We start from the raw sequence: 71,414 nt of genomic DNA on the forward strand, positions 1-71,414 counted from the left end.
CAGGTGAGAGTTGGTGAAAACAGAGCCAATGCATTTCACAAGGAGGGGGTTTTAACTGAAGCAGTGACACAGCCTGAATGAAAAGACTTGCTTGGAGCAGTTGGGAGGGAAAGAACAGTGGGGCTTATTCTAACCCATGTGGGACCCCAGAACATCAATACCCCAGGCTTCCACTTTTCTATGTGGGCAGAATTAAAATCAATGCTCCCTTTTCATTTCACCATGCCGACACTGTGAGCACCTATACAAAAGTGGGCCAGAGTTTTATAAGCCGAATGCTCTGTACTCTGTCCTGCACAATGAAAACAGTTAATCAGAATTGCTGTGTGAACTTGCTGATTTTCACTGATTCAGAATAGCTTCAGTGTTTTAATAGATCTAGCTGACTTCATTTCCCCTCACCCTGAATTACTTTTTTTTTTTTTAAGATTTTATTTATTTATTTGACAGAGAGTAAGAGAACACAAGCAGGGGGAGCAGCAGTGGGAGGGAGAAGCAGAAGTAAAGGGAGGAGGAGGCTCCCCGCTGAGTGGAGAGCCCAATGTGGGACTCGATCCCAGGGTCCGGGGATCATGACCAGACCTGAAGGCAGATGCCCAGTGACTGAGCCACCCAGACATACCTGAATTATTCTTAAAAAACAAACAAACAAACAAACAAACAACCAGGGGCGCCTGGGTGGCTCAGTGGGTTAAAGCCTCTGCCTTCGGCTCAGGTCATGGTCTCAGGGTCCTGGGATGGAGCCCCGCATTGGGCTCTCTGCTCAGCAGGGAGCCTGCTCCCCGCCCCCCGCCTTCCTCTCTGCCTACTTGTGATCTCTGTCTGTCAAATGAATAAATAAAATCTTAAAAACAAAAAACAAAAAAACCCCAAATCCGTGTGTGTGTATGTAGTGTGTGCTATAGTGTTTGAAGGAAATATTAACACTATTCTGACAATGGTCCCCTCCAAAACACTTTTTCCCCCGATTATAAAAGTAATACACACTCTCTGTGGAAATATACGGAGTTGCGAAAGAAATAATCATTATCAACATTTTGGTCTATTTCTCACTAGGCTTTTTGTTACATATGTAAGTTAAAATCCTGTCTTTTTTCCCTGAATATTATTTTTTTATTAAAGTAATTTTTATCATTGCTTTTTACTCAAGTATTACCTTTTCTTTGGAGAAAATCCTAAAAAGGAAAAAGAAAATTTGAATCATTTGCGGTTCCCATCCAGAGGCAATGTTTATCTTTTCAATCTCATTTCTCAACATACGTTGCAGAAAAAAATAAAATTATTAAATCCACCATGACATTCCTTCAGTTGGATGCAGTGTGACTTCTTTACGCATCTCCTTACTTTCCATTAATTGTGCTACAATAAATATCCTTTACGGTGGTTATTTTATACTGTGCTTTTTTCTTCTTTGAAAATTAAGGATTTTCTACAATTAATTCCAACCACTCAACTTTTGAGAGAAAGTTGAAATAAAGGAGCAGGGAAAAAAGTAATACCTAACTTGCCTCAAGTCCCATCTTCATTTCAAATGTATTTGTTCTTCAAACAGAAGAGAGCACTTGCATAGAAGGATGGGCCAGTGAAAACACTGTAAAATGCCTAGATATATATTTTAAGATAAAATTTAAATATAGTTAGCAAAGGAGCAATTAACTCTTCAAATTTTTGGAAGATGGAAGTCCAGGGTCAGATCTTCCAGGAGTCCAAACAACAATTTAAAATCATTTCTCGCAGTGCTTGGGTGGCTCAGTGGGTTGAGCATTGGCTCTTGGTTTTGGCTCAGGTCATGATCTCAGGGTCAGAAGACTGAGCCCTCCTGGGGCTCTGCACACACTTAGCGGGGAGTCTACTTGAGATTCTCTCTCTGATCCTCTTTCTCTGCCCTTCCCTCCACTCACGCACACACTCTCTAAAACAAACTAATCTTTAAAAAAAAAAAAATTTCTTAATTTTAACACTTACCATTGTTTAAAAAAAAAACTGGCCAGAAGAAATGAGCAAAACAAAACAAAAAAACAGAAAGAACAAAAAAAACCACCAAAAACCACTACTTCCGAAGCAATGCCAGAGTAATATATGATAAACTATTGCTGGGTCAGTGATGAGGGTACAGACATCATACTATGTTTAAAGAAAGCAACAGAAACATCATTCAAAGGAAACAATGACCCTCAGACTACATCTTAAATCATGCCAGAAATACTCACATTCTGGTACAAGAGCTTGTAGGACTCACATAGAACCTGGAAGGGCAGAAGGATGTGGTCCAGACACTTATGCTAGGATTGTTTCTGAGAGATCCACCTCCCTGCTCAGAGCTCAGGCCTGGAGCCCGGTGTGTGTCTTTGATTATTATGTAACCGAAGTACCAATGACTAATCAAAAGGGAAACCGTATGTACAAAAACAAAACAAAACAAAACAAAACAAAACAAAAAATCGGTTGGCTGCCCCCTCTTAGGGCCTGTCTTTATAAAAAATGTCATCAGGGCATCTAGCGGTTTCGTTATTTCTTTGGAAAATACTTTGTGTATTATTAAAAGTTATAAATCATCTTCACCAATGACATGTCACTTGGTAACAAGCTTGTAGAGCAGAAAAGGCAGGTGTTATCCCTACTTTGTAGATTTAAAAAAACTGAAGCTCAGAAATTAAATGATTTGCTCAAAGTTTATATGCCTGCAAGAGACAGAGCGAGACTGCAAACCTGCAGCCTCTCCTAGCCTAATGATCATGCCAGAGTCCACAATGTGCTCCTCCGGATAGGCTTTGGAGGAGTGGGACATTTCCAATATCCTTTTAAAGGGCTGGATGGGGCTCCTTCCAAGCTGGGGTCCCAGCGATCACTGGAGCAAGAGAACTGTCAAACAAAATGTGATCTGCGGCCATCCATTTTCAGACGATGGGCCGTGATGTAACAAAACAGGTCAATTACTAGGAACAAGGTGGGGAGAAAACATGTAACGGAGTTTACTTATTACATGTATTTAATATTCTTAAGAATGTCATAAATGAGGAAACAAGCCCAAGGGTTAAATGAGTTCCTGGGCAAAGGGAACTTAGCAAGTTTCCCCTCACAAAAAATGAGTTGATCTCCTCATTCCCTCATTTCAATAGCCATAAAGCTAGGTGGTGACAGTCACAGTACCTGGCCGTTAGGGGCTTGTGATCTATCTTTCTGGGAAGTCTTTGATCTCCAACTTGACTAGGAAATGAGCTTTCTTCTTCATAGGCTTTATGCTGAGGCCATTAGGGTCCTCACTAGCTGTAGGTACCACTAGGGTCTGGAGAAAAACCTTCAGGTACAGGCCTGAGCTGCAATTAGGGCCTTTTACTTCCCTAGAAGGTTTACTGAACAAGGTGTTCCCCTCTGGGGGACGATCAAAACCTCCCTGGCACAGAATCAGCCCCTTCAGTGCTCACATCCTTGTGTTTCTCACAGTTACTAATGCAGCCAACACAATGATCTTCCTGACTTGTGTCCTTAGGAAGTGGATCCCACCAAGTGGCAAGTCCAAATGCAAAAAAGCAATGTAATCCAGTTGACTTCCCAAAATGTCTAATTGAGAGCAAATGGGAAGTACAAAAATGGATCAATACAAAGTGACAGAGTAAGGCAGGACTCAGGGACTCGGATCAGCTAGGGTCATGACCTCTGCTTTCAACTATGCCATTAAATTGGAACTGTGCCAAACCACGATCAGGAACGCCATCTTCCATCACTGCCACGAGCACACCACAGCTAAGCCCCGCAGTGCTGAAACAATGCAGGCTCCCTATTAGCTAATGCCATATGCTGAACTCAAGACAGGCAAAAGCAACACTCAAAGGAAGCGCCGCTACATTAGAGACATCACAAGGCTCAGCTTCAAAACCATGGTGCAACGCCAGAAAGCAGTGCAATGGCATTGGAAGGCTTTAGGCTGAACGCCGGTGATAATGAGAGGCAGGACCTGACTTGAAGAATCTGGGTAGACAGCTGCAATGGAGTCACACACTCCCCCCCCCACCCCGGTTAGGGTTCAGAGACTTCAGCATCCTTTTCTGTACCCATAGTAACCACCAGCACTGCTTTCTTCGATGACAAATAATAATGTCAAGTGAACTGCTTTGAAGGGCGACAGCCTGGCAGAAGTCTTCCCTAATACCTGAAAGCCAAAGTTGGCTGCAACTTTGGGAAAGGCAGGGTGGCAAGTAAGAAGGGCTCTAGCGGGGAAATTAAGAAACATGGATCCCACTCCCTGGTCTGTATCTGACCAGCTGCACTGAACTAGGAACGCAATCTCTCTCTCTGGGCTCAGATTCCTTATCTAGAAACCACGGGGTTAGCTTGTGTTTGCCACTAATGTCCCTCCAGTGCCAGATCTTCAGTGTTTGATGGATTTCATGAAATTAGCTAAAGAGATCCTTTTGCTGGAAATGTAAAGAGTTGCCTCTCAAGAAAATTTGAAGTTCAAAATCAAAGTAAAGAATGAAAAGAAAGAAATGAAAGCAGGACAGCCATCTCAACTTGAAACTCTTCTGTTACAAGAACAGCAAAGCAACGCGTTCAGACTGTTTGGGAGGAATAGAAAAGCACAAACTGCAAAACAGGAAATCCATTCTTGGCTTGGCCGGCAGTCAAAAAGCCATGGGCTGGTGAAAATTTAGATCCATTTAAATTTTTAATTTCTTAAAGCTAATAAAGTCCCCAAATTAGTGAATTATTCAGATGGCTGCTACGAAAACACAGAATTACTGCTCCATCCCAGGCTTTTTAATCCGTCCTGATTTCTCCAGTCCTATCTGTGAGGGTGTGATGGTACAAGGAAGGCCATTTCCACCTGTGCCTCTGCTGGGTACGGATCCTTTCGCTGTTCACCATCATAACCACTGTTTTATGGACAATAGGCTAACACCGCCTTGGATTACAGGTCAATGTAGACCAACCTTACCTCTCCAGATTGTGTATCAGCTCTTGAACTTGCAGGGACCACAATTCCCACACCTTTGATTCCTCCAGTGCCTTGGCTACAGCAAGCACTCAAATGATTACTAATGACTAAGAAAAGCACTCACCAGTCTCTTCAGGTATGTCAGACTACATGACCAGGTTTATATTTCCAACCTCAGTTTAAACAACAAAATCATTTTTTAAAAAAGGCATCAAGAGATAAAAGCTTACAAAAATGAACTTAATAAACACTGAAACCAGATTTCCACAGAAAGCAGAAAAATAATTTATTCCAGTAGATGGCAGAAATAAGAAAGTCATCCTGAAAATATACTTTGGTGTAATTCTGTTGGAACAGATATTGCCTCTGAACATGCTCTCTGCTCTCCTACTGACTGCCCCACTGGATTCTGTCTTGTAACAGTTAAACACTTCGCTGAGTCCCTTGCTGTGACCATGCAGGAGTCGTCTTCGAATTCACAGGTTCCCAGGAGAGAGCAATGTATTTCCCAGAAAAACAGCACCTTCTAGCTCAGAAGAGTGCATAAACGCTGTAGAGTCAGCACAGTTTAGGTTTAAGTAGGCACGTAATTTGTCGAAATGTAAAAAAGGTGACAGGAAAAAATACTGCATTGTAGAGTAAGATATTCAAATGTGGTGTGAGTATTTAAGGCAGCTGATGGCCGAAAGAGACGAGTCAAAGAAGGTGGTCTGGGTTTGGAGTTGACTTTGCATCTAGAGGAATTCTCTTCGTGACCTGCAAAACAAAGCCGTTCTAGTAACTGATCCTGATGCCATCCTTAAGAGGGCAAAAGGTTAGTAACATCAAGGAAAGTCAATCAGGCCAATAATTTAAAAATATATATAGGTGCTCAATAAATACTTGACTGAAAAGTGAGCTCAAGTATGTCTCAGTTTGGGCAGGTTTTGCAGGGCTGTGATGACAGGTCTGATTACCAAAGACATTACTGAACCGAGAACCGTGAGTCACAGTTTGACTGTGTCATGGAAAGCAGGGAGTGGACTCAGACTGATCCTACTGGAATCTATTGAGTTCACTTCAAGAATCTGTATTTGCCCCTATCCTTTTACAGCTAGGAAACACTGAAAATAGGAATCTTCACACATCAAACTGACAGCACTGGTCGCATAGACTTCTTTATATAAAACTTATTTTAAAGAACTGGATAGCGGTGCCTGGGTGGCTCAGTCAGTTAAGCATCAGCCTTCGGCTCAGGTCATAATCCCAGGGTCCTGGGATTGAGCCCTACATCAGGCTCCAAGCTCAGCAGGGAGTCTGCTTCTCCTTCTCTCTCTTCCTTCCACTCCCCCTGCTTGTGCTCTCTCTAGCTGTCAAATAAATAAATAAATGAATAAATCTTTTAAAAAGATAAAATCAAGGACTATATAAACAAAGCCACATACGCTACTTTCAAAATTAAAAGCCAATAAAGAGAATATAAAAAGCCAGTAAACAGTGGCTTTCAAAGAAATTTCTACATAAAACCTGAGTTGGCAGAAAAGAAAACAAGCCAGTTACACAGCTCCTGGGTGGCTCAGTAGGTTAAGTGTCTGCCTTTAGCTTGGGTCATGATCCCGGGGTACTCAGATGGAGCCCTGCATCAGGTTCCCTGCTCAGCGGGGAGTCTGCTTCTCCCTCTGCCCCTTCCCTACTGCTCGTGCTCTCTGTCTCAAATAAATAAAATCTAAAAAAAAAAAAAAAAAATGACAAGCTGTTTACGACACACAATTTGCCAGAATGTTGAGGGTTAGCAGGCATGTCTGACAAGACTGAAGGTCAAATAGTACATAGGAGATCCGATGGGCCTTTGAGATTTTCTCAATCAGTTAGCACAACCGGGAAATCCACAGGGCAGTGTGGTAAAATGATGGGTTTCCCAAGGCCTGGGGTCCATAATGCCCCAAAACAAACACAAGACAGGTGGTAAGTCTTACTGGAACCAGCTGGGGCAGACCAATCATCCTCAATATGGAAAGCACCAGACTGCTTGACCCACTAAAATACATTCGACTCAATATACAATCAGAGGACTGTTTTTACAATGTACTAGGAAAATAACCACATCGGGCCAGAGAGGGGCAATTATCAGAGCTACTGGTTTCTTGTGGCCTCATGGGCTGATAAAACCTTTAATCTAATGATCATTTCCTCTTCTCCTCCTTAGGCCAGCAGAACAATCCATCTGCACAGACCTGAGTTCCAGGCAGATGATAAATTTAACTTGAGAATACTGAAGCGGTGAATACAGATGTTTTTTGTGTTAATTTTTTTATGATACACACAGATCAGACCTCCTCATAGTTTAGACCTTTTTGGACACAGAAGGGAAAACTAAGTCTTCACCTTTGGAATACCACAAAGAATCAGAAAAATTTTCACTTAAGCTCAGTGATACCAGTTTGAGATAAATGTGAGTCAGTGTTATGTTAAATGGCATGGACCTGTGGTTTGATTTGGGAGAGAATTAAAGAAGCCCGTATTCTAATTGTCTCTCTTGACATGAAATAGCTGTTTGGGGGTGGGTGGAGAGGAACTCAACCAAAGGGTCCATGTTCTCATTTTATAAAATAAGGAAATCATTAAGGCTACTTTCAGATACAATGGGAGAATGAAGACAACATAAAAATATTAAGGGCAGAACCAGCAAATCTGTTCAGGGGAGGATGAGTGAATATATTTTTTTAATCAAAGAAAAGGTTTCATTTTTATCTGTATTTTTTCATTTTAGATAAATTCACAAAACAATTCCTTCTTTATAATTCTGTGTAAGATACATGTTTATTATAGATTAGCTACAAGAGACGTTTAAGCAAACGAAAGGTCTGTGTATTTAACAAGTCAAGGCAATGCACAAAATGAAAGGCAAAAACTGGAGAGCTAAATACATCGACGGAGAAAGGAAATCACTTTGAAACAAGTGGCCAGTAAAGAAAGTACAAGGATTTGCAAGCTGTACACTCAGAGAAAATGTCAGAAAAAATTGACAGAACGGGTGAATGAAGGCAAGAGAGCAAAGAGAAGGTCTGCAGAGCAAAGAGAATGTCTGCAAAAGAGTGTATTTACTTATCTGCCTTCTAAATTAACAGGGCAGTGAGAGACAGGAAAGGCTAAGCAAAATTCATTAGGTCAAGAACATGGAAATGGCAGGGCTGGAACCAATAGGTCTCCGAGCAAAGTAGCGAAAGAAAGGCTGCAAAAGTGGTTTGAAGGCAACTAGGAAGGCCTTGACCGCCAACCTAGGAAGCTGGACATAACCTGCAGGTTAGTCATTCTTACCTTCTGTGGCTCACGGGGACTTTGGCGAACCCAACAAAAGCTGTGCTTCCTACATGTTACAGAACATCCCAAGGGTCAGGTACCCACTAAACTCAGGGACTTCAAGTTTGAAAACAACAACAACAACAACAACAACCCTGTAGCAGCCTACACAGAACTACTGAAAGCTTCGGGGGCAAGCAATGGTCTCTTTCAGGAAGTGCTGCATGAAGAAGACAAACAAGGTGGTGTTTTGTAGACATGGTGACGGCAGGAAGGTGGGCCTGATGAAGAGCCACTGTAATAACCCGGAGCCACAGTGATCTGGCTCATAACTTCGGGTGCCCAAAGGAGGAACAGAGAGGAGGAGCAGACGTAACAGCCATTAACAGGATCCACTGGATTCAAGGAAGAGGAGAAAGAGGTGATTGAACAGGTTCTGACTCTAAGTGACAGCGAAATCTGTAACCTCAGGAATTGAAACAGATACGACAGTTTGAAGTGGCAGCAGCAGCATATCCGGTCAGAGACAGCAGAGTAAAAGATGTACTTTTTAACCACAAGACACCTTGCACCATTTAACTTTTCACAAATACGGTTTCATTTCAGCCTCTCAACAGATCATAAACCTCTTCAGAGCCCACGCCTTCCCCAAAATCCCCACTCGGTACCATGGACCTCATGAACACTCAACTATTTTTGGAATGCATAGAAAAACAGCTCCCCCTGGCCAGAGGCCTAATTACCAATACACTTTATTCCTCTCCTGCCCAGACTCTGTAATAAAATAGAATGTCTACCCTTTAGGACGACAGTAAGCCATATAAACTCATCTACAATATTACAATGATGTGGTAAACCACCTAACTTAAAGGCTGCTGGGGCAGAAGCCAAATCCACTCCAAGGAGGTTTCACACTAGCATCGCATCCCCAAGGCTGCAGGAAAATGGGCTGTGACAAAAACAGCAATCTTAATGTGACAGTTCCTGAAGCATCTTAGGAATCTAGGAGAGGCAGACAAGGCTAGCAGGGGGCAGAGAGGGAATGAGCGCTGCTCTTAGAAGTACCCGCAAGATTTCCAGCCAATAAACCTAATGTGCTGTAACTCTGCCTATCATCACCAACACATGAAAGAAAATTGTGGCAATTAAAGTGATTAAAGTAGCAAAAGATCAGCTAGGTGCTTACCTGGGCTATTGAAATCAAGTCAATTCCATCCATACAAAATTATTCTAAAGCTTTCATGACTGTTCCTCATTTTCCTCTGCTGAATAACACATCTGGCCTATGCCTCCTTCTTTCCAATATCTGGCCTCTATCATGCACAAAATCAAGAGCTTTTCCTTACGAGGGGAAGACAGGCCTAGAAGACAGATCTGGTTTCTGGACTCCTTTATCACCCCACTGTCATATCAAAGCACGAAGTTCAAAAAAAGAGAATTGAGCTCGGCCTTTTGATTTACCACAAAGAAAAGTAAAGTCTTATCACAGGGGGGTGCCTGGGTGGCTCAGTGGGTTAAGTCTCTGCCTTCGGCTCAGGTCATGGTCTCGGGGTCCTGGGATCGAGCCCCGCGTCGGGCTCTCTGCTCAGTGGGGAGCCTGCTTCCCTTCCTCTCTCTCTGCCTGCCTCTCTGCCTACTTGTGATCTCTGTCAAATAAACAAATAAAAAAATCTTAAAAAAAAAAAATTAAAAAAAAAAAAAAAAAGTCTTGTCACGGGAGTTGTCTGCTTCTACGTTAGGCAGAGATTACATCTCTTCATGCGGTAACTCCAAGGCCTACAGCTACGGTGCTACCATAATCACGACCTCAAATGCAGAATCAATGTGACAGGATGTTCCTAGTCAGGGTCCTCCTGGTTATGCTCTCCTGCCTCCTGGCATCTGCTCATAAAGGAACCATTTAATACAAGGGTTTTGAGCAGCCCTGGTTTGTGCTGGGAACCAGAGTGCAAACAAGGAATTTGTCAATCACGTTGACTTGAGATTGAAAATGGACAAACGGAACCTTCAGATCCACACACGCACTGTTCCTCAGACCCAAAGGGCCCAATTCTCTTTTATTACAAGGGAAGGAAATGAGGCTCAGAGAAATTAAGTGAAAGGCAATGCTGGAAGCAGATCCAACTGAGGCCTGAAGTTCTCTGCCTGAAACCCCAATCAACATCCTGACCTAATATCCACTGTAATTAAAAGGAAGGATAACAAACAGGAGAACTTGATGAAAAAAAGACAGGTTTAAAAAAAATCTTATAAATCAGAAAATACTATATATATACATTACCCTTTGGGCAAAGACAGAACTCAAAGGGGAAAAAACAAAACCAAAAACAAACTTGATTACTTCCCCACTCGGTACCATGGACCTCATGAACACTCAACTATTTTTGGAATGCATAGAAAAACAGCTCCTCCTGGCCAGAGGGGGGGGGAGACTGGCAAAAATCCAGGCTGTGAGGAAACAGGCACTCTCATATATTGTTGGTGGAAATGTAAAAATGGTATAATCTCTATAGAAGGGATGTGGTAATAGCTAGAAAAAGCATTTATACCTTTAAACCTGAAATTTAAAATTTTCACGGAATCTAATCCAAAGATCAACAAAATATATAAAATGTCATATGTTTAGGATGATACTGTACCTTTATCAATAACAACAAAAGACTAGAAACAATCCCAAAGTACATCAATGGATATAAAAAGAATTGAGGAATATCTCTATACACTGATAAAAGCAATCTCTAAGATGTATTTTTCAGTGAAAAAAACCCAAGGTACAGAATAGCATATATAATATGATATCTCTTCTGTAACAGCTGTGTGTAGGATATAAACATGCATGTCTATATATATATATATACACATATAGATTTTTATGTATGTATGTATGTATGTATATATTTGCTTATCTTGGCAAAATGAAACACAGGAAGGACAGACCTCTCTGAATGTATCTTGTTTAAAATTTTGACTTTGGAATAGGTTTTACATATTCAAAAGCAGTAGCAAATAAAATATTACTACGAATTGAACACAAAATAAAACAATCTGATTATATATCAAATTGATAATGATGAGAGGAAATAATTATTTCAAGTGACCTCAGAAAACAACATCTTTTTCTTTATTTGTTTTAAGGACAAATAAAGCAGCAAAGAAATCCCAAACTGCACTCTATAGTTAGTAGCTATTCTGGTGTTATTCTGAAACTGTATGTACTGCAGGATAATGAAAATAAGTAAATTACTTATGAGCCAAGATTTTCAGCATATGTGAATGATATGCAAGTAGAAAACCAAAGAAGTAAAAACTGTGAAATGTTAAATTGGAATTGGAAGTACTAACATGAGGGGCGCCTGGGTGGCTCAGTCAGTTAAGCATCTGCCTTCGGCTCCCTCATCAGGCTCTCTGCTCAGCTGGGAGCCTGCTTTTCCCTCTCCCTCTGCCTGCCACTCCCCCTGCTTGTGCTCTTGCCCTCTCTGTCAAATAAATACATAAAATCTTAAAAAAAAAAAAAAAGGTACTAACATGAACTCATGATTTTTTTCTTCTTAGAAGAACATACTTCCTGGCTCTGTCCACTGTAAAGGCTTAAGCAACAACACCCCAGCAGAAATGGATGCACCTGACAATCAGATCTTGGTTTTTAAATCCATTTCCCACTGAAAGGAACCAGCTGGGCTTGAGGGCCGATTAGTGAACCAGGATCTTTTCAGTGGGAAATTTAGAAAGCAATCTGAGGAACAGCTGATTCCAAATCCGGGCCAAGAAACACGCATCTGGGACATCTTTATGTTGCCAGTAAGTAAGGAAACTACCAAAGACTCACATCAAAAGGACACAGAAGCCAGTCTAGACAGGCTCCCACAGGCCAAAGAAAGAACAACTGAACATTAAAAGGGTAATAAATGTAACTGATTAAAATTCAAAAGAGAAGAAATGAAAACCTCTCTGGATACCCTGGAAGTAACTTGGGCACTAACATCTTACCCTGAAATTTCTGAAAAGAACTAAATATGTATACTACTTTTCATGTATGATCTATATTTCAAGGTTACTGAATAGCCCTAGAATGAGGGTAAATTCATCTTTATAGAAACATCTCATCCAATCAAATGTAGATGTAACAGTGGAACTGCAAAATCACCATTTAGTACTTTCTACGGAAATGTTTACTTCAGGCTAAGATCATCAATGGTAAAATCCCCAGATAAAAGGCTGGCAGAGTACTTTGCCATCAGAGGGACCAGGCTGTTGTTACCTGAAGCCACTGATCATTGTAACATCATGGAAGACAGGAGAGTCAGACACCATGTTTCTCTTGATACGAGTTCACGGTGCCACCTAAGACACACTCCTGCCAAAAAAGCGGAACCAGGATCTAGGCAAGCAGTGAGGACTGACTTCCATTTATCAAAATAATGAAGAGGAACAAACTAAACGACAGGTTTTCTGACTCTCGGCCAATGAATAAATCTTTCCACTGTACCACTCCTCACTTCTCTGATCTGAACCAAATAAAACTTACAATTTTAACTCCAGCTTTCAAAGAGCACCCGTCTCTCTATTCAAAGCATTCAGAAATGCCCTTAATTTAAAATTGTCAGCAACTTTAAGAATCCTATAATATAAAATATAGTCACGCTCCTGTATCTTAAAGACTACCCGCAAACTTTACTTAAATGGCTGGGTAACAGCAGAATTGAAAAGACTCTTATGAATAAATCTTTTGGTAAAGGGAATGGCCTAAGTCCCAAATTTATTTCTGTTCTTCAGATGTTTACTTTCACCGGCTGCCCTTGCCAAGTGTTAAAATGGCTGTAGTTTTCTGAGGAAAAGTCAAGGCAACCTCTAGCTGCCAGAGTGACAGACAACACTGATGTGAAAGGTCAAGGGTATTAGTCACCTCAATGATGGAGCACTGGCGAGCAGGTCTTCCTCCTTAAGGCCAATGATACTTGAGGTACCAGATGGTTTCATTTTTCAACTGTGGTCCAAAGAGAGGGTTGAGTTGGGCCAGAATTGCAATCAGCCAACTAAAAGAATGATGGGGGGAGGAAAAGCAACAACAGAAAGTGGTGAACTCATGTCGGAACAGGACCATTTTCAATTAGGATGAAAACAAATGCTTTAGTAAAATTTAAATCTCTTCTGCTCAGACCAAACCTTCCAAACACTAAGTTCATAAAACACGTGGTGCTAGTGGGAGCACATCTTACACCCCACGTCTCAAAGAGCATACTCCGCCTTCATTTCAAGACACAGTGACAAAGCAGTGAGACTTCACCATAGTTGTCTTTTCTTTCATTATCTTAATTCCATGTAGCCAAGGTTTCCCACATTCCAGTAAGATCTCTACCTCAGAATATCTTTACCTAATTTCAATTTAGCATCATCACAACTTCCAAGCTTAGGAAGAATGGATGTTACTTTATCCATTCTCCAAATGCTAAGACCCACAATCGATAGGACACACCCATTGTTACTGAGAGAGCCAAGGTTAAATTTCAGCCCACCATCTTTCAATGAGGCTGTAACACTTGAGCTCCCCTTCTCTAATCACCATCACCACTAAAATACGTAACACATCTTTTGGCCCCAGTGGAGCTGAACCAAATGGGTATTTAATTCCCCCAGCTTACTTGAGAATCCAAGCAACAACGCATTCCTTTGTACTTTACAGACTCATTATGGAGGAAGTACAGTGGTGTTACATACTACCTCAAGGTTAAAAGTGAAAAAGGTACACAAATTGCCTTTAAAATTTTCTTCTACAACTTGCAAAGTTCTGAATAAATGGTTTTATGTCTGATCCAGGGATACTTGTATCCAGCGAAGCTTGAGAATCACTGAGCTAAGACAAAAGGAAGATAATACAAAAATATCTCGCCATTCAAACCACCCCATGTCTTACCTATTAAACAAATATTTAATGAGCACCTACTAGGTTCCAGGCCCCAGGGATACAGAGGAGAAAATGAAGTGTCACTACCTTCACAAAGCTTACATAACATAATGTCAGGAAGGAAATGAAGTAGGATGAAGGACTAGAGAGTGATGACGGTACTCAGGGAAGGCCTCTCCAAGGAGGTAACATTTGAGCAGAGACCAGAATGAAGCAGAATACACGCCGACTTTCATTCCTCTGTAATATATATGAAGTGATTGGAGAATGTCTCTCATTTTGCAGGGGGAGGGTATGGTAAACAAGCCCGGCCTCCATCGACTAATCAGGGAGAGGAGACTTTAGTAATATAATCTGATGCAGCTATCCTCTCTGCACCACTGCTTTCCAAGGAAAAGGGAAAGAAAATTGCTACAGGAGTCTTCCTAAAATTTTAGCACTTTAAATTCCCCTATATGAGGGGAACCAGCCAAACCCAGCTAGGCTGTTACCCGGTTACATCTCTTTTCTTCCAGTTGCTGTCATCTTTAGAACTCTTCCAGTCAAAGGATCAAAAAGCCGATTCTGATCACCAATGACCAGACTGCCGGAGAACCTGCCAGCACCCCACCCGAGGCTTGTACCTACAGAAACAAAGGTACCCGCCTTCCCGCCCCACCCCAGAGAAGGTGGTTTTGTGACAGGAAACATGACACCTGAGGAAATCAGGCCAAAACAGATACCCTGGGCTGATTCACTTTATAAACCAAAAGCTAATTCAGATGAGATGCTCTGATCTGACCTCAGAATGAGAATATTAAACACAAACAGAATACCGAGACTTGTAGTTGAGGTCACATCTATCTGACCCTGTGAAACAAAGAAAGAGGACAGCACAGGCAGACACACTGAAAAGCTCTGTGACTGCAGTGAACACTAATGGTGCGGAGCTAAGAGTCATGGAAAATTCCACACAGACCCAGGACTTCCCCAATCCCAGCAGGCAATAGAGGCTGACTGTAAAAACAGTCGTTCATCCTTTCGTAAGAGACTGAAATAACTAGCCAACGCTTACAAGTACTAGATAAAAATTATGCTAGAACCTAAACTGATCTTTTTTTTTTTCCATTGAAAAATGTACAGAATGGGATAAAAGCACCAACTCCCAGCACTTTGTATCATGTTGTATAGCAGGGCTTCTCAATCCTGGCTGTTCATTATAAACACCCAGGGAGCTTTAAAAAATACAGATGCTATCCTTCACATATAATCCTTCTTTTAATTCTCCCACAATACAATTAAGGAAACACAGGCAGAGACAGGATGAATGGCTGGCCTGTGGTCATAATACTAAGTAGGAGGTAGGAGCTCCTGAGCCAGAAATCAGGTTAGACTAACGTTCCTCCTAAAAAAGTTATCTTCTGAAATATTTTTTCAGGGACAACAGTTCAGAAGGCATCCATTTAGCTAAATCTAATCTGTCAGGAGTTAAGGAAACAAAGAATCCATCTGCTGATTGTTGATGAAGTCCATCATAAGCCTCTGTTACCTGAGGTAAAGAAAAAAATATCCTAAATCAAGAACAAAGACCACTTTGCTTGTTCCGATCAGGATTCAGAAACTTTCTAAAATTGAATTTTACATACTACTCTTTAATGTTTCAAATCAAGTAAAACATCTCACTTCAAAACCAAACCAAACCAACAAACTACAGTTCACGAAAATTCCTTGGGAAAAAGCCCAGGTCAGTTCACTTGTAATTTCATGGAGGAATTTTCCCCCTCTCACCAGCTGAGCTCTGTGCCTGCCCTTCTGACTACCGCCTGACTTAAAATTTCCCTTTAAAGCTGATAAACACGGTGGAAAACTGGAAGGAGAAAAAAATCCACTCTGAATTGATGGAAGTGGGTGGAGGAAGCGATCCTATTCCAGTGAATCTATTACTTCATGTGTCCAAGGAAAGAGAACTAAGTGTACCCTTCACACTTGCCCAAACTGTTCCACATGTCTCCATAACCTGAAGGCCAGCCGAATAACCAACCATCTGAAATTATTCAAACTACTGAGGCAGCTATGGTGTGGTAACATATTTCAGAGAACTGCAGGGCTAGAAGGGACCAGAGGTCAAGTCCACGTTCCTCATTTTAATGAGGAAGAAACTAAGTGCTAGGGAGCTTAATACCCCACAGTGAATCAGAGATAAAGCTGGAAGAGGAACCCAGAACTCCTGAGTCCCACTACATCAGGCTGCTCCCACAGCATATAAAGGGCAAAACAAATCCAGCAGCCCCGGAGCTCCTAATTAATTCCAAAACCACTTACCAATGCAAAGATTAACTGGTTAAGGAGCCAACCCTCGAGGGGCTCATGAGCTTGTGAGAGACAAGGCAAGGTTAGCAGCAGATTGTGCTTTAAATACCATATGCATGGGAGCATTCACGCTACAAACACTCCCTGCTCACTTACCACGAGCTCAGCTCTTGCTTATTAGAATTCTCCAAACACAAAATATGCCCTCCCCACTGAAAAGGTTATATCCAGACCTCTCAAATCTTGCCTTTTTTTTGGTTCCACACTTGGATATGAGAGCAGGGAACAAAGGAATGGTTACTTCTTTCTGATGCACAGATCAAGTGCGTAACTGCTTGGCTTCCCTGTTGGAATGGGTTAAGTCCAGCTAGGACTTCTATTCTGATCCACTGCCCCTCCAGCGAGGACCAGGATAGGAATGACCTCTATCAGTGCGCTCCTGAAGAAAGAGGAGAGATGCAGGAGAGCAACTTGCCTTATCTCCACTGAGATGACCTCAGTCATATCCCCTCACCCTAATCAAACAACACCAATTCTTTCAAGGGCAGCAATGTTATTAGACATGACTAAAACATACAGGTTTTATCAATGGATGAATGGATGGATGAATAAAGAGATTATAGTAAATATATACAATGGAATATTATTCAGCTATTAAAAAGAATGTGGATCTTGCTAGTTGGGACATGAATGGACTTTGAGGGCATTATGCTAAGTGAAATAAGTCAGAGAAAGATAAATACTGTATGATCTCTCTTATATGTTTTTTTATCTAAAAAAACAAGCTCATAGGTAACAGAAAACAGATTGGTGGTTGCCAGAGGTGGGGTGTAGTGGATGGGCAAGATGAATGAATTGTGTATTTTTGTTTTAGTTTAGAAGAATTGAATTTTTAAAATGAAAGCTTTTGTTATTACTGTGAGAGAGGCAGGGAAAAAAAATACGAGATTCAATATTAGACAAGAATGCATTTTAATTCCAGCTACCCGAATATTAGTGGAGTGACTCCAGGCAAGTGACCTTATAAACTGAGCCTCAGCTTTCCCTCTTGTAAAATGAAGACAATAACCTCTATTTCAAGATGTTAAGAATTAAACAAGTAATACATGAAACTAGCTGACAACTAGATGTTCAATAAATACTAGTTATTCCTTCTTCTTCTCTGACACACCCACAGACTGAAATACAACCTATTTACTTTACAAAGGAGTTTCTCATGTAACAATGAGTCATCTCGTCTCCACCTCCTCTCCACCCCCAGCCCTCTGTGATAGGCAGAATTCTAAGATATTCCCCCAAGATTCCCATCCCCTCGTATACACACCCTATCTAACCCCAGGACAGTGAGTATGATGGGACAGTCACTCCCAAGATTAGACTATGTTAAACTGTACTGCTGGCTTTAAGGAAAATTACCCTGAGTGGACCTGACCTAATTGGGTGAACTCTTAAAAGAGATGGGGGGCTCTCCCTGATGAAGGACCTTAGGATTGTGTGTATCACTTAAGCATTTAATGCCAATCAATTCTGAACACAGCCTTTAATACGTGTTCTGGAATAAGCAACTGAATTCCTTTCTCTCCTTTACAGTGAACACAACATTCAGCTTTCTCAGTAGAGGGAGCTGGAGGGACACGGTGGGCGTGGGCTGGAAGATGACGGAATCGGTGTGTGCCTATTCTGTGGAGCCTGCAGAGACTCAGGGCTGGAACACAGTCATGCTTTGAGCTGGCAGCCTCAGCCTGGAAATAACCTTTCCGCAGTCCTCCTGACAGGGAAACCAAACTTGTATAACCTGGATGCTCTGCAGGCCTCCCACTCACAATGACACAGGGAATCGCACCCACGCCACAGCCTGCCTGCTCTCTCGCCTGTACTCCCGAGGGTGGCCTACTGTTTGCCCACCAACTCCAGAACCACTCCAGCCTGGCCGAACCAATGAAATTCTCTGCTATCTAGTGGGTGGAACCACAGTTTCTCCAACAAGGCCTGATTCCCTTCTAAGTTTGTTTTTCCTTGGATACTCTCCCTCAGCCCTAGAGTACCACATAGAATTTCCTTCTATCTTAGTTTCTTTCTTCGTAGTGAACAGGAACCATGTTAAACTTCTCCTGTTTAACCTACTGTGTGGTTTCTATCTTGTAACTGGACCCAGATTATTACAGGATGAGAAAGATTTGACACAAAGGAGATGCTCTATTGTTGGCTTTGAAGATTCAAGGGCCACATGGAAAAGAATGTGACCTCTAGGAGCTGAGAGCAGTCAGCAACTAATAGCCAGCAAGGAAAACAGACCTTAGTCCAACAACCAATTCAAAGGAACTGAATTCTGCCACAGCCACAGGAGCTTAGAAAAGGGCCCCAAGATTCAGGTGAGAAGGCACCAACTAAATTAACCTTATCCCAACACTATCTCTATGAGGGCCCTTTCACTACCACAGGTATATGCCCCATTTTTGCCAGCTCTACACTTGGAATACCATTTCTTTTCTCCGTACTTTCTATACCAGGCCTTCCAGTTCGAAGTCTGTAACAATGCCCTTATCTCCCAAATTATAAAGGAAAAGAGGAAAAAGTCAAAGTAAGAAAAGTATACTTTTCCATATAGCAGATGATGATATATGCTGGGCCAGGTACCTAGATTTCTCTCCCACTATAAACAGTCAAGATATCTAGCAATTTTTAACATATCCATGACAGACATGTAAGCAGTCCTCAGACCAAAAAACTGAGTGAAGGCAAGTACCCAGAGAGGAAAACAAAGTGATTATAGGCTGCTTTCCACACCTTCACAGCATAGACTAAACCACATGAACTTGAGCTTTTATTTTCAGATTTCCCAGGGCATGGGACACAGCAGACAAAGCCCAGGGCCCACTTAAGGTAGAGAATCTAATACAAGTTTCACATCCCATCCCCACAACGCTCAGTGCCAAGGGGCTGTATCTCAAGGTATGGATAAATGAGATAGAACCCCTGAAAAAGAATGACAGGAAAACCAACTGTCTCAAATATAAGCATCAAGAAGGAAGGAGAAGAACACTGCCCCTGAAAATTAACCTTAATGAAAGTCTGTAACTCAAATTCATTCTATGTGGTTTAAAAAAAAATCATGTAACAAAGAATTTTACTTAATTTGATTCCACACTGGTGATGGCCTTTGGCACTTGGCAGAAGCAATGTTAATCTTTTTTTCTGGAGAAGCCCACTTTCATAGCAGGCCTCAAAAAAGTCATACACATGGAATTATAGGGAAAATGAAAAGACAGCAATGAAATATTGTTAAATGCATGTAGCACCATGAATGAGAGGGACCGAAGAGAGCAAAGAGCTGATACAGAACTGCATGGACTTCAGATACTAGAATGATCAGACACAGACGACAGATAAGCTGTCTGTCTATGTTTCACGAACTAAGATTATAAAATGTACAAGGAGAATGGGAAAGAGGGAGGGAAATCAAAACTGTAAAAGCACAAAAAGAATACCCACAGAAATGAAAAATATAAACCTGAAAACAAAAAAAGGCAAGTGGTGAAGTTCTGCTCTGGTAAAGCAGAGTAGCTTATATCACACTCATCCTGCAGACAGGGATTATAAACTCTGAACAATATATGAAGAATAACTATTTGATGGTACAAGAGAATGCCCAAAAGCAGGTAGAAACTGTACGGGATTCAATCCTTCAGGAAATCACACCAAGGCACCTGAGTGGCTCAATTTGTTAAGTGTCTGACTCTTGATTTCAACTCAGGTCATGATCTCAGGGTCAAGAGATTGAGCCCAGCGTGAGGCTCCACTGCTGAAAATTCTCTCCCCCATCTCCCCTGTCCCACTGCTTGTGCAAGATTGCACGTGTGCACTCTCAGAAAGGAAAGAAAGAGAAAGAGAAAAAGAGAAAGAAAGAAAGAAAGAAAACAAGCAAGCTACACCAATACCTTTATACAGCATTTCTCTTGAAAACACTATCCAGTCCCATGTGTGGAGCAAGATAATTGAAAGTCAAGCAAAAAGCTGCAGTCTTCCTGGCTTAGGTAGCAAAAGATGAAGTTCAGAGCTGCCAGAAATGCTAAAAAATATTTCTATTTCTTAGAAATAAAAAAGGGAAATCTCAAAAAAGGAAGGTACCACAAAGGGGACCCCCAAAATCTGTATAAATTTCCCTTAACCCTTGGCTGATCCCTCAACTGTGCATGCTCTAGGAAAATGCCAAGGACTGTGAAAAACACCCAGAAGTCTAAAAGAATGGAGGGGAAATTTCAGCTGCTGCTTACCACCAGAAGAAAGAGTATTTAGAGTCTGAAGTTAGAAGGACTTGGTAAACACCTCAGAGTTTCCACAAAATCCCAGAACCAGAAGGGGCACACTTTAATGGAGAATTCATTCTAATCTGGGGGTAAAAGTGATACAGATCTGTCCAACAAAGTATAAAACCAACTCTCCATAAGTTTAAGGTGATCAATTAATAATTTAACTGTTACAAGAAAATTTAACCATTCTCAGAGGAGTAAGTAGAATCCAGGGTCCCTGTCATTTACCATATCCAATATTTAGTAAACAACAATCATGCCCCCCCAAAACAAGAAACATAATTAATAATCAACAACAAAGGAATCAACAGAATTCCACACCATTCCAAAATAATACAGATATTGTTATTAAAAGACAATGAGGGCGCCTGGGTGGCTCAGTAGGTTAAGCCACTGCCTTCGGCTCAGGTCACGATCCCGGAGTCCAAGGATCAAGTCCCGCATCAGCCTCCCAGCTCGGCGCTTCTCCCTCTGACTGCCCCTCTCATGCTCTCTCTCACTCCCTCTCTCTCAAATAAATAAAAATAAAATCTTTAAAAAAAAAAAAAAGATAATGATTTTACAGCAGCTATTATAAATATGTTTAAAGCCTAAAAGAAAAACTAGCTGTAAGAATGACCAGATCAGGAATGTCAGAACATAAATTAAAACTACAAAAAAGAACCAAATGGAGAGTCTAGAACTAAAAAGTAAAATATACAAACTAAAACTCTGGATAGGACTTACCAGCAGACTGGAGATAGCAGAAGAAATAGTCAGTGAACCTAAAGACAGATCAATAACTATCTAATCTGAAGAAATAAGAGGAAAAAAATTGGGAAAAAAAAATCAAACATAGGTGCAACTGGAGTCTCAGGAGAAAAAGAATACAGTAGAAAGAAATAGAAGACACGTATGCTGAAACTGATGGAAAACTAACTTACAGATTCATATAGCTCAGCAAACTCCAATCAAAATAATCTTAAAACTACACCTACAGGGCGCCTGGGTGGCTCAGCTGGTTAAGCGACTGCCTTCCACTAAGGTCATGATCCTGGAGTCCCGGGACTGAGCCAACAGGGAGCCTGCTTCTCCCTCTCCCACTCCCCTCTCATGCGCTCTCTCTCTCTCAAGTAAATAAATAAAATCTTTAAAAAAAAAAAAAAACTACACCTACACACATCATAGTCAAATTGCTAAAACCAAAGATAAAGAGAAAAAAATCTTGATAACATCCAGAGGAAAAAGAATCCATAAGGAGGAACAATTATTCAGATTACAGCTGAGTTCTCAGCAGAAACAATGGAGGCCAGAAAATAGAAGAGCTTTTTTAAAGTCATCTAAAAGGGGAAAAAAACATCCTGTCAACTCAAAATTCTATATCCAGAACAACTATCCTTCAAAAACCGAGCATGAAAAAAAGACATTTTCAAGTACATAAAAGATGAGTGAATTTTTTTTTTTAAAGTTTTTATTTGTTTATTTGACAGAGAGATCACAAGCAGGCAGAGAGGCAGGCAGAGAGAGAGGGAAAGGGAAGCAGGCTCCCTGCTGAGCTGAGAGCCCAATGTGGGACTCGATCCCAGGACCCTGAGATCATGACCTGAGCCGAAGGCAGCGGCCCAACCCACTGAGCCATCCAGGCGCCCCAAGATGAGTGAATTTGTTATTAGCATACCTGTCCTACAGCAAATACTACAGGAAGTTCTTTAGACAAAAGGGATATCAGATAAAAACTCAGACTAAGGGGATGTCAGAACCCCAAATCTACAAAAATAAGGAACTCTACAAAGGATAAACATGTGGGTAAATAGAGAAGACTTCTTTTAATTTCTTTATAAAACATGATTCTTTGAAGTAAAAACTGTAACACTGCAGTGTTTTGGAACATACATCGATGCAAAATATATCATGACCATAGTACAAATGATGTGGAGTAAACAGAAACATATTGTTGCAAAGTTGTTGTATTTTATCTGAAGTGGTTCAGCGTCAACTCTAAGTACTCTATGAAAAGTTAACAATGCATATTGTAATCTCTAGAGCAAAAAAGTATAGCAAAAAAGCCGTTAGCAAAATTAAAACAGAATACTGAAAATATTCCATTCATGTAAAATAAAGCATAAAAGCAGGCAAATGATGTAATGAGCACTAGGTGTTATGTAAGTCTGACGAATCACTGAACTCTACCTCTGAAATGAATAGTACACCATAGGTTAATTACTTGAATTTAAAGAAAAAAATAAGGTATAAAGAACAGAGGAACAAAAAACTAGATGAAACAAACAGAAAACAATTAACAAAACAATGAACCCAAACCTTGCTATGTCAATAAATACTGGAATTGTATATGAAGTATCCAATTGAAAGGCAAAGGCTGTCAGAATGGATGAAAAAGACTGAGCTATATGCTGTCTGCAAAAAGGCATAAAGACAGATATAATGAGGATAAGGAAGATGGTATGACTATCAATATCAGACAAAGTAAAAAATCAAGTCAAGTAATATAACCAAGGATAAACAGGGATAATTTATAACGATAAAAATGTCAATTCATTGGGAAGAGAAAACAGAAATGTTCATGCTCCTAATAATATAGCTTCAAAACACATAAAACAAACATGGAAAGAATTTTTTAAAAATCCGCAATAGCTGATGATTTTAACACCTTCTTTTAGTAATCACTAAAAGTGACCCAAAAACTCAATAAAGATATAGAAGATCTGAAATATCATGACCTCACAGTTACACTCAACAACTGCAAAATATACAATCTTTTGTAGTGCCCTTGAAATGATCATCATGATAAACCATTATGCTGGGCCATAAGACAAGTCCCAGTTGCAAAAAAGACTGGAATCTTAAGGAGTCTGTCTTCTGATGAAAAGCTCCAAATATTTAAAAATTAGTGAAGAATACAGTGTCATCAAAATTTGTAGGCTGTGGCTAAAGCAATGCTTAGAAGGAATTTTACTGCATTAACCGCTTACATTTTAAAAAGAACAAAGGTTTAAAATCATTTATCTAAGTCTCCACTGTAAGAAGTTAGAAAAAGGAGGGGGGCCTGGGTGGCTCAGTGGGTTAAAGCCTCTGCCTTTGGCTCAGGTCATGGTCTCAGGGTCCTTGGATTAAGCCCTGCATTGAGCTCCCTGCTCAGTGGGGAGCCTGCTTCCCCCTCTCTCTGCCTGCCTCTGCCTACTTGTGATCTCTGCCTGTCAAATAAATAAAATCTTAAAAAAAAAAAAAAGTTAGAAAAAGAGCATTCAGGAGGAGGAAGGAAATAAAAATAAAATCTAAATGAATGGAAATATATACCATGTTGAGCATCAGAAGACTCAGTATTGTTAAAATGTCAGTTCTCTCCAAATTGATCTATAGATTCCACACAATGCCAACTACAATTAACAGGCTTTTTTTTAGTATAGAAACTGACAGGATGATCCTAAAATGTATATGGCTATTTGGGAATAGCCAAATTATCTTAAAAGAGAAACACGAAGGACTTCAACTTTTTGACATCAATATGAAACTAAGTATTTATGAACATATTCTAACTAATGAATAAGCAAATTACAGATATATATCATCATCAATGATGCCAACAACACAAATGAGACATTATGTACTCCCTGATGAAAGTATCTATACCATTTATGAAACAGACTTAACCAAAAAATTGAACCTGAATGTGATCTATCTCCTAGATGACTACCAACTTACAGGAAATACAGTACAAAGAATATGTTAAATAATACCATGGTGTGTGCAATTAACAAGGAGCACTCTCTGAAGAACCCAGTTTTTTCCTACTAAATGTGCAAAAAAAGAGAGAGAGAGAGAGAGAGAGAAATGGAGAAGAAATTGACAAAGAGAGACTTGATAAAGAGAGACATCCACTAGCTGCAATGTGTGGTCTTTATAAGCATCTTCATTCAAATACATTGTAAAATAAGTAATGAGACAATGAGGGCAATTTAAATATATTTGATGATGTAAAGGAATTAAACTTTCCCTGTCTGTGATAATGTATTATAGTTACACACAGGAAAAGAATGATCATCTTTTAGACATATATATTGAAATAATTAGAGATAAGCTCAAAATAATATAGGGTAGAGTAGGAAAGTGTGCAGAGATAAACAGGACTGGCCATGAGTTGATAATTTTTTAAGGTGAGTGACAAGGGGACAAATTTTTGTAAAGAGCATATAGCAGGTTTTAAAAGTTCAAAAGCAGGGGCGCCTGGGTGGCTCAGTGGGTTAAGCCGCTGCCTTCGGCTCAGGTCATGATCTCAGGGTCCTGGGATCGAGCCCCGCATTGGGCTCTCTGCTCAGCAGGGAGCCTGCTTCCTCCTCTCTCTCTACCTGCCTCTCTGCCTGCTTGTGATCTCTCTCTGTCAAATAAATAAATAAAATCTTTAAAAAAATAAATAAATAAAATAAAAGTTCAAAAGCAGAAAGTTTAAAAAAAAAAAAAAAGCTATAATAAAGAGCATCCCTGAAACTGACCAGCTTGTGGCTATTTGGTTGGAAAGCAAAGTGGAACATCTTGGGATGTGATCATGTCTTGTGCCCAAACGGGCTGTACAGCCAGGACCAAAGCAAGGCTGGGCTCAGCTATAGATCTGCACATTCTTGGACAGGTGGGGCCAAGTTCCTATACACTGTGTAGTTCCTTGTTCAATGGGCAGCTAGGGGGCTGGAGAGGTGAGTGAGGAAGACTTGTCTGGCGTCACAGAACAGGGGCCTGTGGTAATAAGTAGATGAGGGAACCACTTCGGGAAGTGACTGAGGCTTTTCTGGCTTTGTTTACTGTCTGTCTCTCCTCACTAAAGAGGGCAGGGGACTACGTCTGTCTTATTTATTCACTGCTATATATCCAGTGCTTCTAAGTAAATATGTTGAGTGAATGATCTCTAGTAAGGCTCAATAAAATACATGCCACAAAAGCCTCGTAAGCAAACTGTGCTCCTAAGTTACTCATACTTCCCTGAATTAAAATAATTTCTTTTAACAAACCAATGATAGTATTACTTTATATTTTCCTTGTTGTCTGTTCCAAGTTTTCATACACAGCATCTCAATTTAAAATTCACAAAACCATACTACAATGTAATCAGGCCACATACATTCAGCCTAGAAGAACCAAGGACTCCTGCCTTTTGGTCATTATTTCCTCTTCTGTATCACAACTAGTCAAGTGCTAAAGATAAAACATGTTTTCCAAGAAGCAACTGTACCTTCACAACACTGCACTAAATTTCTAATTTACCCTGAAGATGTAAGTTTTCCAACTCTGGGTAAGCTGCATCATAATTCAACATTAAAAACTAACCTAAGACTAAAACAAAGTATGGAACAGTAACTAACAGGATTGTATGGGTAAGGAACAAAAGTGACCTTGTGCTTCAAAGAGGGAACCAGATGTATAACATTCAGACATTCCTCTGCTGAACTATTAGCACAAACTGGTTGGACTGGCAGAAATCCTGATTTTTTTCCAGAGCTCAAACAAGTTACGCCCCATGAATCTAATCTTAAACCAGAACAAACTGGACAGAGAAAAAAACTGCCATAAACTAAAGGCAATCTAAAAGGCCATGAATATATTTCAAAATGTAACTTTGCTTAGGAAATTCAGTTTGGGTGTGATTTATTTCAAGAGGTATTTTCAAAAATATAATACTTACTAATGCCAAACAGTGAAGTTTTGTTTGAATTTCAAATTTATTACAAAGGGACAGAATTTCGTCCCTTTGTGGAATGAAGTATTTGGGGTTTGAATTCAATTTATCCACCCATGTTCCAGGCGGACATTTTGCTAAATAGGATATATGATCAGGTTTCAAGAAAAAGAAACAAAAGAAAAAAAACCAACTTCATAAAGTCTATACTACACAGCTCATTTCCCCATATGATGGCCTCCAGAAACATTTACTGTTGGCACACTGTGTGCTATCCTTATTAATACACTGATGACAGTACTAATCCACTGTCAACAGAGAAGTCACCAGCATGTCTGGGACAAAGGAAAAAATCTAGACAGTGAGAGGTAAAGGCTCACAGATACATCTCAACTAAGTCACTAAGATTCAGAGGTATAGTTTCTAGCCATGTCCAGTTATTCATTTTACACCTGAAAATGAAAATAAGAAGCATGGGACTAACTGGAAAGGTTTCTTGTTTGTCTTAAAGAAAATATTACAAAAATTAAGCAAATTTCAAAGATAGTGGAGGACCAGAAAGTCACAAAATGTTTCTGCCCCATCTTCTTAATCTCTAGTCATTCTTCGGTGTGGTAATTTTCCATTTTTAAGACCCTACCACCAACCTTGCTTATCAGGCAGAAGAGAGCTTCAAAGAAATCAAAACAAAGGCCTTGGGCGCCTGAGTGGCTCAGTGGGTTGAAGCCTCTGCCTTCGGCTCAGGTCATGATCTCGGGGTCCTGGGATCGGGCCCGGGATCGGGCTCTCTGCTCGGCAGGGAGCCTGCTTCTTCCCTCTCTCTCTGCCTGCTGCTCTGCCTACTTGTGATCTCTCTCTCAATCAAATAAATAAATAAAATATTTAAAAACAAAAAAAAACAAAAGCTTTTTCAATCATAGGCTCACTCCTTGGCTCCTGGACTGAAAAAGAGCTCCCTTCTTGGGATTTCTACAGGAGATTCAGTGGAACAGACTGAAGCTCAATCACCCTTATTAAAATGCGAAATTATTGGGGTGCCTGGGTGGCTCAGTGGGTTAAAGCCTCTGCTTTCAGCTCAGGTCATGGTCTCAGGGTCCTGGGATCAAGCCCCGCGCGCTTCCCCCTCTCTGCCTGCCTCTCTGCCTACTTGTGATCTCTCTCTCTCTCTCTCTGTTAAATAAATAAATAAAATCTTTTAAAAAAATGTGAAATTCTAGGGACGCCTGGGTGGCTCAGTTGGTTAAGCCTCTGCCTTCAGCTCAGGTCATGATCCCTGGGTCCTGGGATCGAGTCCCGTATCGGGCTCCTTGCTCAGTGGGGAGCCTGCTTCTCTCTCTGCCTCTGCCTCGGCCTGCAGCTCTGCCTGCTTGTGTTCTCCCGCTGGCGCTCGCTCTCTCTCTCTCTCTCTCTCTCTCTGACAAATAAATAAATGAAATCTTTAAAAAAAAAAATGTGAAATTCTTGATGATGTATGTACTTCTCCTTTACTCTATAAAGCTAAACACAGCTAGCAGAATTCTCTCTATATGCTACCTGTCTGATTTCCACTCTGGAAGCTGAGCCGTATCACCTGAAAAAGTTACCCTTCTAACTAGAAAAAACAGAGTAAACAAGGCAACTACAGAAAGTCTTATCATCTAAGCCCTAGTGCTGAGGCAGTCAAACACCACCATCATTTAGCAAAATTTCTACAGTGCCTTATGATTCAGCTTTAAACACTTCAAGCTGCACTCCAGCAAGTGACTGAATGACCACCTACCTAAAATTCACAGTGATAACTTTTTGACAGAGGTAGATTTTGATCTATGCCAACAACTAGAATTGGCTCGTCCCCACAAACCTCTTTGAAAAATCTTAGTGCAAAAGCTCCAGGATATAAGAAATTCAGATTCACAGTCATAAAGCGCCATGACCTTTCATCGCATGATTAAAACTGCTGTTTCCTAGGTCATGTGGGCACTAAACAAAAGCTTGGCCAACACCAACCCTTTCCATATAAAGAGGTCTTGGGAAGCTACGCAGCTCTCTTTAAGAAAAGAGAACCACTGGTTCTAAACTCTAAAAGGAAATTCATAAAAGGATGAAATTTTACGGTATGCAAAATAGCTCTCAACTAAAAAAAGAAAGGAAGAAAGAAAGAAAAGAAACCTTAAGACCTTTGAGTACTTTTTGTTTTTTTTTAAGTATTTATTTATTTGACAGACAGAGATCACAAGTAGGCAGAGAGGCAGGCAGAGAGAGAGGGAGGAATCAGGCTCCCTGCCAAGCAGAGAGCCCGATGCGGGGCTCGATCCCAGGACCCTGGAATCATGACCCGAGCCGAAGGCAGAGGCTTTAACCCACTGAGCCACCCAGGCGCCCCAAGACCTTTGAGTACTTTGAAGTGGCCATCCTATCCACGAACTGATTAATACTCAGTTTTTTTCTGGGGCTTGACTTGTTCCATTCTTCAGGAAAGGGGAGAATGTAGACAAGAACTGGAAACCTTTACAATAGTTCAAGTTCACTTCTGCCATTTCTAACAATCAAAAGGATTAAGAATGATTTTCCAAAAACATGTTGATGAATCAACTTACATATCTTAAAATCGTTTTCAACCAACAGTCTGCACAAACTGTATCATCTATTTAAATGTGTGAATTATCATACACTGATATAGCATATGATTGTTAAAAAATTGTCTTTGCTTACTGCAATTCTAGCTCAACTTCTATTTAGCCAAAAAAAGAAAGTCATAATAAAGAATGGCTTTACTTGCTTCATAGTGATATTTAAATGAAATGAGTATGCCTAAATTCTTCACAATAGTAAAATATAAAAGTAGTACAAGGGGAATTTCCAGCTAATTATAAGGTTTAAATTTGTGCCAAATAATTTACACATGTATTGCCAGAATAACAGAGCATCTGTACAGTTTTTATGTAAATGTACTGAACAGAGAGAAAGTGTGCTCTTTTCCATCTTAGGATACTATTTCTAGATGTTACATAAAGGACAAGCTCCCATGACACAAAACTGTAAAAAGTTTCATAACAGTCATGTTCCATGAATTTATTTTTCAATCACACACATTATAAATACCAAGAGTCATTTCCTATCATCTTGGGGGGAAAAACTACTTACAAGAGAAACATACTTACAAGAGATAGCAGCAAACTGAACAGGTTACCAGCATGGTGATGGTAACTCTAAAACAAAACAAAACCAAACCATCATTAGATAACCAGAAAACCAGGGAGACACTGTCAGATGGTTTAAGCCTCCTTCCCAAATTACAAACTGGCAAGGTCTATGCACCAAGAAAAGGGAACTAAATCTGTTCAAACACCAAATAACGACTGCACTCAGTAGAAGTTTAAGTAAGTAATTAAGGTTTGTATTCGAAGGGACCTGTACTGAGGCCTCAGCTTAGACGGCCAATCCAAACCCACTGACAACTGAACACAAAAGGCTGCAGTGACAGTTGCGACATCCAAGAAACTACCTATCTGGTAGTTTTCTCTGCAGTAAAATGACACGATACTTGTAAAAACTGAACTTTCTAAGAGCGCCTGGCTGGCTCAGTTGGGAAAGCATGTGATTCTTGATCTTAGGGTCGTGATTCAAGCTCCACGTTGGGGAAAGAGATTACTAAAAATAAACAAACTTAAAAAAAAAAAAAAAATGCCAGAACTACATAGGCTTAAAATGAAAACGAGATGATTCTTAAAAAAAAAAATTAAATATATATATTTTATAAATAAATAATATATATTATATATAATATATATTATATATATTTATGTTTTTTATATTTATATATAAATTTATATTTATATATATTAATTACATAAATATATTTATATATCTTTTCAATGTTGACCTCTTCCCATCTCTATTCCTGTCTGAAAAATAGTTAAACCTGGATCTCTGATCAGCTGAATTTCAACATTTAAAAAACTGAATTCATGGTAACCTGTTCCCATTTCTCTTTCCAAAGGCTCCTCTTCCCAATATCCTACACCCCAGAAGAAGCTGTCATTTCCACCCATCCAACCCACTCCTCAAATCTGTCATCGTTTTGTTCATGCCTCCTCTGCATCCTGAATCACCAAATGCTAGCAGATTCAAAACTTTCTTCCTTCCCTTTCATCCTACCACACTCATCACAGAGTCATCTTTCTAAATATTCTTTCATCACATCACTCTTCAGCTGAACACCTTTCAATGCTCTCCATCCTTCACAGGAGTAATTCCCAAAGAAGGGGTCTCCACACCCCACAGAGTAAGCAAGACTATCTCCTCAAATACAAGTAGCAAATATCAGAATTCCTATTTATATTTATTTTCAATTCATCCTTTAGAAGTTCTGTGTGTGCACATGTACTTTCTGTGGTCAATACTGGCACATCCATTCATTCATTCAGCAGATTTTCAATTGAGTGTCCAGTATGTACCAGGCTCTGGGGAAAAAGGAGTCAACGAAATGGATGAAAACCCCTGCCCTGGCGAAGTTTACATGATCGTGGGGGAAGACAGACAACAAACAAGATGAACTTTAAACAACTGTTTACATAGGTACCATTAGTATGCCAGGTGGTCAGTAAGTGCTAATGGAGAAAAATAGAGCAGGAAAGAAGGGTAAGGGTATACAGGGTTTGGAGGCTGTGCTTGCGATTTTATTTTTTTTAAGATTTTATTTATTTATTTGACAGAGAGAGAGAGACCATAAGTAGACAGAGCAGCAGGCAGAGAGAGAGGGGGAAGCAGGCTCCCCGCCGAGCAGAGAGCCCAACGCGGGGCTCGACCCCAGGACCCTGAGATCATGACCCAAGCCGAAGGCTGAGGCTTAACCCACTGAGCCACCCAGGTGCCCCAGTGTGCTTGCAATATTAAAGAGGGCAGTCAGGAAAAGGCTTGCTGAGGACGTGGCAAGAGAGTCCAGACCTGAAGGTAAGGGAGTGTTCCAGACAGAGGGAAGAGCAAATGCAAAGGTGCTATGGTACCAGGAGTTAAAAGAGGACAGAAAGAGGACAGAGGCCCATGTTGCTGAGCAGAGTAAGGGGAGGGAGGTCAGCAAAAGGGAGAATATAGACAAGAACTGGAAACACCTTTAAAATAGTTTAACTGGAGTTTGGCCATTTCTGACACTCATGAGGATTAAGGGCAGTGTCTTGGTAGCCTCTAAAGGAAAAGGGAAGCTATTTGGAGGGATCTGAGCACAGGACTGACAAAATCTGATTCAGATTCTATGAGGACCTCTCCGCAGAGCAGAAACAAACTGGGGGAAGAGAGGCAAAGGGAAAAGTTGAGAAACCAGTTTGCAATCATCCACGGACCAGGCTGGTAGCAGCAGCAGTAGTGAGAACTGGTCAGATTCTGGATATGTTGTGAAGGCACACGCTTCGAAATACCTAACTTACACATTATGCTTGTATACATGAATGAGCATGTGCCGGAGTTTGTGTTACAAAATTTTGACAGGCACGTAACAAAAATGTTTGATTTCTGAAGAGCTACACAATCAGAACCAGCTTCTCACCTGTAATCAGTTCCCTCCACTCATCCTCACCAATGTCCACTTTGGGACAGCAACCCTCCACTCCCAAAAGCAGGAGGCCTCACTGTCCCCCGCAAAAACATCAAGTTTACTCCTCTCCATTCCAAGCTTTTGCTCATTTTCCTTCATTCCTCTGCCTCAACCTGGAATCCCTGTGTCTTCTGTCTTCTTCAAAGACCATCTAAGAAACCTCAAACTGCTGAGACTCTACTGTGTTACCGGCTTACTACTTTTGTATCAAAAGCTCCTCATTAAAATATCACCTCCAGCCTGGCTGGCTAAGTCAAAAGAGCGCAGGACTCTTGATCTCCGGGGTCCTGAGTTCAAGCCCCATACTGGAGACAGAGATTACTTAAATAAATAAATAAACAAACCTAAACAAAAATAAATAAAATATTCTCTCCAAATATGCTGCTTAGTGGTTGCATGCTGAAGTGTCTGAGATGAAGAAGTCATCATAATGAGTGCAATTCACTTTCAATTTAGCAAAAATATATGTGTGTGTTTACACACATACACATTCACAGATACAAAGCAAATATGAGTATGTTAACAATTATTGTATCTCAGCGGTGGAATACAACATTACTACTCTTTCTGCCTTTCCGTATGCTTGAAACAAATCGGAGCTCACTGAACTCCCTGTGAGCTAGCTCTACCCCTCCTCCACATCTACCCGCTAAAGGAGCCACCGTGAAAAAAGGGAAGGTTTTAGAGCACCTGTTTAGGAAATCATGAAAAACATGAACGGTCTGATTCCAAACACCAACTTCTTTTTATTTGACCCATTTTCTGTTGTAGAAAAAAATGAGAGCAAGGGGTTTGCTTTAAGTTACAGAGATTTTTCTGCATTCTGCTGTGTGTGTGATGTGGGAGTAGAAGGCTAGCTGAGGACAAAGCTTGGGCTGACACCCAGCAGCCTCCCCGCTCCACCCTCCCAGTGGGTGGGATTTGTATGACGTTCTTCCAGGAAGCTCCCCAAGATCTTCAAAATAAACCTTGCTGGGGTGGGGGTTGGGGGGAAAAACCACCTTAACTAGACAATGGCAAGGCACCTGGTACCTCGAGGTCCTCTTTAGCATATGAAAGTTCTTTTGAAATCACCCTAATCCTTATCTCCCCTGACTTTCTAGTACATAATCTGCCACCCCTCACAACCTTCAGGCAGCAGTTCTTCCGGCCCACCGGTCCTGTCCCCGTGCTCTCCTTTTTACACAGATGATGTCTCAACTATTCTTTCTTGGCCATCAGTTCCAGACCCCACCGAATCTCACCTATATTCCAAAACCACAGCACGTGGGTCTTGCAGGGAAAAGGATTTAATATCAAAGTCTCTCTTCTTCCCTTGCCACATAGCACTTTTATCTCCTTAGTGAAGATGTTTTTAATCTTTGAAATCACAAATGCTCTGATTAAAAATTCACCTACCCTTGAAGCAATTAAGCTCCTTCGTGTATTAAAAAACCGTCTCGGGGCGCCTGAGTGGCTCAGTGGGTTAAGCCTCTGCCTTTGGCTCAGGTCATGGTCTCAAGGTCCTGGGATCGAGCCCCACATCAGGCTCTCTGCTTGGCAGGGAGCCTGCTTCCTCCTCTCTCTGCCTCCCTCTCTGCCTACTTGTGATCTCTCTCTCTGTCATATAAGTAAATAAAATTTTGAAAAAAAAAGAAAAAAAAACCGTCTCGCAGGCTTTCAGGAGTTAAAGGGGAACTACTACTAATTCAATACTACTATTTCCTTCCATCTTACAATGAGGAAATGGGAAACATTGAAAAGTTAACTGTCCAAGGTCATAAGGATCATCCAGCTAGGAGCAGTGTTTCTCAAAGTGTAATACAGTAACTCCTAATGGACACTTTGTGTTTTAAGAACTGCTCAATCCTGCCAAGAGCAGGAAATATAAGGATTGGGGTGGAGGCTGTGAATCAGACCCAGATAAGGTATCACTAGCAGGTCAAACCTGAACCATGACACTAGAGCTGGAAACTGAGTAGTCCATGGACTGACTACTGGAGACATTTCATTACCCTGAATAACAGCAGTGGCACCAAGCCCCAACGGGGCTGGGCATGATGGGTCCCAAATGGGGGTCTTTTAAGAAAGGAGTGGTCAATGTTACAAGCACATTAATAAATGCTTTTCTGAGTATTTGGACTGGAAAGACACACAGTAGGGAAATGAAATAGTTGAAGACAAAAACACAACAAAGTATTTTGTTGTTCTCTAACTCCAGTAAGAGAAACAAGACTAAGAAATTAAATTTGGTTAACACAAATTGTTTAATAACCCTAAAATTCCAACACTGCATCATCTATTATAGTCTGGAGAGATGACCCTCCATAACTGATGTTTTTGGGGGACATGAAGGAGGGAGAGGAAACCCAATACAACCAAATGATAGAAATTCGTCTACCATTTTTCTTTTTTAAACACACTGTGATTTACTTTTAAGTTAGACAGGAGTATCAAGTCTACTACAAGTTTACTGCAGACAGCAAAAGGAGTTTCGGTCACAAAATATTAAGGAAGTAACAGCATTTTCTTTCCCTCAATCAAGGCTGTAGAATTATCAATTATCCACTCAATGGGTATTTACTGAATGCCTGCTATGCATGCAAAGCACTGGAAAGCCATCAATTTGTTTCAAAGAATAAAGCAAAAGATGGTGCTTTAGTCAAGCTCTGACTTCTGCCTAAGTTTCATTCCAAATATCTTGGGCTAAGAAAAAAAATGACTAAAAGGTAAAAGAGGAACCAGAAAGAGGGTGTTCCAAAGCTCCTTTGAAGACAAGGCTCTATGTCATGCTACAACAAAAAAGATTTACTTACAAAATAGAAAAAGCTCTATTTAACAAAAAAGTCCAAGGGAAAAGTCTTAGTCAATCATTCTGAGAAGTTGGTACACTCACACACAAGCGCAGGAGCGCCCTCCAAAAGGTATGACGCAGGGGTTTCTAAACAATACCTCCTGCTCTTTGGTCACTAATCTCGCTTTAGATCAGGCCCTCATTACCTGGGGGCAACTAGATGCAAGGCCTAGGCTCCACGCTGCGCACAAGCTTGTGTCCTGTGCAACGGCGACAACATGTGAGGCAAAGAGGGCAATTTGTTTCATTTGATCCTTTATAGGCCTCATCTGAGTGGAGGGCAGGGCTAAAGGGGCGAAAGTCGTCCAGGGGCAAACCACAACTTCTCCCGGAGTCGGTATAAACCCATTTCTTATGCACCCTCTCCAGACAGGCCCCGTGATGAGAAAAAAAAAAATCCCCTGTAACCCCGTCCCAAGGAGGGTTCGTCGGAAGTCACCCTCCTCACCCTCGGATCAGGGAACCCTGAAGCTACCGCGGTAAGAAGTCGGGGGGCTACAGGAGTTCGGGCCTGACTCTGGAGTCTGGGGCGGCCCCGCAAGGTCTGCGACCGGTGCAGGTCGCCCCCCTCCCCCGCTCGGCCGGGCCGGTCCCCACCGCGCGTTCCTCCCAAGGCGGACCTGGCGTACTTACCCCCGGTTGGGACCCTTAGGGATAAACCAGGGCACGCAGAAGCCGACGAAGCCCCAGAACACGCTCATCACGATGAGAGGCACAGTGAGGCCGTTATACGCCATGGTTGCCGCCAGAGGTACCAGCCCCTGCCCAGCCGCCTCACTTTGGTCCCACCCGGAAGTGTCAACACCAGGCCGCGTGACCAGCGCGCGCAAAGACCCGCCTCCCTCGCCCCACGTGACCCGCGCGCAGGACCCAGCCCCTCCGCCCCTCCAGAAATCCCGTGTACTTTACGTATGGACCATAGTGTCTGAGCAATATGCATGTGTCCTTCGAGTTACCTCCTGATTTTTTTCTTCCTTAAGCAGAATGGATTCCTGGATTAAATGGGAAGTTGGACCAATAACCTTAAACATCTGTACCAATTCTTCAAACAGAATTCCAAACTGTCACCTGGCCAGTTATATAGGAAACAAGATGGTTATCTTTGTGTTCATACTGCTCCTCCAAAGCAGCCCACGCAGAAAGTCTACTGTCTTTAAGTTCCAGTGCGAGCGCTGCCTTCTCCAAGACCTAGTTCATTATGTTAGTGTGTCTCTTGTGGCCATTCATCTTAACCAACTCTCCGCTGGAGGCTACCTCCTTGACGACGGGCACTGTTTAACTGGTCCGTGCTCCTCAGCAGTCCTTATATATAGAATGTGCTCAATAAACACCTGTAACCGAAATGCATAATTAAGGAAGGGCGAGGTCAGCCCCGAACTAAGAGGAAAAAGTCCACTCCTTTCTCTTAGTTTTTTCTTAATTTGTTTTTAATTGTGGTAAAATATCATGGCCATCTTAGCCATGAAGTGTAAAGGCCTGTAGCTTTAAGTACATTCACATTGTTGTGTACCCAATCTCCAGAACTTTTTCATACCCATAAAACAACTCCCTATTCTCTCTTCCTCTAGCCCTTGGCAATCCCGACCCTACCTCCTGTCAAGTTTGACTACTCTAGATACTGGATATAAGTGGAAGCATACAATATTTTTCTTTTTGTAACTGCCTTGATTCACTTAGCATAATATCCTCAGGCTTGATCCATGTTGTAGCGTGTGTCAGCATTTCTTTCTTTCTTAAGGTTGAATAATATTCTACTGTATGTGTATGCCATATTTTATTTCTACATTCCCATCTGAAGATGGATATTTGAGTTGCTTCCATTTATAGCTTTAGCTATTATAGATTTTTTCCTATCTCTTAAATAAAGGCAAATATTTACTTTTAAGTGACCCCAATAAGTCTAATCTTTGCATCACCTTCTTGGCAACTCCTTTAAAAACCAGGTGTTGGGGAGCACAGGGATGTGGCCATTCATAATTCAGTTTTGTGTAAATCTGTTTCATCCTCTCTGAAATGAGAAAGTTCCCTATCTTGGTATTATAGCTGTGGGCTAGTACTGGCCAATAGCTCCCTCTATCAGTCAATCTATTTTATCACACATTCCAAATAAAAACTGGTGTCCAAGGCCAGGACCTAAGATTCAGTAACCCACCAAATGAAGAAATATTCTCTGCCTTCAAGGCACTTAAAGTCCACTTCAGGAAATGTCAGTATGGCTCAAGGACCCCAGGGGAGTCCCTGGAACTCTCCCAGCAGGTCTGTAAGGACCTCTCTGTTCTAACTAACAATCTGTGTAAAGCTGTATTTTCTTCCTATGCTTTCCCCGATCTGTGGCAACAGATTGAATGCAGAAGCATTATTAAGAATCCATTTGTCTTGGGGCGCCTGGGTGGCTCAGTGGGTTAAGCCGCTGCCTTCGGCTCAGGTCATGATCTCAGGGTCCTGGGATCGAGTCCCGCATCGGGCTCTCTGCTCAGCGGGGAGCCTGCTTCCCTCTCTCTCTCTCTCTGCCTGCCTCTCTGTCTACTTGTGATCTCTCTTTGTCAAATAAATAAATAAAATCTTTAAAAAAAAAAAAAGAATCCATTTGTCTTAACCATAAGAGACTCTTAATCTCACAAAACAAACTGAGGGTTGCTGGGGAGAGGGGGTGTGGGTTATGGACATTGGGGAAGGTATGTGCTATGAAGTGTGTAAACCTGGCAATTCACAGACCTGTACCCCTGGGGCTAATAATACATTATATGTTAATAAAAAAATTTAAAAAATAAGAAAAAAGAATCAATTTATCATCTATTAAGCCAGGCATTAAGGAATTTTGCAAAAATGTAGCAGAATGTCATTCTTTCCACTACATTTTTAAATTTGGACGTGGAAAAGAGTTATTTTCCATAAAAAATGTTATTTCTGTTAACGTATATAGGTGTATTGTTTTAAAATGAATCTAAAATAAATGTTAAATTATTGTTCTAATTTATAATATGGTAAATTATATGATCGATATAACCCACATAAAAGTAAGATTTTGGGTCCACAATAATTTTTAAATGTGTGAACAGGTGTTGAGACCAAAAATACTGAGCTCAACTCCTAGAGGAAAACCTCCAGGGCAACGCCAAAAGGATAAAGTAAGTAAGAACTGACTGAAATGCTACAGCACAGCCCCACCAATCCACTCTTTCCTAAGTCCAGCCCTATAAATAAAAACAGGCATGCAGAGTCACAAAAGCCATGGAGTCCTAAAGCTCCTTTCCAAGCTGATCTGGAAGCCTGGAAGTTACTAGAGAAGCTGAAAGCTCCAGCATGCTTTACAACTCATTTGTTCAGCACATATGTATGGAACATGCCCTGTAGCTGACCACCATTCATTTCTTGAGTGGCCGCCATATGCCACAGAACCATGTGCTTTGATTTACCTCTCATTCAATATTCACACCACCTATTATGATCTTAGTAAATCCATTTTACATATTAGGAACGAGAGGCTCAGGTTTGTAACTTGCCCAAAGTCTGTTTTAAGTAACAGAACTGGGATCTAAATATAGGTCTTCGGGCACGTGGGTGGCTCAGTTGGTTAAGCATCTGCCTTTCGACTCAGGTCATGATCCCAGGGTCCTGGGATTGAGTCCCACATCAGGCTCCCTGCTCAGCAGGGGGTCTGCTTCTCCCTTTCCTCCTACCCCTACTCTTGCGCCTGCACGCGTGTGGTCTCTCAAATAAAATCTCTTGAAAAAGTAATAAATGTAGGTCTTCATGGCTCCTGTTCTTCCCACTAAGCCATACTGCCAATTTCAGACAGCAAGTCAACCAAAAAACCCTAAATTATACACAACTTAACAAGACAGAGACATCTAATTCAGAAGATGAGACCTCTGAAAGCCTATTCTAGAACTAGCTGCTCTCCTGCTTGGGGTAGGCTACGATGGTTGACTTAGCTATTTCTCGAGGCCAAAGAATAATTTACTTAATATATCTTCATATTTATATTGTAATTATGGTGTTCAAGCCATAACTCAACTTTATATTACAAAGCTGTTTACATTTGGATGACCTGCCTTTCTCATGAAAACTTCTTCATGGATCAGACTTTTAGTAAGCACCCAGTCATACATGAATAGAATATTTCTGGAAGGATACAAAAGGAACTGGAAACAGTGACTGCTTTGGGCAGAGCTCAGTAATCAAGAATCACAGTAACGAGGAAACCTACTTTTCACTGTGTAACTTTTTACCTTACCATATGTAAGTATTACTTCTTAAAAAAAAAAAAAAACTAATTTAACAGAACAATGAACAAAAACACAACCCACCAGATGGGAAGTACTCAAAGTCCATAGTATCAGCAGAGTATGGTAGACTCTTGGTTAGCAGGGTTCTGCCTGGTTCCAATATATTCAATTACTTGCCTGCCCAACTACACTGAGAGCTCTGTCCCTGCATATCTCATGCTTGAGTGCAGTACGAAAGCAGACATTCAGAAGCAGTTATCTGAAGTGTAAAAGTCTGGAGCTTTCCAAAATAGCACAGGGAACTCACTCAAGTGAGTGGACATCCGCAAACTCAATGAAAAGTTTAGTAGGAAACTGCTTAATTCAAAGTCATTCTGGGAAACGTGCTAAAATCCTTGGGCCTGAACCCTGATAGGCCGACCCACCCATCTGGCATTCTCAAGTCCCTATTTCTTGCTGCAGCCCAAACACAATACTACTGCCCTTAAATCGTCCCCTTCATTCAACAACTAGTATTTGAAGAGCCTGGCTGGCTCAGTTGGTAGAGCATGTGACTCTTGATCTCGGGGTCATGAGTTTGAGCCCCACGTTGGGTGTAGCGATTACTTAAAAGTAAAATCCTAAAAACATACACACATACCCCAAAAAAGGCCGAGAACCAGGGTTTATCTGAACTCCTGAGAAAAACTTTTGCCTCTGCTCTTGCAGACAAACTCCCTACCAATCTCCTCTAAAAGATAGTAGTTAAAATTTGCCAAGCTCTGTGCTTCACATGCAGTATTTCAAGTATTAAATCAAGTCTGACAACTCTATGAAGTAGGCACTCTTTTTATTTCCATCTTCTAAATGACAGAACTGAGGGCCAGAGGTTAAGCAATTTGCCTGAGGTCACCCAGCCAGGAACTGACAGAGCTGGGATTAGAACTCTTGTATGATGCTGAGCTCCTGCCCTTGACCACGCATTGTGACTAACCCGGCTCAGTTTGTGTATTCGGGTAGGTTCTGTGAGGCCTGTGAGGGCTGGTGGTGGGGATTACAGCTCTCAAATCTCTTATCTATCATTTCTACTGAACAAGTTGCTGAAAACAAGCCAAGTCTGACTCCCAGGAAACATAATAATTTAAGTTTATTGATGAAAATAATGGCTGGAGCCTAGGACCCAGACCAGGCTCTCAGAATATGTCATCCTTACTAGAAATTTAATGTAGTATGAAACTCAACTTTTATGCAACTTTTGGGATACTAAATTATGTGTTGCGAATCAAGACAAAACTCAAAATTAGAAAAAACAAACTATAGACCTGTTTACCTACTCACTAGACTGCTAAAGATAACATGCACCTACTTTACATGCTGCATGTGCATATATATATATATATATATATATATATATTTTTTTTTTTTTTTTTTTTTTTTTTTTTTGAGACAGAGACAGAAAGAGAGAGCGAGGGGCGAGAGGGACAGAGAGAATTCCAAACAGGCTCTGCGCCCGGAGTGAGCCCAATGCGGGGTTCCATCTCAAGACCCTGAGGTCATGACTGGAGGCAAAATTAAGAATAAGACACTTGGGGCACCTGGGTGGCTCAGTGGGTTAAAGCCTCTGCCTTCGGCTCAGGTCATGATCCTAGGGTCCTGGGATCGAGACCCGCATCGGGCTCTCTGCTCAGCAGGGAGCCTGCTTCCTTCTCTCTCTCTGCCTGCCTCTCTGCCTGCTTGTGATCTCTGTCTGTCAAATAAATAAATAAAATCTTAAAAAAAAAAAAAAAAGAATAAGATGCTTAACCAACTGAGTCACTCACCTGCCCCTACTTTACATATATCGTAATCCACAATTTCCCAAAGTTAACTGGTTGTAAGCCTCACATAAGAGACATGTCAGAAATATACATGCACTCGAGATTCAAAGAGGTCTCTCTCCAGAATTACTGTGTCAGGGAATCACCACCAATCCACGGGGCGGAGACTAATACTAGCAAGCATCAGAGGGACTCCCAAAGTCAGGAGAGTCTGATGGACCATTATATTAGTTTTTACATTTGGTAGGCATTTTCACCAAGAGAAGCATTTTTACCTTCTTACCTAGATAGGGAAACAAGCTCATTAAAAATGCCCCAAAACCAAAGCAGAATTTGAATCCAGATCCCTCTGGCTTTAGAGCCAAGACAGTATCCTTCTGTCTACTCTTAGTATATATGCTGCCGAAGCGAGTACTCGTTCTGCCTACTCTTACATCAATGCCCCCAAATCAGAGAAAGCATATTGAACTTTGTGGTTTATGATTCCATTGATTTTTTGTGTGTGTGAAAAATTATTACTTCTTTCAGCACAAAATGCATGTCAGAATTGGAAATACCAGTAAACAATAGCAATATTAGGATTTGTACACTCAGACTTCTCAGTCCTCAGAAAGAGCAGATTTGATTCTGCCATTTTCCATGAGACAGCAAGGCAGCACAGGTATTAACTGTTTGATTTGCTTGTGGGAGAACGGAAGGTCCGAGGAAGTTAACTTGTGCAAAGGCCATGACTATCCTGTGGCAGAGATGGTGACAATGCTTTTCTAAGCAGCCCTACTGCTGCAAATATATAGGTTCTTCTTGCTGCCCACAGATGGCCAGCCTCTTGCCAGACTCTGGAACAGGGCTGAAAGGGTAAAAGAAGGAACACCAGAGATAGATGGCTAACATGGGTGGTCTTTGATGCAGTCAGGCCGGGGTTCAAATCTTGACTCTTATTTCTTGTGTTCTCTGGAATCTGGACAATTAATCTAAATTCGTTTTTCTTCATCAGGCAAAATGGGAAATAACAGAATCAACATTTACTAAGAAAGTCCAATGTGTCAGGCCACTAGAGAGCCACAAAAGCCATTTTATAATTTTATGCATTTTCATCATTTATGAATTTTGATCAATAATTTATCACTGAAGCAAGGGAGGATTTTATTTACTTTTTTTTTTTTTTTCCTTTTTTGCTTTGAGTAGCCTCCAAGCCCAGTGTGGAGCCCACTGTGGGGCTTGAACTCACAACCTTGAGTCTGAGACCTGAGCTGAGATCAAGAGTCAGACACTTACCCGAATGAGCCACCCAGGTGCCCCAGGGGAGGATTTTGGATGTGGGTCTGGAGCTAAATCCTGAACAGTAACTAGAAGTTACGTAAGCAGAAAGAGTTAGGGGTCCCCAGGAAAACAAAAAGAAGTCATTTGAGGCCCAGTTATTTTCCATGACCTAAGCCTCACTGGCTCTAGCTCTAGCATGCTTCTTGCAGAACTTCCTAGGAGGTGTCAGAATTACAGAGAAAAACAAAACCTCAGCAGTTAAGGATTTTAAGGGAACAAAGAGGATGCAAAAATAGATTCTAGTAAGCCAGGAAATGGCCTAACCATATCAGAAATAATAAATCAGGGGCAAAACTCCCAGGGCTGTTTCAAAGGTAAGCACGGCCCTTCATTCCTTCCTTCAGATAAGGAGCCCAAGACCCAAACCAGTTTATATTGGCTCTCAGAGCTTGCCCATAGCCCTTCCCCTTGCCCCACAGTTACCTCTGCTTCATTATAATGTTAAAATCCCCACCCAAGGAGAACGTCATTAATATAACATACAATGCTTACATAGGCATGTTTCCTTAAGACATGTGCACAACCTTATGCCCACCTCTACGTATAATGAAGAAACTCCCCTTTCTGAATATTCATCGTAACCCCCCCCCAAAAAAACAAACACTATTCACCCCTACCTGGGGAGTCATGGACTTGGAAGCTATTCCCTGTGATCTTATTTGCTGCAAATAAACTTTCCTTTGTATAACAACACCTGGTGTAGTCTCTCTAATTCACTAAGGAGCAAACTCATGTTAGGGTGGCTGCAGTTAGATCTGGAGCCTAAAATTCAAGATGCCAAGTGGGGGCCCGGCAAGTTGGGGACACGAATGGTGCAGACTGGATGGGGAGCAGCCAGCCTCTGAGCTCCACGCAATGGATACTGTATCAGATCAGGGTCCCATGTAACTGGATGAAACAAGAGCTGGATTTCTCTGTGAAATCCCTGAACTTTTAAATGTTGGCAACTGACCTAGTAAAATTATGAAAACAGAAGGACAAACATAATCTGTCTGTGAACCAATCTTGCTGGACTCCAGGCTGTCGTCAGTTTCCTTAGCTAGCTCCAGGTGAGAGGAAAGACGTTTCAGTCATTTGGAAACGCACTTGCAAAGTCAAGACCTTGGGAAGGGCAACGTGGTCAGGGAGCTGCATGCCATTTGGTCGGGCTGGAGCACAAGGGAGAGGCAAGGGCCCAGGGAGTAATCCATCAGACTTGAGACAGATGTGCAGAGCATCACCAGCCACTCAGTGAGGTCTTGTACGTGCCAGTTCACATCATGACTACCTCTGAGTGGGACAAACCCTTGAATTAGGGACCAGAGCCCTGTCCTATCCACCCCATCAGCATGAGGGTCCTAGCATGAGGAGAGAGCCATCCTACCACTGCTATTCCGCTGCTCAGTACATTAAACATAGGAAAGAATGGCAACAAGGGATTTATAGTAAAATGAATTTTATCTATAAAACAATGCAAATTCCCCTTGGAATTAAGAAACCTTTTCAACTGTTATTCATAAAAATTATTTATCAAAACAGCAAAAGCGGATTTACAAAGCTACATTATCAACAGCAAAACAGGAAGAAGAGGAAATGTCTGGCAGACATCTTGAAAAGTTTCAAAGGAACACACACCAGGCTAAAGGTCTACAGTAAACCATGCTTGCACAATGTAAGGGCCTGCCCCTCCCAGAGGAACTAGCTTGTGGCCCCCAGAAGTAGGGGCGGGGCAGGCCGGGAGGAGACGTCCAACCGGTGGGGCGTGGGTATATCCACTGGGGAAATTGGGATTCAATTGGCTACCTGTGTAGGGGCGGGGCTCAACCACCCCCATAAAGGTTGGTCTGCGAGGCTGGTGAAAGGGAGAAGGAGGAGAGCTGTCAGAGGAAGAAGAAGGAAGAAGGAGCAGAAGAAGGAGAGTTGGCGGGAGCAGAAGAGAGAGAGCTGTAACAGCTCTTGTAAGAGCTGTATGAGCTGTAACAGCTCTTGTAAGAGCTGTGAGAGTTGTAACAGCTCTTGTCAGAGCTAGAAGAGCCCCCAGGGGCCCCGAGACGCCAGCGGCCCCGCCCACACACCACGGCCTTGGCAGCGCCGCGGGGAGCAGCCCAGTCGCCAGCGGTCCTGAGCCACCAGCGGCCCCGAGACGCCCCGCCCACACACCACGGCCCTTGGCAGTGGATACGGGGAACGGAGTAGACGCCAGCAACCTCGCCGAGAATGGCCTCGCCGCCAGGAGCGGCCTTGACACCCTGAGCCACAGCCAGCTCCACATTCCGGGGAGCGGTTTCTTCAGGGAAGAGGCTTCCTCGGTGAGCAGCCCTGTGGGAGGCAACATCGTCTGGGAAGAGGCTTCCTCCAGAGTGGCCTCTTTTTGGGAGCAGCCTTGTCTGGGGAGCGGCCTCGCCGGAGCAGCCCCTGTTCGGGGAGCAGCCCTGTCTGAGGAGCGACCTCATCAGCTGCGGCCTCATCCTGGGAGTGGCCTCGTCCGGAGTGGCCTCATCTGCAGAAAGGCCTCGTCCAGAGCAGCCACGTTGGGAGCGGACTTGCCGGGGTCATCGTCGTCACCTTTTCATAAGAGACAACCCTGACCGGTCAGTTTGATCCTTGATGCTTGGGGTGAAATAAAGCTTTGCTTGACCTTCGCTTTGTATCAGTCTTGTTCCTTTGATCACGGACCCTAACACACAACAGGTTATGTTCAGTCCTGCATTTTCTCAATAAGTTCTTCCTTATATTTGCCTTTCTCTTTTCCGACCTGTCGAGATTTGGCTTTGCGTTCAAGAATTTTTTTCCCATCTTTGTCCAGCTTTAGCCTGGTGATAACCACCTGTTTTAGAGTAAGAAAACAGATCTTTATTTTTTTTTTTAAGGAAAGAACTTATAATTATTTTCTACTGAAGAGCTTTTCCAAACAATAGCAGTTTGGGTTCCTTCTGCTACCCACCCTCCTACCCGTAACTCCTAAGAGAACCAGTTAAGATAGTTTAGTGATATCAAATATTATTTAGGCTGGGAAAATTATACTACCAACATGTTTCTTGTTCGTCTATCACCCTTTGGTCAGCAAAATTTGTTGTTTTTTAAACTTCTGCATTCCGACCAGCTACTGGATCATAGACCTTAAGGATAAGAAAGACCCTCACCACTCGGCCCCTACCTCAAAGAGTGGAGGAGAAAGACCCTATAATACAGTGCATGACATAGGAGTGCAAATGAAGAACAGCCTATTCCACCGGGTGGGCGTGAGGGCCACAGGAACAGATGGTCTCTCTTCTCCCCCTGGACATCACCCAGTAGCAAAGTGATGCTCACAATACCTGGAACCCTCTTGCAACCTGCTCGAACACAGCCTTCACCAAGGATGACAAAACAGACAAGAAAAGAATCTGGGTCCTTGAAGGTATCACTAGGCCAAAGAATTGATCAAGCCTGCCTGACCTCCCTCTAGAAGCAGCTACACAGCTGCTACCACTGCTCGGTCCCAGGCCATACCTTGCTCGGGTGAATGCCCACATGGACAGTTGTACCATTAGCTTTCTCACGCTACACCCACTCGATGTAGATGACATACTTCTTTCTGTAAACCTGGACCACCTTGCCAATTTGCTGACCTTTGTAGTGTCCTCGAACCACCTAAGAGAAAACACAAAAGAGAATTTCTCCCCATTCTAACATGTGAATGTTACAGTGAGGAAACTATCAGGAATACACAGGCTAACATATAACTTTTTGCACAAAAGCAGATTAACCCTAGCAGTCAAAAGTCAGCTATTTTTTGGCTATAAATCTGGTCTGTATTGTTCTAAGTCAGGTGAAAATTCTTCACCTGAATTTCTTTCTTAACTGAAACAAAAAATTCCTTGAACTAGAATAGCCACCACAGAACTAGTCCTGAGAGTAAAAAAGTATAACCACTGCACACCCAAAACTAATAGTCTTATATATCAATTCTATCTCAAATAAAAGGAAATAAAATTTAAGAAAGAAAAAATATAATCATTCTCAAGAGATTAAATGGAGGATGGTTAAAGATACTCTACTGAGACTCTCCTGCAACCATTTAAAATCTGTGCTTTCAAAGAATAACTTATGACCTAGGAAAATGCTCATGATAGGACCTTTAGGGAAAAAAAAAAAAAGAAAACAAAGCTTTATATGAAATACAGTGTGAATGTTGTATGCATATGTTTCAGGCATATGGCATATAACACAATGGGATGTAAATGTATCTAAGTGTCAGTAATGGTTGCCAGGAAGTAGGATTTAAAGAAATGTATTATTCTTCCAAATTTCAAGATTTTTTTTTTTCAGTGTGGGGCTTGAGCTTACAACCTTGCAATCAAGACCTCAGCTGAGATCAAGAGTCAGATACTCAACTGACTGAGCTACCCAGGTGCCCCCAAATTTCAAGATTTCTATAATTAACACAAATATTTTACAGTCAGAAAAAAATTAAAATGTTAAATTTAAATCTCTTGGGCTCTTCTCACATACTAAAAATCTTACTCACACTCCAACACTATTCAAGACCAACTAGAGTATGGTTTCCCTGAAGGCACAAGCCTATTCAACAGGAGCCACAATAGAGCTGATGCTGATTTTAAGAAACATGAAGGAAATAGCACATATAAAATGCTAGACTATCTCAACACTCCTAAAATGTCTATTTAGATTGTTCAGCTTACTTACTAAGGTGATTTTTCAGGTTAAAGAGAGAATAGCCACGCGTCACTGAAAATCCACCACTCTATATGACCAGAGACTCTCACAAGGAAAAGTGTGTGAAAAAGCCCCTCTTGACCAACATCATTAAGACAGAAGAAAGACATTAATAAATTAAGTCCAAAGGAACACCCTGATTAAAGAGAACTGGACAAACACTAGACCCAGTGAGGAGAGGAGAGGGCTAGGACAAGACTAACCCCGCTGGCCTAGAAAGGGGAAGAAGAGGCAAAGACGGAGTCTGGCTGAGCAACTGGATGGATGGATATGCCTTTCCCAGAGGCATGGAACATGGAGGAAGAAACATTTTATTTTTTAAGATTTTATTTACTTATTTGACAGAGATCACAGGTAGGCAGAGGCAAGCAGGGAGAGAGGGGGGAAGCAGGTTCCCTTTTGAGCAGAGCCCAATGTGGGGCTCAATCCCATGACCCTGAGATTGTGAGCTGAGCTGAAGGCAGAGGCTTAACCCACTGAGCCAGCCAGGCGCCCCAGGAAGAAACATTTTAGGAGAAAACAGTATAGTTGGGACCATGCTGAGTTTGAGGTGTATCATGATATTCTAGTGCAGAATTCCAATCACAGCTGGAAGACCAAATGGGTCGGCAACGAAGACCTGGGAGTCCTCCGAAGATGGCAACTCAGAGCCTAATTTTGTTCAGGGAGCTTGTGGTATGAGGGCAGACTGTAGAAATCTGAGGAAAGCCAACATTTTGGAAAAGCTTATAAGGAAGACTGAAGTGGCCACAGAAAATGGGTAACTGGGGGAATGTTGGGTACTACAGCCAAGGAAAGGTCATTTAGAAGAAGGATAAAGGAACAAATGTGACAAGCTGGTCACTGGTGATCATGGCTAGTGTGCTTTCAGTGGAACAGAGGGATGGAAGCTATTTACAGTAAAGATAATGAGTTCACCAGAGATGAGGTCACTGAGGTCAGGCAACAAAAAAGAGAAATTCTCTGGCTTCATCTTAATTAATGGGTAACAAGCAGTTAACCAATAAACACGCAAATATGTAATCACTAACTGGAGTAGGGCACACAGAAACTTACTGGATCCTAACTATGGTGATGGCTACATGGCTTTTCATCTGCCAAAACTCACCTGTGCACTTTACTATATGTAAATCATGACTCAGTTTTATTTATTTTTCATTTGTGGAATCATTTAATAATTCGCTAACATTGTACAGAAGTATAGTAACAAGAGCTAAGGGGAATGTTGGAGTGACTGAAGTAACAGGTACAAAATCATGATTACAGAAAGTTTCAGACCACAGAAGGGGGCGGGGTGGAGACCACAAGTGTTTTGAAAGAGAAAGGTATTCATTTGGTTCCGAAATGGAAAGGAGTGGCTCTGGGACAGACATACATTGTGCACGGGTGACCATAAGATCTGCAAAACTGCACTGCTACTAGAGAGATCATTTAGTCGTCTGGGACAGGAACGGAAAGGCTTCCATCATTTGATAGCAAATGGAGGCTACTACAGATTTCTAAAGACAGTAATCTGTAAAAAATTGAGAAGCTAGAGGCAAGGACTCTTGAAATAATCCGGATACAGAATAACCGGAACTACAAATAAATGTAAAGATGACAGGCTGCATTAAAAAGCAGTCACTCCTGAGCACAGGATGAGGATGAAGGAGATGGGTTAGAGAAAGTTAAGCATACCATCTTGGAGGAAGCACGGGAAGGAGGGAGCTGCCGAGCACAAGGCAAAACTGGGCCAAGCTGAAGTGTCCTTGCAAAGAAGATAATGAGTTCTAAAAAACCAACCCAAAAAATAAGAGAACTGGCAAGAAGGAGCAGGAATTCAAACCGAATTGAATGTCCTGATCTAGAGGTGCACAGGTCAAAATTAATGCCACAATTACAGGGGGTGGAGGAGCAGTGTGCTGCAGAGAAAGGAGAACTAAGCGAGAGTAAAGGTTCACCAGCAAAAAGTGAAGGAGCTTCACAGGCCAGAGAACCGGCAAGCCCTCATCAAAGAGGACCTTGACGTGGACTTAATATAGAAGCCGGAAAGGACAGAATTCTGATGTGTGTCTCCTTGGCTGTCATGGCTCCTCTGAGCTTATTCTGAACTCGCCTAGAATCCTCAAGAGTTCCCAAAGGCAGAAAAGATGTGGTTCCTCTCATGAGCCCAGCTTTCAATCAGTGTCTACAGAGAATAGGTTTTAAAATTCTAACCTTGAGAGCTAGGACAGAGATGCCCTCTCCAACCCTGTTGAGATGCGGCGGGCAGTTCACATTATCTCAAAAGGCAGCTGGGACTTCAATCATTTTGCTTCAGTTTCACGAACAGAGTGGTGGAGTCAAAGCTCTGAGCTGGCTGAGGGTTGAAGTATTTCCAGCTGTGATGCCCTGACTTGGCACGCCTGTTCTGGAACCACACCTGGATCCTGGACTCAGGGAGCAGGGTGAGCGCAGACAGGTGCTGGCACAGGCGGATGTCGGGGTACATGGTCGAGAGGAAGACGAGCTCCAGCAGCTGAAGGTGGACCCAGTATGCCTCAGTTTAAAAAGAAATAAAATCAAATTTTATTCACTGCCAGGAAGCAAATACAAGTAGAAGGTGTAATGATACCATGTTGATTAATGTATCTGGGAAGGCTTTTCTGGGGAACTGACATTTAAGATAACATCTGAAAATGAGAAGTCAGGTAAAAGGGAGAAGGAAGAGCACTCCAGGCAAAGGGAGCGTTCTGGGCAAAGACCCTGAGGGTGGAAAGATCAAAGCATATTTAAGGACCTGAAAAGGCCAGTGTGTCTGAAGAACAGAGCATATGGGGGCATAACAGGCTGAAACGAGGCTGGGCAAGCAGACCAGGACTGGGACACACGGGGCCTTGTTGTCAATGATTTTAGATTTATAGTAAGCAGTCAAGCACTGCTTGACATGATAGGTTCTAAGCAGAATCTAATTTGCAAAAAATGCCCCTCTGTGAAGAATGCCTGACCAGGGTAAGAGTGAAAGCTGGAGTGTCTTGAACTGGAAATGTAAAGAAATGGTCAGCATTAAGACTTATTTTAGAGATAGAATCAACAAAATTAAGTAAGAGATTAGACACGGGTTAGGAAGAGAGAGACATTAGGGAGAACTGAAAGGTTTATGACACAGGCAAGTGAAAAAGTGTTGCTTACTGAAGTGTGAAAGATGGGAGGAAAAGCAGATTAGAGACAGTGTTCCAGTCAAGAGTACTTCCAGACTGAAAGCTTAGACGACTAGGAGATGTTGCACATGTAGTTAGATCTACAGGCTTGTGCTCTGGAAAGTGGTTTGGGCTGGTATATTAAAAAAGGAGTTGTTAGCACAGGGCAGACATTTAGATCTTGGAATAGATATTATCACCCAGGGAGGCAATGTACGCAGGATGAGATGTTAGAACACATGCACACCCTGACAAACTCCAGCAATCAGAGATCAGAAGAGACGAGCAAGGGAATCTGAGAAGTCAAAAGTAAACTGAGCCTGAATGGTCACGGAAACCAAAAAGCCAGATTATTTCAAGAAGGCAGTGCTACCTATGCCAAATGCTGCTGAAAAAGTCAAGCATGAGACCAAGATGTGTGCACTGGATTTAGTCACAAAATAGGTTACTGGTGATCTCAGCCAAAAGCAGCCTTCTATTAGGTAGTGAGATACAGATCAGACTGGAGAGGGTCTAGGCATAAATGGGGAGGTGAGGAAGTGTAGGCAACTCTTTTGAGTACACTTTTGAAGAGGGCAGCTGCTACTCTGTAGTAGTAGCTGGAAGGAAATGGGAGGCCTGGAAGAGAATCTAAACTTTCCAGTTTTCTTGCAAAATCAAGAATCTGACAATAGGGAGCCAGCATTTCCCATGGTAGTGGTGGGCTGAAGGTACACCACAATTTTCTTTAAATGAGGCATGAGCTTTCCAGTTGCTATTTTCTTGCCATCAGCCAACATCTCTTTTTTAATGTGCCTACCTAGCCCTTCTATGCATTTGCAATTCCCCCATTCTAGAACACGTCTGATGGGAAGGACCCAGAAGAGAAGTTGCAACTGTTGAGCATACCTCTCAACTATTCTTCCCACTCTATTCCTGTCATTCCCTCAGGCCAAATTATCCCCTTGTTTCAAGCTTCTCCTCAAAATGTTCCTCGAAGCTTCAAAGCGTCCCAGTGCCCTGGAAGATACCCCAAATCCCTTAGTCTTACCCCCATTTCATTCTCTAAAACAATGGTTCTCAATTAGGGGAAGGGGACGGGTGAATTTGGCCCCCAGGGACATTTGACAACACCTGAAAATATTTTTGTTTGTCACAAATGTGAGGAGGTACTACCGGCATCTAGTGGGGAGAGGTCAGGGATGCAGCTAAACATCCCACCATGCACAGGAAAGCTCCCCACAACGGAGAACTATCCTATCCAAGATGTCAACAGTGCTGAGGCTGGGAATCTCTGCTCTAAAATGTTGAGCTCCATGTTGACAGGTGCCTAGTCAGTCCTGCTTACCGCTAGTGTCTAGAACAGTGCCTTGTCCCTTAAATACTACTTCAAGGAGTTAATCTACCCCTCTATTTTAGTCATCCCTCTCTCTCTCTTTCTTACCACACATCCGAAGCTCTAGGAAGAACAAGACAGCTTCACTTTCTCACAAGGATTGTTCTCTTTCATAAGTTCATGCCTCCGACTTGCTGCTTCCCTAGTCTCTCTGCCAAATCCAGTACCACCCAATGCCCAGCCCCTGCTAAACCCAATACTAAGGAAACATTACTCTTATCATGGCACTTTCTCCTGGAGAATCTGGTTCCAAGAGCCACCCTGAGCAATGCCTGGGAAACTTGCAGCTAGGGGACTAAATCGAAAAGCAAAGTTTTGCTTGGCTAGTATACGACTTTTCTTAAACGGTCATTATTATTGGGGCACCTGGGTGGCTCAGTGGGTTAAAGCCTCTGCCTTCAGCTCAGGTCATGATCCCAGGGTCCTGGGATCGAGCCCCAAGTTGGGCTCTCTGCTCAGCAGGGAGCCTCCTTCCCTTCCTCTCTCTGCCTGCCTCTCCGCCTGCTTGTGATCTATCTGTCAAATAAATAAATAAGATTTTTAAAACAGTCATTATTATTAAGGGATTGCATCTGAAAGCTCTAAGTTAAGCCGGGTAGGCACACTGGTGGCTGTGGGCTCCATCTCCGGTCGGATACATCTGCCGGGTAACATTAATTGCCAGGGTTCCAGAGGACATTAAGAGTCTACAACTTCCCTACGTCCTAGGACACATGACATTCTTAGGCGGCACCAGTGCGACATGCAGCTGGGTAACGAGAGCCTGAGGGAGACCAACCTGGACGTCGTCGTCCTTGCGGATGGGCATAGAGCGGACGTTGTACTTCTGCCGCAGCTCCTTGGAGAGTGGGGAAGACATGATCTTCCGGCGCACGTTCGAGGGCGCATTGAAGTGGCGTTTGCGGTTTTTGCTGCGGTCCAAGGTAACCAAGGGGTTGAACTTCATGCTGACCGTCTGCAAAGAGAGGCGTGGGAAGGAGGGGGAGGGTGCTCAGTTGGGTACCAGGGCCTGCTCTCCACCCAAGACACTCCTCCCCATCGCTGCACAGGGACTCTGCGGGAGGTGGTCTCGGGAGGAGGTGACTGAAGGAGGAGAATCGGGGAAGCGAAGGGTCTGAGTGTTACAGAGTAAGGCAAGCTTGGGGAGTGCCTGCCTGACCAGAGGGGCCATGGGAAGAGGGCGGCACTGGGACCTCGAGGCTGACTGTGGGAGGAAGATTCGAGCAAGACAAGAATGCCGAGTCGGAAGTCACGCAAAGAGATCTTCCCAGAACGTGGGGGAAGGATCCGCAGGGCGGAGAGCTTCTCCCTCGGACAAAACACCAACCTCTACTCACCTTTTGCGCCCGTTAGGTTCGGGCCCTGAACGCGCAAGGCCGGAAGTGAGGGCTTCCTTGCCGCGCAAGCGTAGAAAGGAAGCGGAGCCCCCTTCCTGTCGGAGCGAGACTGAGTGGCGCCCCCTGCGACTTGGGGTGGGTGGCAGCGCCTCGTTCCAAGGGGGCCGTTTCAGGGCTGTGGGGCTTCCGGGGTCCCGCTAGGACCCACGAAGAGTTGGCACCGCTGGGGAGAAGAGGCATACTTCTCTAGGGCCTGCATTAGAGACCTACTAGTGTTTTAAAAATAGGCTCACCAGAGTCTCTTTCTTATTCCAACCTCTTTCTTTGCCTCTTCTTACCCTACCCTGAGGTGATTTAGCTGTGAAATGTTAGTTGTTGGATGCTTTGGGCATTCATGATGATCCAAACGCAGTCCGCTGACCTGCTCCTTCAGAATCAGAGAAGCTTGTTCAAAATGGAAATTTTTGTGATCCATCACAGTCCTATGAAACCAGGCAGTTATAGGTCCAGGTTTTAAAGCAAGCACTCCCCTCCTCCCGCCCAACCAAAGATTTTGAGGTGCAACAATGTTTGGAGATTGTGAGAACCAACAACCTGGTCTTGCAAATTTTTCCCCCAGTTTTTTAGTCCTTCTGGGTGATGTAGGAAAAAGGTTGGGGGTCCAAGCCAAGAGCCAAGAAAGAATTCTTGAGATGTCTTTGGTACAAAAAGGTGATTTTATTAAAGCACAAGGACAGGACCCATGGACAGAAAGAGCTGCACTGGAGTCGTGAGGAATGGCTGATGATAAACTTTCAAGTTTGGAGGGGGTCAGGGGTAGCATAAATCTCTAAAGAATTTTGGAAGCGGGGCACCTGGGTGGCTCAGTGGGTTAAAGCCTCTGCCTTCGGCTCAGGTCATTATCCCCGGGTCCTGGGATGGAGCCCCGCATCAGGCTCCCTGCTCAGCAGGGATCCTGCTTCCTCCTCCCTCTCTGCCTGCTTCTCTGCCTACTTGTGTTCTTTGTCTGTCAAATAAATAAATTAAATCTTAAAAAAAAAAAAAAAGGATTTTGGAAGCAAGGTTACCAGGACCTTGAGGGGGCTAGATATTATGGGGAAAAGGTCATTTTTTGTCTAATAAAACCTTAGTCATGGGCGCCTGGGTGGCTCAGTGGGTTAAGCCGCTGCCTTCGGCTTGGGTCATGATCTCAGGGTCCTGGGATCGAGTCCCGCATCGGGTTCTCTGCTCGGCAGAGATCCTGCTTCCCTCTCTCTCTCTCTCTGCCTGCCTCTCCATCTACTTGTGATCTCTCTCTGCCAAATAAATAAATAAAATCTTAAAAAAAAAAAAAAAACCTTAGTCATGAGACCCTTCAGCTGTATATAGTGAGCAGTATGCTTGGGGAATGATTACCAACACGCATCTTGGAGGGGGGGGGGAGGTAGAGATAAAGGAAGTTTCCAAAGAAATTTCTATACATTAAAGTAGACTTTCAGGATCCTGGGGGTAGGGCTAAGATTGCCTTTTGCCTTTAGCAAAGTATTAACATTGAGGCAATTGAGTCCCTAGAGAAATGTCACTCTACCTGTTTTAAAGACTTGTCAGTGGGCTTTGAGTAGTAAGGAAATTTAATAATTTTTCTTCTGCCTTTGTTTCCCACATCAGTGGGGAGAGCTGGGGTTGTAGAATCAGACCTGGACCCAAGCGCCTCTTCATGTGGCTGGATGTTGGGGAGATGCCTCCATGTTTCTGAGCCTCAGTTTTCTCATCTGTGAAATGGGGATGATCTTAGCAGGTGACTCATACAGTTGTTATGAGGGTTAAATGAGTTAGTCCGTTGGGAGTGTTTAGAATTCACTTACAGTAAGCCGTTATTCCTAATGAAAGAAGAGGGGCTTGCTCCAGGACAGCCCTAAATTGGGGCCTCACATCCATGAGTCCTCACTTTCAGACCTTGGGTATTAACTCCCAGTGACACAAACTGTAAGCTTTCTGTTTGATGTAAACACAATCCGCGCACCTTGAGGGGGAAACCCCCCACCCCCACCCCCTGAAGCAGGATCTCACCTACAGGCTAGTGCGGCGTGGCCCTGCCCTGCCCTCCAGAGTCTGCTCTGCCTTCCGGAGTCTGCTCTGCCCTACCCTGCCCTCCCGAGTCTGCCCTGTCCTGCCCTCCCGAGTCTACCCTGCGCTCCTGAGTCTGCCCTGCCCTGCCCTCCCGAGTCTACCCTGCCCTGCCCTCCCGAGTCTACCCTGCCCTGCCCTCCCGAGTCTACCCTGCCTGCTTCCCTCTCTCTCTCTCTCTGCCTGCCTCTCTGTCTACTTGTGATCTCTCTTTGTCAAATAAATAAATAAAATCTTTAAAAAAAAAAAAAGAATCCATTTGTCTTAACCATAAGAGACTCTTAATCTCACAAAACAAACTGAGGGTTGCTGGGGAGAGGGGGTGTGGGTTATGGACATTGGGGAAGGTATGTGCTATGAAGTGTGTAAACCTGGCAATTCACAGACCTGTACCCCTGGGGCTAATAATACATTATATGTTAATAAAAAAATTTAAAAAATAAGAAAAAAGAATCAATTTATCATCTATTAAGCCAGGCATTAAGGAATTTTGCAAAAATGTAGCAGAATGTCATTCTTTCCACTACATTTTTAAATTTGGACGTGGAAAAGAGTTATTTTCCATAAAAAATGTTATTTCTGTTAACGTATATAGGTGTATTGTTTTAAAATGAATCTAAAATAAATGTTAAATTATTGTTCTAATTTATAATATGGTAAATTATATGATCGATATAACCCACATAAAAGTAAGATTTTGGGTCCACAATAATTTTTAAATGTGTGAACAGGTGTTGAGACCAAAAATACTGAGCTCAACTCCTAGAGGAAAACCTCCAGGGCAACGCCAAAAGGATAAAGTAAGTAAGAACTGACTGAAATGCTACAGCACAGCCCCACCAATCCACTCTTTCCTAAGTCCAGCCCTATAAATAAAAACAGGCATGCAGAGTCACAAAAGCCATGGAGTCCTAAAGCTCCTTTCCAAGCTGATCTGGAAGCCTGGAAGTTACTAGAGAAGCTGAAAGCTCCAGCATGCTTTACAACTCATTTGTTCAGCACATATGTATGGAACATGCCCTGTAGCTGACCACCATTCATTTCTTGAGTGGCCGCCATATGCCACAGAACCATGTGCTTTGATTTACCTCTCATTCAATATTCACACCACCTATTATGATCTTAGTAAATCCATTTTACATATTAGGAACGAGAGGCTCAGGTTTGTAACTTGCCCAAAGTCTGTTTTAAGTAACAGAACTGGGATCTAAATATAGGTCTTCGGGCACGTGGGTGGCTCAGTTGGTTAAGCATCTGCCTTTCGACTCAGGTCATGATCCCAGGGTCCTGGGATTGAGTCCCACATCAGGCTCCCTGCTCAGCAGGGGGTCTGCTTCTCCCTTTCCTCCTACCCCTACTCTTGCGCCTGCACGCGTGTGGTCTCTCAAATAAAATCTCTTGAAAAAGTAATAAATGTAGGTCTTCATGGCTCCTGTTCTTCCCACTAAGCCATACTGCCAATTTCAGACAGCAAGTCAACCAAAAAACCCTAAATTATACACAACTTAACAAGACAGAGACATCTAATTCAGAAGATGAGACCTCTGAAAGCCTATTCTAGAACTAGCTGCTCTCCTGCTTGGGGTAGGCTACGATGGTTGACTTAGCTATTTCTCGAGGCCAAAGAATAATTTACTTAATATATCTTCATATTTATATTGTAATTATGGTGTTCAAGCCATAACTCAACTTTATATTACAAAGCTGTTTACATTTGGATGACCTGCCTTTCTCATGAAAACTTCTTCATGGATCAGACTTTTAGTAAGCACCCAGTCATACATGAATAGAATATTTCTGGAAGGATACAAAAGGAACTGGAAACAGTGACTGCTTTGGGCAGAGCTCAGTAATCAAGAATCACAGTAACGAGGAAACCTACTTTTCACTGTGTAACTTTTTACCTTACCATATGTAAGTATTACTTCTTAAAAAAAAAAAAAAACTAATTTAACAGAACAATGAACAAAAACACAACCCACCAGATGGGAAGTACTCAAAGTCCATAGTATCAGCAGAGTATGGTAGACTCTTGGTTAGCAGGGTTCTGCCTGGTTCCAATATATTCAATTACTTGCCTGCCCAACTACACTGAGAGCTCTGTCCCTGCATATCTCATGCTTGAGTGCAGTACGAAAGCAGACATTCAGAAGCAGTTATCTGAAGTGTAAAAGTCTGGAGCTTTCCAAAATAGCACAGGGAACTCACTCAAGTGAGTGGACATCCGCAAACTCAATGAAAAGTTTAGTAGGAAACTGCTTAATTCAAAGTCATTCTGGGAAACGTGCTAAAATCCTTGGGCCTGAACCCTGATAGGCCGACCCACCCATCTGGCATTCTCAAGTCCCTATTTCTTGCTGCAGCCCAAACACAATACTACTGCCCTTAAATCGTCCCCTTCATTCAACAACTAGTATTTGAAGAGCCTGGCTGGCTCAGTTGGTAGAGCATGTGACTCTTGATCTCGGGGTCATGAGTTTGAGCCCCACGTTGGGTGTAGCGATTACTTAAAAGTAAAATCCTAAAAACATACACACATACCCCAAAAAAGGCCGAGAACCAGGGTTTATCTGAACTCCTGAGAAAAACTTTTGCCTCTGCTCTTGCAGACAAACTCCCTACCAATCTCCTCTAAAAGATAGTAGTTAAAATTTGCCAAGCTCTGTGCTTCACATGCAGTATTTCAAGTATTAAATCAAGTCTGACAACTCTATGAAGTAGGCACTCTTTTTATTTCCATCTTCTAAATGACAGAACTGAGGGCCAGAGGTTAAGCAATTTGCCTGAGGTCACCCAGCCAGGAACTGACAGAGCTGGGATTAGAACTCTTGTATGATGCTGAGCTCCTGCCCTTGACCACGCATTGTGACTAACCCGGCTCAGTTTGTGTATTCGGGTAGGTTCTGTGAGGCCTGTGAGGGCTGGTGGTGGGGATTACAGCTCTCAAATCTCTTATCTATCATTTCTACTGAACAAGTTGCTGAAAACAAGCCAAGTCTGACTCCCAGGAAACATAATAATTTAAGTTTATTGATGAAAATAATGGCTGGAGCCTAGGACCCAGACCAGGCTCTCAGAATATGTCATCCTTACTAGAAATTTAATGTAGTATGAAACTCAACTTTTATGCAACTTTTGGGATACTAAATTATGTGTTGCGAATCAAGACAAAACTCAAAATTAGAAAAAACAAACTATAGACCTGTTTACCTACTCACTAGACTGCTAAAGATAACATGCACCTACTTTACATGCTGCATGTGCATATATATATATATATATATATATATATATTTTTTTTTTTTTTTTTTTTTTTTTTTTTTTTTTTTTTGAGACAGAGACAGAAAGAGAGAGCGAGGGGCGAGAGGGACAGAGAGAATTCCAAACAGGCTCTGCGCCCGGAGTGAGCCCAATGCGGGGTTCCATCTCAAGACCCTGAGGTCATGACTGGAGGCAAAATTAAGAATAAGACACTTGGGGCACCTGGGTGGCTCAGTGGGTTAAAGCCTCTGCCTTCGGCTCAGGTCATGATCCTAGGGTCCTGGGATCGAGACCCGCATCGGGCTCTCTGCTCAGCAGGGAGCCTGCTTCCTTCTCTCTCTCTGCCTGCCTCTCTGCCTGCTTGTGATCTCTGTCTGTCAAATAAATAAATAAAATCTTAAAAAAAAAAAAAAAAGAATAAGATGCTTAACCAACTGAGTCACTCACCTGCCCCTACTTTACATATATCGTAATCCACAATTTCCCAAAGTTAACTGGTTGTAAGCCTCACATAAGAGACATGTCAGAAATATACATGCACTCGAGATTCAAAGAGGTCTCTCTCCAGAATTACTGTGTCAGGGAATCACCACCAATCCACGGGGCGGAGACTAATACTAGCAAGCATCAGAGGGACTCCCAAAGTCAGGAGAGTCTGATGGACCATTATATTAGTTTTTACATTTGGTAGGCATTTTCACCAAGAGAAGCATTTTTACCTTCTTACCTAGATAGGGAAACAAGCTCATTAAAAATGCCCCAAAACCAAAGCAGAATTTGAATCCAGATCCCTCTGGCTTTAGAGCCAAGACAGTATCCTTCTGTCTACTCTTAGTATATATGCTGCCGAAGCGAGTACTCGTTCTGCCTACTCTTACATCAATGCCCCCAAATCAGAGAAAGCATATTGAACTTTGTGGTTTATGATTCCATTGATTTTTTGTGTGTGTGAAAAATTATTACTTCTTTCAGCACAAAATGCATGTCAGAATTGGAAATACCAGTAAACAATAGCAATATTAGGATTTGTACACTCAGACTTCTCAGTCCTCAGAAAGAGCAGATTTGATTCTGCCATTTTCCATGAGACAGCAAGGCAGCACAGGTATTAACTGTTTGATTTGCTTGTGGGAGAACGGAAGGTCCGAGGAAGTTAACTTGTGCAAAGGCCATGACTATCCTGTGGCAGAGATGGTGACAATGCTTTTCTAAGCAGCCCTACTGCTGCAAATATATAGGTTCTTCTTGCTGCCCACAGATGGCCAGCCTCTTGCCAGACTCTGGAACAGGGCTGAAAGGGTAAAAGAAGGAACACCAGAGATAGATGGCTAACATGGGTGGTCTTTGATGCAGTCAGGCCGGGGTTCAAATCTTGACTCTTATTTCTTGTGTTCTCTGGAATCTGGACAATTAATCTAAATTCGTTTTTCTTCATCAGGCAAAATGGGAAATAACAGAATCAACATTTACTAAGAAAGTCCAATGTGTCAGGCCACTAGAGAGCCACAAAAGCCATTTTATAATTTTATGCATTTTCATCATTTATGAATTTTGATCAATAATTTATCACTGAAGCAAGGGAGGATTTTATTTACTTTTTTTTTTTTTTTCCTTTTTTGCTTTGAGTAGCCTCCAAGCCCAGTGTGGAGCCCACTGTGGGGCTTGAACTCACAACCTTGAGTCTGAGACCTGAGCTGAGATCAAGAGTCAGACACTTACCCGAATGAGCCACCCAGGTGCCCCAGGGGAGGATTTTGGATGTGGGTCTGGAGCTAAATCCTGAACAGTAACTAGAAGTTACGTAAGCAGAAAGAGTTAGGGGTCCCCAGGAAAACAAAAAGAAGTCATTTGAGGCCCAGTTATTTTCCATGACCTAAGCCTCACTGGCTCTAGCTCTAGCATGCTTCTTGCAGAACTTCCTAGGAGGTGTCAGAATTACAGAGAAAAACAAAACCTCAGCAGTTAAGGATTTTAAGGGAACAAAGAGGATGCAAAAATAGATTCTAGTAAGCCAGGAAATGGCCTAACCATATCAGAAATAATAAATCAGGGGCAAAACTCCCAGGGCTGTTTCAAAGGTAAGCACGGCCCTTCATTCCTTCCTTCAGATAAGGAGCCCAAGACCCAAACCAGTTTATATTGGCTCTCAGAGCTTGCCCATAGCCCTTCCCCTTGCCCCACAGTTACCTCTGCTTCATTATAATGTTAAAATCCCCACCCAAGGAGAACGTCATTAATATAACATACAATGCTTACATAGGCATGTTTCCTTAAGACATGTGCACAACCTTATGCCCACCTCTACGTATAATGAAGAAACTCCCCTTTCTGAATATTCATCGTAACCCCCCCCCAAAAAAACAAACACTATTCACCCCTACCTGGGGAGTCATGGACTTGGAAGCTATTCCCTGTGATCTTATTTGCTGCAAATAAACTTTCCTTTGTATAACAACACCTGGTGTAGTCTCTCTAATTCACTAAGGAGCAAACTCATGTTAGGGTGGCTGCAGTTAGATCTGGAGCCTAAAATTCAAGATGCCAAGTGGGGGCCCGGCAAGTTGGGGACACGAATGGTGCAGACTGGATGGGGAGCAGCCAGCCTCTGAGCTCCACGCAATGGATACTGTATCAGATCAGGGTCCCATGTAACTGGATGAAACAAGAGCTGGATTTCTCTGTGAAATCCCTGAACTTTTAAATGTTGGCAACTGACCTAGTAAAATTATGAAAACAGAAGGACAAACATAATCTGTCTGTGAACCAATCTTGCTGGACTCCAGGCTGTCGTCAGTTTCCTTAGCTAGCTCCAGGTGAGAGGAAAGACGTTTCAGTCATTTGGAAACGCACTTGCAAAGTCAAGACCTTGGGAAGGGCAACGTGGTCAGGGAGCTGCATGCCATTTGGTCGGGCTGGAGCACAAGGGAGAGGCAAGGGCCCAGGGAGTAATCCATCAGACTTGAGACAGATGTGCAGAGCATCACCAGCCACTCAGTGAGGTCTTGTACGTGCCAGTTCACATCATGACTACCTCTGAGTGGGACAAACCCTTGAATTAGGGACCAGAGCCCTGTCCTATCCACCCCATCAGCATGAGGGTCCTAGCATGAGGAGAGAGCCATCCTACCACTGCTATTCCGCTGCTCAGTACATTAAACATAGGAAAGAATGGCAACAAGGGATTTATAGTAAAATGAATTTTATCTATAAAACAATGCAAATTCCCCTTGGAATTAAGAAACCTTTTCAACTGTTATTCATAAAAATTATTTATCAAAACAGCAAAAGCGGATTTACAAAGCTACATTATCAACAGCAAAACAGGAAGAAGAGGAAATGTCTGGCAGACATCTTGAAAAGTTTCAAAGGAACACACACCAGGCTAAAGGTCTACAGTAAACCATGCTTGCACAATGTAAGGGCCTGCCCCTCCCAGAGGAACTAGCTTGTGGCCCCCAGAAGTAGGGGCGGGGCAGGCCGGGAGGAGACGTCCAACCGGTGGGGCGTGGGTATATCCACTGGGGAAATTGGGATTCAATTGGCTACCTGTGTAGGGGCGGGGCTCAACCACCCCCATAAAGGTTGGTCTGCGAGGCTGGTGAAAGGGAGAAGGAGGAGAGCTGTCAGAGGAAGAAGAAGGAAGAAGGAGCAGAAGAAGGAGAGTTGGCGGGAGCAGAAGAGAGAGAGCTGTAACAGCTCTTGTAAGAGCTGTATGAGCTGTAACAGCTCTTGTAAGAGCTGTGAGAGTTGTAACAGCTCTTGTCAGAGCTAGAAGAGCCCCCAGGGGCCCCGAGACGCCAGCGGCCCCGCCCACACACCACGGCCTTGGCAGCGCCGCGGGGAGCAGCCCAGTCGCCAGCGGTCCTGAGCCACCAGCGGCCCCGAGACGCCCCGCCCACACACCACGGCCCTTGGCAGTGGATACGGGGAACGGAGTAGACGCCAGCAACCTCGCCGAGAATGGCCTCGCCGCCAGGAGCGGCCTTGACACCCTGAGCCACAGCCAGCTCCACATTCCGGGGAGCGGTTTCTTCAGGGAAGAGGCTTCCTCGGTGAGCAGCCCTGTGGGAGGCAACATCGTCTGGGAAGAGGCTTCCTCCAGAGTGGCCTCTTTTTGGGAGCAGCCTTGTCTGGGGAGCGGCCTCGCCGGAGCAGCCCCTGTTCGGGGAGCAGCCCTGTCTGAGGAGCGACCTCATCAGCTGCGGCCTCATCCTGGGAGTGGCCTCGTCCGGAGTGGCCTCATCTGCAGAAAGGCCTCGTCCAGAGCAGCCACGTTGGGAGCGGACTTGCCGGGGTCATCGTCGTCACCTTTTCATAAGAGACAACCCTGACCGGTCAGTTTGATCCTTGATGCTTGGGGTGAAATAAAGCTTTGCTTGACCTTCGCTTTGTATCAGTCTTGTTCCTTTGATCACGGACCCTAACACACAACAGGTTATGTTCAGTCCTGCATTTTCTCAATAAGTTCTTCCTTATATTTGCCTTTCTCTTTTCCGACCTGTCGAGATTTGGCTTTGCGTTCAAGAATTTTTTTCCCATCTTTGTCCAGCTTTAGCCTGGTGATAACCACCTGTTTTAGAGTAAGAAAACAGATCTTTATTTTTTTTTTTAAGGAAAGAACTTATAATTATTTTCTACTGAAGAGCTTTTCCAAACAATAGCAGTTTGGGTTCCTTCTGCTACCCACCCTCCTACCCGTAACTCCTAAGAGAACCAGTTAAGATAGTTTAGTGATATCAAATATTATTTAGGCTGGGAAAATTATACTACCAACATGTTTCTTGTTCGTCTATCACCCTTTGGTCAGCAAAATTTGTTGTTTTTTAAACTTCTGCATTCCGACCAGCTACTGGATCATAGACCTTAAGGATAAGAAAGACCCTCACCACTCGGCCCCTACCTCAAAGAGTGGAGGAGAAAGACCCTATAATACAGTGCATGACATAGGAGTGCAAATGAAGAACAGCCTATTCCACCGGGTGGGCGTGAGGGCCACAGGAACAGATGGTCTCTCTTCTCCCCCTGGACATCACCCAGTAGCAAAGTGATGCTCACAATACCTGGAACCCTCTTGCAACCTGCTCGAACACAGCCTTCACCAAGGATGACAAAACAGACAAGAAAAGAATCTGGGTCCTTGAAGGTATCACTAGGCCAAAGAATTGATCAAGCCTGCCTGACCTCCCTCTAGAAGCAGCTACACAGCTGCTACCACTGCTCGGTCCCAGGCCATACCTTGCTCGGGTGAATGCCCACATGGACAGTTGTACCATTAGCTTTCTCACGCTACACCCACTCGATGTAGATGACATACTTCTTTCTGTAAACCTGGACCACCTTGCCAATTTGCTGACCTTTGTAGTGTCCTCGAACCACCTAAGAGAAAACACAAAAGAGAATTTCTCCCCATTCTAACATGTGAATGTTACAGTGAGGAAACTATCAGGAATACACAGGCTAACATATAACTTTTTGCACAAAAGCAGATTAACCCTAGCAGTCAAAAGTCAGCTATTTTTTGGCTATAAATCTGGTCTGTATTGTTCTAAGTCAGGTGAAAATTCTTCACCTGAATTTCTTTCTTAACTGAAACAAAAAATTCCTTGAACTAGAATAGCCACCACAGAACTAGTCCTGAGAGTAAAAAAGTATAACCACTGCACACCCAAAACTAATAGTCTTATATATCAATTCTATCTCAAATAAAAGGAAATAAAATTTAAGAAAGAAAAAATATAATCATTCTCAAGAGATTAAATGGAGGATGGTTAAAGATACTCTACTGAGACTCTCCTGCAACCATTTAAAATCTGTGCTTTCAAAGAATAACTTATGACCTAGGAAAATGCTCATGATAGGACCTTTAGGGAAAAAAAAAAAAAGAAAACAAAGCTTTATATGAAATACAGTGTGAATGTTGTATGCATATGTTTCAGGCATATGGCATATAACACAATGGGATGTAAATGTATCTAAGTGTCAGTAATGGTTGCCAGGAAGTAGGATTTAAAGAAATGTATTATTCTTCCAAATTTCAAGATTTTTTTTTTTCAGTGTGGGGCTTGAGCTTACAACCTTGCAATCAAGACCTCAGCTGAGATCAAGAGTCAGATACTCAACTGACTGAGCTACCCAGGTGCCCCCAAATTTCAAGATTTCTATAATTAACACAAATATTTTACAGTCAGAAAAAAATTAAAATGTTAAATTTAAATCTCTTGGGCTCTTCTCACATACTAAAAATCTTACTCACACTCCAACACTATTCAAGACCAACTAGAGTATGGTTTCCCTGAAGGCACAAGCCTATTCAACAGGAGCCACAATAGAGCTGATGCTGATTTTAAGAAACATGAAGGAAATAGCACATATAAAATGCTAGACTATCTCAACACTCCTAAAATGTCTATTTAGATTGTTCAGCTTACTTACTAAGGTGATTTTTCAGGTTAAAGAGAGAATAGCCACGCGTCACTGAAAATCCACCACTCTATATGACCAGAGACTCTCACAAGGAAAAGTGTGTGAAAAAGCCCCTCTTGACCAACATCATTAAGACAGAAGAAAGACATTAATAAATTAAGTCCAAAGGAACACCCTGATTAAAGAGAACTGGACAAACACTAGACCCAGTGAGGAGAGGAGAGGGCTAGGACAAGACTAACCCCGCTGGCCTAGAAAGGGGAAGAAGAGGCAAAGACGGAGTCTGGCTGAGCAACTGGATGGATGGATATGCCTTTCCCAGAGGCATGGAACATGGAGGAAGAAACATTTTATTTTTTAAGATTTTATTTACTTATTTGACAGAGATCACAGGTAGGCAGAGGCAAGCAGGGAGAGAGGGGGGAAGCAGGTTCCCTTTTGAGCAGAGCCCAATGTGGGGCTCAATCCCATGACCCTGAGATTGTGAGCTGAGCTGAAGGCAGAGGCTTAACCCACTGAGCCAGCCAGGCGCCCCAGGAAGAAACATTTTAGGAGAAAACAGTATAGTTGGGACCATGCTGAGTTTGAGGTGTATCATGATATTCTAGTGCAGAATTCCAATCACAGCTGGAAGACCAAATGGGTCGGCAACGAAGACCTGGGAGTCCTCCGAAGATGGCAACTCAGAGCCTAATTTTGTTCAGGGAGCTTGTGGTATGAGGGCAGACTGTAGAAATCTGAGGAAAGCCAACATTTTGGAAAAGCTTATAAGGAAGACTGAAGTGGCCACAGAAAATGGGTAACTGGGGGAATGTTGGGTACTACAGCCAAGGAAAGGTCATTTAGAAGAAGGATAAAGGAACAAATGTGACAAGCTGGTCACTGGTGATCATGGCTAGTGTGCTTTCAGTGGAACAGAGGGATGGAAGCTATTTACAGTAAAGATAATGAGTTCACCAGAGATGAGGTCACTGAGGTCAGGCAACAAAAAAGAGAAATTCTCTGGCTTCATCTTAATTAATGGGTAACAAGCAGTTAACCAATAAACACGCAAATATGTAATCACTAACTGGAGTAGGGCACACAGAAACTTACTGGATCCTAACTATGGTGATGGCTACATGGCTTTTCATCTGCCAAAACTCACCTGTGCACTTTACTATATGTAAATCATGACTCAGTTTTATTTATTTTTCATTTGTGGAATCATTTAATAATTCGCTAACATTGTACAGAAGTATAGTAACAAGAGCTAAGGGGAATGTTGGAGTGACTGAAGTAACAGGTACAAAATCATGATTACAGAAAGTTTCAGACCACAGAAGGGGGCGGGGTGGAGACCACAAGTGTTTTGAAAGAGAAAGGTATTCATTTGGTTCCGAAATGGAAAGGAGTGGCTCTGGGACAGACATACATTGTGCACGGGTGACCATAAGATCTGCAAAACTGCACTGCTACTAGAGAGATCATTTAGTCGTCTGGGACAGGAACGGAAAGGCTTCCATCATTTGATAGCAAATGGAGGCTACTACAGATTTCTAAAGACAGTAATCTGTAAAAAATTGAGAAGCTAGAGGCAAGGACTCTTGAAATAATCCGGATACAGAATAACCGGAACTACAAATAAATGTAAAGATGACAGGCTGCATTAAAAAGCAGTCACTCCTGAGCACAGGATGAGGATGAAGGAGATGGGTTAGAGAAAGTTAAGCATACCATCTTGGAGGAAGCACGGGAAGGAGGGAGCTGCCGAGCACAAGGCAAAACTGGGCCAAGCTGAAGTGTCCTTGCAAAGAAGATAATGAGTTCTAAAAAACCAACCCAAAAAATAAGAGAACTGGCAAGAAGGAGCAGGAATTCAAACCGAATTGAATGTCCTGATCTAGAGGTGCACAGGTCAAAATTAATGCCACAATTACAGGGGGTGGAGGAGCAGTGTGCTGCAGAGAAAGGAGAACTAAGCGAGAGTAAAGGTTCACCAGCAAAAAGTGAAGGAGCTTCACAGGCCAGAGAACCGGCAAGCCCTCATCAAAGAGGACCTTGACGTGGACTTAATATAGAAGCCGGAAAGGACAGAATTCTGATGTGTGTCTCCTTGGCTGTCATGGCTCCTCTGAGCTTATTCTGAACTCGCCTAGAATCCTCAAGAGTTCCCAAAGGCAGAAAAGATGTGGTTCCTCTCATGAGCCCAGCTTTCAATCAGTGTCTACAGAGAATAGGTTTTAAAATTCTAACCTTGAGAGCTAGGACAGAGATGCCCTCTCCAACCCTGTTGAGATGCGGCGGGCAGTTCACATTATCTCAAAAGGCAGCTGGGACTTCAATCATTTTGCTTCAGTTTCACGAACAGAGTGGTGGAGTCAAAGCTCTGAGCTGGCTGAGGGTTGAAGTATTTCCAGCTGTGATGCCCTGACTTGGCACGCCTGTTCTGGAACCACACCTGGATCCTGGACTCAGGGAGCAGGGTGAGCGCAGACAGGTGCTGGCACAGGCGGATGTCGGGGTACATGGTCGAGAGGAAGACGAGCTCCAGCAGCTGAAGGTGGACCCAGTATGCCTCAGTTTAAAAAGAAATAAAATCAAATTTTATTCACTGCCAGGAAGCAAATACAAGTAGAAGGTGTAATGATACCATGTTGATTAATGTATCTGGGAAGGCTTTTCTGGGGAACTGACATTTAAGATAACATCTGAAAATGAGAAGTCAGGTAAAAGGGAGAAGGAAGAGCACTCCAGGCAAAGGGAGCGTTCTGGGCAAAGACCCTGAGGGTGGAAAGATCAAAGCATATTTAAGGACCTGAAAAGGCCAGTGTGTCTGAAGAACAGAGCATATGGGGGCATAACAGGCTGAAACGAGGCTGGGCAAGCAGACCAGGACTGGGACACACGGGGCCTTGTTGTCAATGATTTTAGATTTATAGTAAGCAGTCAAGCACTGCTTGACATGATAGGTTCTAAGCAGAATCTAATTTGCAAAAAATGCCCCTCTGTGAAGAATGCCTGACCAGGGTAAGAGTGAAAGCTGGAGTGTCTTGAACTGGAAATGTAAAGAAATGGTCAGCATTAAGACTTATTTTAGAGATAGAATCAACAAAATTAAGTAAGAGATTAGACACGGGTTAGGAAGAGAGAGACATTAGGGAGAACTGAAAGGTTTATGACACAGGCAAGTGAAAAAGTGTTGCTTACTGAAGTGTGAAAGATGGGAGGAAAAGCAGATTAGAGACAGTGTTCCAGTCAAGAGTACTTCCAGACTGAAAGCTTAGACGACTAGGAGATGTTGCACATGTAGTTAGATCTACAGGCTTGTGCTCTGGAAAGTGGTTTGGGCTGGTATATTAAAAAAGGAGTTGTTAGCACAGGGCAGACATTTAGATCTTGGAATAGATATTATCACCCAGGGAGGCAATGTACGCAGGATGAGATGTTAGAACACATGCACACCCTGACAAACTCCAGCAATCAGAGATCAGAAGAGACGAGCAAGGGAATCTGAGAAGTCAAAAGTAAACTGAGCCTGAATGGTCACGGAAACCAAAAAGCCAGATTATTTCAAGAAGGCAGTGCTACCTATGCCAAATGCTGCTGAAAAAGTCAAGCATGAGACCAAGATGTGTGCACTGGATTTAGTCACAAAATAGGTTACTGGTGATCTCAGCCAAAAGCAGCCTTCTATTAGGTAGTGAGATACAGATCAGACTGGAGAGGGTCTAGGCATAAATGGGGAGGTGAGGAAGTGTAGGCAACTCTTTTGAGTACACTTTTGAAGAGGGCAGCTGCTACTCTGTAGTAGTAGCTGGAAGGAAATGGGAGGCCTGGAAGAGAATCTAAACTTTCCAGTTTTCTTGCAAAATCAAGAATCTGACAATAGGGAGCCAGCATTTCCCATGGTAGTGGTGGGCTGAAGGTACACCACAATTTTCTTTAAATGAGGCATGAGCTTTCCAGTTGCTATTTTCTTGCCATCAGCCAACATCTCTTTTTTAATGTGCCTACCTAGCCCTTCTATGCATTTGCAATTCCCCCATTCTAGAACACGTCTGATGGGAAGGACCCAGAAGAGAAGTTGCAACTGTTGAGCATACCTCTCAACTATTCTTCCCACTCTATTCCTGTCATTCCCTCAGGCCAAATTATCCCCTTGTTTCAAGCTTCTCCTCAAAATGTTCCTCGAAGCTTCAAAGCGTCCCAGTGCCCTGGAAGATACCCCAAATCCCTTAGTCTTACCCCCATTTCATTCTCTAAAACAATGGTTCTCAATTAGGGGAAGGGGACGGGTGAATTTGGCCCCCAGGGACATTTGACAACACCTGAAAATATTTTTGTTTGTCACAAATGTGAGGAGGTACTACCGGCATCTAGTGGGGAGAGGTCAGGGATGCAGCTAAACATCCCACCATGCACAGGAAAGCTCCCCACAACGGAGAACTATCCTATCCAAGATGTCAACAGTGCTGAGGCTGGGAATCTCTGCTCTAAAATGTTGAGCTCCATGTTGACAGGTGCCTAGTCAGTCCTGCTTACCGCTAGTGTCTAGAACAGTGCCTTGTCCCTTAAATACTACTTCAAGGAGTTAATCTACCCCTCTATTTTAGTCATCCCTCTCTCTCTCTTTCTTACCACACATCCGAAGCTCTAGGAAGAACAAGACAGCTTCACTTTCTCACAAGGATTGTTCTCTTTCATAAGTTCATGCCTCCGACTTGCTGCTTCCCTAGTCTCTCTGCCAAATCCAGTACCACCCAATGCCCAGCCCCTGCTAAACCCAATACTAAGGAAACATTACTCTTATCATGGCACTTTCTCCTGGAGAATCTGGTTCCAAGAGCCACCCTGAGCAATGCCTGGGAAACTTGCAGCTAGGGGACTAAATCGAAAAGCAAAGTTTTGCTTGGCTAGTATACGACTTTTCTTAAACGGTCATTATTATTGGGGCACCTGGGTGGCTCAGTGGGTTAAAGCCTCTGCCTTCAGCTCAGGTCATGATCCCAGGGTCCTGGGATCGAGCCCCAAGTTGGGCTCTCTGCTCAGCAGGGAGCCTCCTTCCCTTCCTCTCTCTGCCTGCCTCTCCGCCTGCTTGTGATCTATCTGTCAAATAAATAAATAAGATTTTTAAAACAGTCATTATTATTAAGGGATTGCATCTGAAAGCTCTAAGTTAAGCCGGGTAGGCACACTGGTGGCTGTGGGCTCCATCTCCGGTCGGATACATCTGCCGGGTAACATTAATTGCCAGGGTTCCAGAGGACATTAAGAGTCTACAACTTCCCTACGTCCTAGGACACATGACATTCTTAGGCGGCACCAGTGCGACATGCAGCTGGGTAACGAGAGCCTGAGGGAGACCAACCTGGACGTCGTCGTCCTTGCGGATGGGCATAGAGCGGACGTTGTACTTCTGCCGCAGCTCCTTGGAGAGTGGGGAAGACATGATCTTCCGGCGCACGTTCGAGGGCGCATTGAAGTGGCGTTTGCGGTTTTTGCTGCGGTCCAAGGTAACCAAGGGGTTGAACTTCATGCTGACCGTCTGCAAAGAGAGGCGTGGGAAGGAGGGGGAGGGTGCTCAGTTGGGTACCAGGGCCTGCTCTCCACCCAAGACACTCCTCCCCATCGCTGCACAGGGACTCTGCGGGAGGTGGTCTCGGGAGGAGGTGACTGAAGGAGGAGAATCGGGGAAGCGAAGGGTCTGAGTGTTACAGAGTAAGGCAAGCTTGGGGAGTGCCTGCCTGACCAGAGGGGCCATGGGAAGAGGGCGGCACTGGGACCTCGAGGCTGACTGTGGGAGGAAGATTCGAGCAAGACAAGAATGCCGAGTCGGAAGTCACGCAAAGAGATCTTCCCAGAACGTGGGGGAAGGATCCGCAGGGCGGAGAGCTTCTCCCTCGGACAAAACACCAACCTCTACTCACCTTTTGCGCCCGTTAGGTTCGGGCCCTGAACGCGCAAGGCCGGAAGTGAGGGCTTCCTTGCCGCGCAAGCGTAGAAAGGAAGCGGAGCCCCCTTCCTGTCGGAGCGAGACTGAGTGGCGCCCCCTGCGACTTGGGGTGGGTGGCAGCGCCTCGTTCCAAGGGGGCCGTTTCAGGGCTGTGGGGCTTCCGGGGTCCCGCTAGGACCCACGAAGAGTTGGCACCGCTGGGGAGAAGAGGCATACTTCTCTAGGGCCTGCATTAGAGACCTACTAGTGTTTTAAAAATAGGCTCACCAGAGTCTCTTTCTTATTCCAACCTCTTTCTTTGCCTCTTCTTACCCTACCCTGAGGTGATTTAGCTGTGAAATGTTAGTTGTTGGATGCTTTGGGCATTCATGATGATCCAAACGCAGTCCGCTGACCTGCTCCTTCAGAATCAGAGAAGCTTGTTCAAAATGGAAATTTTTGTGATCCATCACAGTCCTATGAAACCAGGCAGTTATAGGTCCAGGTTTTAAAGCAAGCACTCCCCTCCTCCCGCCCAACCAAAGATTTTGAGGTGCAACAATGTTTGGAGATTGTGAGAACCAACAACCTGGTCTTGCAAATTTTTCCCCCAGTTTTTTAGTCCTTCTGGGTGATGTAGGAAAAAGGTTGGGGGTCCAAGCCAAGAGCCAAGAAAGAATTCTTGAGATGTCTTTGGTACAAAAAGGTGATTTTATTAAAGCACAAGGACAGGACCCATGGACAGAAAGAGCTGCACTGGAGTCGTGAGGAATGGCTGATGATAAACTTTCAAGTTTGGAGGGGGTCAGGGGTAGCATAAATCTCTAAAGAATTTTGGAAGCGGGGCACCTGGGTGGCTCAGTGGGTTAAAGCCTCTGCCTTCGGCTCAGGTCATTATCCCCGGGTCCTGGGATGGAGCCCCGCATCAGGCTCCCTGCTCAGCAGGGATCCTGCTTCCTCCTCCCTCTCTGCCTGCTTCTCTGCCTACTTGTGTTCTTTGTCTGTCAAATAAATAAA

At 43.0% G+C, this 71,414-nt stretch overlaps 3 protein-coding genes across 3 annotated transcripts; all 3 read right to left on the reverse strand.

Moving 5' to 3' along the window:
- Positions 1-5,197: 5,197 nt before the first annotated feature.
- LOC111141215 (ATPase H+ transporting V0 subunit e1) lies at positions 5,198-35,623 on the reverse strand. The gene is made up of 4 exons (XM_022493626.1): positions 35,414-35,623; positions 29,519-29,566; positions 13,119-13,248; positions 5,198-5,692 (listed from the first exon to the last, which is right to left on the reverse strand). The coding sequence occupies exons 1-3, from the start codon at positions 35,515-35,517 to the stop codon at positions 13,155-13,157; spliced, it is 246 nt and encodes an 81-aa protein (XP_022349334.1). The 5' UTR covers positions 35,518-35,623; the 3' UTR covers positions 5,198-5,692; positions 13,119-13,154.
- Positions 35,624-44,896: 9,273 nt separating this feature from the next.
- LOC111141252 (cone-rod homeobox protein-like) lies at positions 44,897-52,708 on the reverse strand. Its single transcript, XM_022493697.1, has 4 exons — positions 52,135-52,708; positions 49,020-49,341; positions 45,597-45,737; positions 44,897-44,931 (listed from the first exon to the last, which is right to left on the reverse strand). The coding sequence occupies exons 1-2, from the start codon at positions 52,300-52,302 to the stop codon at positions 49,105-49,107; spliced, it is 405 nt and encodes a 134-aa protein (XP_022349405.1). The 5' UTR covers positions 52,303-52,708; the 3' UTR covers positions 44,897-44,931; positions 45,597-45,737; positions 49,020-49,104.
- Positions 52,709-62,595: 9,887 nt separating this feature from the next.
- Positions 62,596-70,407, reverse strand: LOC111141251 (cone-rod homeobox protein-like). The gene is made up of 4 exons (XM_022493695.1): positions 69,834-70,407; positions 66,719-67,040; positions 63,296-63,436; positions 62,596-62,630 (listed from the first exon to the last, which is right to left on the reverse strand). The coding sequence occupies exons 1-2, from the start codon at positions 69,999-70,001 to the stop codon at positions 66,804-66,806; spliced, it is 405 nt and encodes a 134-aa protein (XP_022349403.1). The 5' UTR covers positions 70,002-70,407; the 3' UTR covers positions 62,596-62,630; positions 63,296-63,436; positions 66,719-66,803.
- Positions 70,408-71,414: the final 1,007 nt, after the last annotated feature.

The sequence above is a fragment of the Enhydra lutris genome, unplaced genomic scaffold, assembly GCF_002288905.1.
Source record: "Enhydra lutris kenyoni isolate GAN:26980312 unplaced genomic scaffold, ASM228890v2 scaffoldscaffold5, whole genome shotgun sequence".
NCBI classification, from domain to species: Eukaryota; Metazoa; Chordata; class Mammalia; order Carnivora; family Mustelidae; genus Enhydra; species Enhydra lutris.

Bases quoted from the DNA above. Each gene is read 5' to 3' on its own strand.
- LOC111141215 (XM_022493626.1), bottom strand. From the start codon at position 35,517: ATGGCGTATAACGGCCTCACTGTGCCTCTCATCGTGATGAGCGTGTTC. The intron at 29,567-35,413 runs GTAAGTACGCCA...GTTTTGTTTTAG, and splicing joins CCTAAGGGTCCCAACCGGGG to AGTTACCATCACCATGCTGG. The intron at 13,249-29,518 runs GTAAGTATGTTT...TCATTCTTTTAG, and splicing joins TCAGTTTGCTGCTATCTCTT to TTGGCTGATTGCAATTCTGG.
- LOC111141252 (XM_022493697.1), bottom strand. From the start codon at position 52,302: ATGAAGTTCAACCCCTTGGTTACCTTGGACCGCAGCAAAAACCGCAAA. The intron at 49,342-52,134 runs GTTGGTCTCCCT...TTTTAAACTGAG, and splicing joins GCAAGGACGACGACGTCCAG to GCATACTGGGTCCACCTTCA.
- LOC111141251 (XM_022493695.1), bottom strand. From the start codon at position 70,001: ATGAAGTTCAACCCCTTGGTTACCTTGGACCGCAGCAAAAACCGCAAA. The intron at 67,041-69,833 runs GTTGGTCTCCCT...TTTTAAACTGAG, and splicing joins GCAAGGACGACGACGTCCAG to GCATACTGGGTCCACCTTCA.